The sequence below is a fragment of the Lactuca serriola genome, chromosome 4 (assembly GCF_051521515.1).
Source record: "Lactuca serriola cultivar US96UC23 chromosome 4, Lser_US96UC23_V15, whole genome shotgun sequence".
Taxonomy (NCBI): domain Eukaryota; kingdom Viridiplantae; phylum Streptophyta; class Magnoliopsida; order Asterales; family Asteraceae; genus Lactuca; species Lactuca serriola.
Genome location: NC_136411.1, coordinates 161487683 through 161559771, shown reverse-complemented (window position 1 = coordinate 161559771; position 72089 = coordinate 161487683). Strand labels below are relative to the sequence as shown.

The window sequence follows — 72089 nt, the reverse complement described above, 5'->3', positions numbered from 1 at the left end:
TGTTAAAAAGAAAATTGGAACGTGTCCTTTATAATGTATAAATAGAAAAACTACAATTATAGACATCTTTGAAGAGTAATAGCAATCTATTAAATTATCCTAACTACTTAGTAGTAGCTCCAAACTATAACCATTGAACCATGCGACAAAAGTCCATATCTCACAATCTGATTTAGCTCACTTTATCCAAGCTTCTTTCTTTCTTTTAGATCATGCAATACAATCAAAATGTGATAATCACATTATGTATTAAGATTCTAAGAATAGGAACTTATGAAGTTAGATAATTGATGTACATGAAGTAGAGTGCATGAATCAACTTTACCATCTACAAGAACCTTCAGGTAGTTTAGGCAGTTTTGCTTCCAATGTTCCTTCAATTGGCAGTAGAAACAAATGGGCTCATTGGGGTCAACATTTAAAATGATCTCAGAATGAGCCTTTCTCTTTACCATACACTTAAATGGTTTAACCTTAGTTGATCCCTTTTGATTGGGAAGAGAAAACTTTTCTAGATCATTAACATTTTCTCCATCAATATACATGGAATTCTTAGGATTAGACCCTATAAGCATTTCTGCTTCAATTGTGTTCTTAAGCATTTCTGCTTCAATTGTGTTCTTAAGCATTTCAGCTTCAGCAACCACCAACATTTGGGTGACATCATGTAACGTCCTGATGATAAGGTACTTATAATTTTAACCCTATGATTTAAATATGTTGCATTTTGGTCCCTAAGTTCAAGAAAGTGTGCAAAAAGGGCCCTAGTGGCATTTTCATAAATTAGCCTTGGGGGAGTATGACATGCATACGCGTGTAAGCTAAGCATACTAGGGCGCACCCTAGTGCGTTGCGCATACATCTTATACACGGGGCGTACTTGCCAGATATGGGAAGAACTAACTTTTAGGGTTTAGCTTGTAGTTAAACCCCATTGTAGTCTCATTTCCCCTCACCTCATTAGCCACCATTCTCTTAGAATGTTCTTGCAAGCCTAATTTGCCTTGTGAAGCCATTCCAAGCTTAAGAGTGTGTGTTTTTGTGCCTTGAAGAAAATGGAAGGGAGTAAAGCTCACCTTGGAAGAGTGAAGCACTTTGGATCTGGGATTTATACCTCACTGGCAACCTTTTGAAGGTATAAATCTTGCAACTTTATTCCTCCATCATATAGATCTAGAAATGGGTGTTTAAATGATGCTTTATGGTCCCAAAATGTTAGATCTTGAGCATGGCATGTTCTTGAATCATTAAGTGTATTTTCAGACGTAAGTAGTGGATTTAAGTCATAAAGATGGAGTCCCAATGGTTGAATTTGGTCCCATGCATGTCATTGAGAGTTGTAAGGCATTAAGATGTTGGGTTTTCATGGATTAAGCACTTATTGAGCATGTAAGGTTATAAAGTTGGAAACTTTATGACTACTAATGACATGTTGACCTTGGATCTGCATTTAGACATGTTCAGTCGTTATATTAAGCACATAATGGAAAAAAGAAGAAGACTGGGGTTACCCCAAGCGTACATAGGAGTACGCCCAACGTACGCTATCAACGGCTCCGATACGGTCAATGGAGGAGTACGCCCAACATACCTTCAGAGTACGCCCCGCATGCTCACTATGAGTTGACTTGACTAAGTTGATTCAGTTGATTTGACCAGTTTGAATTTGACCTTGACCAAGTTTAATATTAAGGGTATTTTGGTAATTTTGGGATTTTGATTAAGATTGTTCATTTAGTTGGAATAGGTGTCGGTTAGAGCTAAGATTCGGAGTCGAGACCTCATCAGGTTTTGTCCAGTCTGTGAGGTGAGTTTTCCTCACTATACTTTTGGGTTGAAGGCACCAAGGTCGACCCATTGGTTTTATATCTAGCTATTCACTAATATGTTGAGTATGGAATAGATATGCATGATTATGCTAGTTGTTGATATGCTTGTCTGGTAGATCTGTAGGACTACCTGTGATGGGTTGATGTTGTACTACTTCGTACGGTAGCCAACAAACCCTAGGGCATTCCATATATGAGTTGAGGGCCAGTTAGGGCATGCCATACCCATACTGAGGGCTCAGGAGCATTTCAGATACGAGTTGAGGACCAGGTGGTATGCCAGACTCATACTAAGGGCTTGATGGTACTTCAGTCCGATTATAGATTTGGTCAGGGAGCAAGCCAGACATAAGTTGTGGGCCTGAGGACAAGCTAGACTTATGTTGTGGGTTCAGGGGTAATTCAATCTTTTAGTTGTGGACCCAGCACGTGTTGTTGTTGTATATGTTATTTGTTTATGTTTTGGTACTTTGGGGGGAACTCACTAACCGTTGGCTTACATTTTTGGGTTATGTTTCAGGTACTTCGGATGACCATAGGAAGGCGAAGGCATGACCGTACACATCCTCTTCTTATGACTTATGATTTTGGGAGACTAATGTTTGGGAAAATGTATTGAAAACTATGATTTGTAAACAATTTATGAATTGGGTTGATTTTAAAAGTTTAAATTTCTGGTGATTTTTATGGGTGTTACACATCAATTAGGGTCACATCGAGATTCCTCATATGAAAGTTCTCAATGAACTGACCATATGACTTATGAAGCGAAAGAAAAATCAAATCAATGGCTAGCTCCCTTGGGAATGCAACACCCATCCTTTCCAATTTGTCAATGTACAACTTCACTTTCAAAACGTACACATACATAAATTTTCATCTTCATGTTTAAATTCCAATAAGGATTGAGTAGGTTAATATCGTTCAACTTGACGAAAATGCGACATTAGGAGAGTCACAGGAGGAGGAGGTGGAAGAGTTGAAGAGAGACGATGTCCAGTTCCACCATTTCCTAAGAAAGGGAAGACAGTTTCACCTTTACTTGAATATGGAAGAGCATCTCCAGAAGATTGAGGAAAACCATTTCCATAAGAACGAGGAAGACCGTCATTGTGATGATTTAACATATAATATTGGGAGAAGAGAGAATTCAATTTAGTTGATTTTAATCCTTAATTATTAACCCAAAATATAAATTAAGGCTAGGATTCATATTTTCGATTCAAACTTTGAAAAAGGATATCGTAATCAAATTGTGAATCTATTTTAGGTAGGTAAGGCTTTTACCAATTCTAATCTTATGGAACTCCTAGATCTTTAAAGATTCATTGAATCTTATTAATGTCATGTTTAATCTCAGATTATGCTCTCACTTTTGTGACTGGGATGTCGATGATCACAAACGTGATGTGGATAACCATGCAAACCCACTTGACAACCTCGAGGTCATTTATCATCTCACGTTGATGTGCCGATTAACCACACATGCTCAATAAACAACAATAACTTTCGAGTTGTGTGATGATTTCAACTTTATAGTCTCACATTAGTATGACGGTTAACCACGCACACTCCACTAACGACTCATAAAGAAACGATGTGTGTTTTCATGTATTAGCATACAACTTCACATTTTTTCTTAAAGTAACTAGAGTGAGATTTTAAGAGAAGGTTCTAGTACTTTATAGACTATACTTTAAATATGATTATGTCATATCGATGTCGTTCAGCTAAAGAACCCCCACCACACAGGAGAGCAGTGGGTGAAAAGGACATTCATTCAACGGTCATTTTATAGGTAGTTTATTTATACTCCATTTATAGCATGGCTTCGTGAATGTGGCTTACTAGCGATTCAACTAACTTTATCTTATACATATAGTAATTAATCTTTATATATATATATATATATATATATATATATATATATATATATATATATATATATATATATATGTATATAAGGGTGTAATTTAAATCATTTAAATATTAATTATCTGAATTAAACCTTTAGTTCATTAATGTTACACCGATTATGATTTATCTTTATCCTTTAGTTAAACAATTAATTAAATTAATTAAATCATTTATGACTTAAATAATTATCTTTTAATTAGTCTTATAATTTAATTAATCATTTAGATCCATTAGGATAATATTAATTAATCTTATAATTAATCATTATCTTATCTAAGATTATCTCCTAATATTTAGAGTTTACATTTAATCATCTAAGATAAGGAAAAATCAGATTTTAGCAGATATCAAAACCGTTAATTACCAAATAACAACCACATAAATCACATTAGGTAGAAAATCCCAAAATTTTGGATATGTACTGAGTTCACATCGTGGCATAGCCTATTTCATGGCGTGATCACAATTTAACAGAAAAAAAATTGTTCGATTCAACAAATATGTTTTCAATGTTAGACACACCAAGTAGCTTTGATACCACTGATGAGTTTATTAGGTTACAACAATATACACAATGCGGAAAAACAATTAATAATTAAGGACACATGCAACCTAAAAGGATCTACGTCTTTCACATTAAGGCAACATACTTCGAATAACAAAACTATGATGCACCTTAACAATTTTGAAAATCAAAAACTAGAGATACATACCTTTAGCTTGTTATAGGAAACATGTTACTTCAATCCTTCCTTTGAAGATCTTGGAAAGCTAGCACCAAAAGGATGATTCCTTTAATAGCTCACGTCTAAACCCTAGAACTAGAAGACAAGTGAGGAGAGAGGAAAGAGGTATAAATTTTATTCACCACCTTTAAGGGATGTGTATGCACAAAACGATACCTAATTAGGCTTATTTATAGTTTACATAACTTGCAGGAAAATCCATATTTGAATTAATTAAATAATGGATTTTAATCCTAAAAGGTCTCCCAAAAACGCCCACTCTTGGATGATTCTAGAATTGCTCTTTTGTTCAACTGTTAAACAATTACAATTCACCATTGCATCTTCAATTAGTTCCAATTAATCCAAAGTAATTCTAGATTAATTCTGATTATTAATTAATCAATTCTAGTTAATATCATATTAATTTATTAATCATATAAATTACCAAATCAATTATTTTAACAATTGATCTCATATTAATTTATTAATCACATAATAAATTAACCAATCAGCTATCTGTTAGGGCATGATTTATGGTATATACTTTGCTTTTGATGACTTTTAGTGTTCTTGGTCTAGGACCAAAAACACCATGTTTTTGGTGGTGTTTGGACCGAAATCACCATGTGATTTCGGTGGGCTTCATGAGGGTTTCGATTGGGTTTTGGGTTGGGCCTTTGTAATTAGGTCTTAGTATAAATAGTATTGTTTTAGTTGTGAAAAGGGTTGGTCATTCTAAGGAGCTGAGATCGTGTTTTAGAGAAAAAGAGAGAACCAAGAGCTATTAAGAATCTTATGTACTAGACTATTTTGGAATATAGTGTGCATTGAAGATCTGATAATTGTGTTCTTAATTCATAATATTTGTTTTGCATTAATCACTTGATTAGGATTCCACAGCAATTATTGTGATTTTGATTGATACTCAAGATCGGGTTTTACAATTGGTATCAGAGCAAGGTCTACTATCAATTGATTTGGCCTAAAAGATTAAACATTTCTTGAAATTGTCTTAGTTCTTAGTAATTTTGGTGTTTTTAAGTCCTTTTGATGAATTTTTTGCCGTTTTTCTTTGTGTTCTTCACTACATTAGAGTTTTTGATCAAGATTGGTTTTGATAGATTGCAAATTTTGTGTTTTTGGGCGATTTCGATTAGGGTTTTGTAGGCCGGCTCCTCGGACACATCTTCAATCTCGGTCTCAGCTTCAGAGTTCTCGGTCCCAGCCTCGAAGTTCTCGGCAGCGCCCCCTCGTTCTTGGTTAGATCAACTTCGCTTCTCGGTACGCCTTTAGTCTTCGGTCTATATACTAGGCTTCGCATTCTCTATTAGCTTCTCGGTTATAGAGGTTTTGGCTAAGGTTCTCGGTCAAGAATCTAAGTTCTCAGTCAAGTTTTTCTTTTGGACAAAAAGGTTGACCTTCAAGGTTCTCGGTCAACAAGGTGTTGAATATTAGTGTTTTCGTTCAAAGGGCATTTATTTTCTTCATTTTCGGTCAAAATCCATTTACATAATCAGATTTCTTATGTTGGTAAATAATGAGTTCCTATAAAAATACCAAGAAGGTAAGTGAAACCCCATGCTCTCAGTCTTGTGAAGATAAAATTAATAAATATCGTGAGCAACATGAGTTATTAGTTAGAGAGGTTTTTGACCTTAAAAATGAAATTTATGAAATTAAGAAAGTCAACAAGCCTCTTAAAGAAAAACTAGATGCTCAAAATAAAGATTTAATTAGTATTAGGGAGGAATATAGCACCAAATGTGTTCATCATCATTATGCCAAAGAGGAAATTCCCAAATTAACTTCTGAACTTGATGCACTAAAGGCTAAATTTAAGGATGCTAACTTTACTTTTAAGAAATTTGATGTGTCAAGTGAGAAAGTTGAGTCTATGTTTGAAAAACAATTAAAATGGAAAGAAAAACAGGGTACGGGTATAGGGTATCATAATGTTCCACCTCATTTCAATGATAACTATACTCCTCCCTTTGAATCCAAAGAGATAGAGACATCTGCACAGTATGATCAGCCTCCTGTAACTGCCCCAATCAAGACTGAACAATCCGGCCCAACTTAGAGTATTGATGTGAATAATTCTAATGTTTCTACTTCATGTGTAGATAAAGTAACTGTTCAAGATGGGTTCGAGCGGAACAAAAATAATTCTAGTTCTGTTGAATCTGCTTCAAAAACTTGTGATAATAATAATCCCACTATTGAAAAGTTTAAGCCACAAAATTTTGTTAAACAATCTAATAAATGTGCTTGTGCTTGTGGAAGGTCTTTGAAACAAACTTCATTTGGACAAAGACCAAGTCACAACCTTATTTATTTGAAAAGACAAACTTGTTTTAACTGTGGGACTCCTGGTCACATTGCTAGAAATTGCCCACATCATTCATATGTTCCCTACTATAAACAAGGTTGGCAGAACGTGCCAAGGGGGAGATCTTCCAAAAGAAATCCTTCAAGGTCATGTTTAAGCAGTGATGATTGGAATGCTAAAAAGGCCAAGAATCAAACTCCCAATGCCAAAAAGGGTAAGTTGGACAAGAAGCCCAATTTGAGAAATAGTTTAGTTAGACCAAGATCAGTAAGTTCGAAGTCATCTCAGCAATCGGTCTCAAGATCCAAAGCGAGTGTTGAAACATCCATCCGATTAAATAGGAAAATGGTTAAACCCGACTACATATTGGTACCAAAGGTTTCAATTCCCAAATCACCTAAAAATATAACGTGTCTTCATTTTCTATGTATGATAAACAGGATATGACTTGGGAAAGAGTATCATGTGTTGATGGTAAAGGTCAACCTAGTTTCAAAATGGACTGGGTTCCCAAGACCAATTGATTCCACACTTTATGCTGGAGCAGCTATGGAGGAATATCATCAGACTTCAGCATGTTGATAGTGGTTGTTTTAGGCACATGATAAGGGACATCTCTCTTATGCTTGACATTCAGAATTTTCTTGGAGAGCATGTGTCCTTTGCGGGAAAGGAAAAGAAAAGATCACACAAATGAGGACCATATTAAACGGCGTGATGAATTTTGAATATGTTAACTTCGTTCCGAAATTGAAACACAGCTAAGGCTAAATACGTTGCTGCTTCTATTTGTTGTTCACATGTCATCTAGATGCATCTTCAATTGTTAAATTACGGTTTGAATTTTCTCGATACTCCTAAATTTTCTGAAAATGATTCATTTTGAATACTAAAGTATTTTTGTTTTGTATATTTTTGTGTTTTATTTTTGTTTTTGTTAAATTTGTTCATATTTCTCCTCTATGCACAAATTTAGGGGGAGAATTAAAACCAATCAAAAATCATAAAAATCATAAAATTCAAAAATCCAAAAATAGGTTAATTATATTTCTGTGCAAAAAGAGATCCTGAAAGGAATAGACGAAATAATACTTCACACTACTTTCACAAGGAATTGAAGGAATGAAACCGTAAAAATTGTCAGTTAGGCAATCTCTTTCTAAAGAAGTGTCGTATTCATGTAATTGAAGGCATGAAACTATACAAACTGTCAGTTAGGTAGTTTCTTTCTAAGAACTGTCATATTTAAGGAGTTGAAAGCTTGAAACTGTACAAATTGTCAAAATTGGTCTTGTCAGTTATCTTTACCTAAGAACTCTCATGGCACCAGGGCGATTCACCTAACCGGGAAATAGATATCGCTAAACATCCCGCCCAGGGTCTTGACATTCTCTTTGTCATGCAAAACTGTGGAGACTCAAATGTATTCTCGGATAAATTCTTTGCAGGTAAGGAATTAACGGTTACTGGCATTAAGGAGATGCACCTCACAAGGCACGATTATCGTTGAATGTCCCGACAAAGGGCCTTGACCTCGTGTCATGCTAAACTATGGAAATATGTCCTCGTATATTGTGTCACAGGATGGTTTGTCAGCTATTCCTAATTAACTCTCACTGGCACTAGAATGGTACACTTAGTTGAGATTCAGAAACCATTGAACGTCTCGCCAAGGGCCAAGTTAACTTGTTAACTTGAAAAACTGTATTGAGATCTTTGATCAAGGATATGCAGGGGCTAACATCAAAAATAGATACAAGTAAATCTCTGATACTCAACAAATTGCAGTACGTTCCTCCGTGTTCACACAGATACTGTGAGTAGTCTCAATCTGAGCCAAGGCTGTGTCCTTGAACAACTGTGGTGAGAAGGGTCTTTATAACTATGTGATCCAAAAGAACTTTTTAGTCATGGTTACTTTTAAGACGCATCTACGATTGATGAAGAATATTCATTCGAAGGAACAAGAAGTGAAGATTATTTTTCAACACACAATAAAATCCCCAGAAGCAAGGGGAAGCTCTTTTTGAAGTTATGCGTCGAATTGCATTGAATCCTCCTCAATCAATTTGCTGCTATCTATGAACTTGTTGAAGTGATCCAGAAGAATCGGTTTCTCTATTGTTATCAAACTTTCTCAAAGCTGAAAGTGTTGATTTACAAGAACCTATACAAGAAGCATCTATTCTCAATGTGCGTTCAAAGTCAACTTTTAAAGGAAGTCCAAATATTCAAGATGAAGTCATTCATGCAGAAATTCATATGTTCATCTTGATTTGTGAAGAAATCAAACATAAAAGCTGAAGGTCAAGAACAAAGAGAAGATTGATAAGAAAAGAAAGCTATAAACCAAGGGGGAGATTGTTAGAACATGATTTATGGTTTATAATTTGCGTTTGATGACTTTTAGTGTTCTCGGTCTAGGACCGAAAACACCATGTTTTCAGTGGTGTTTGGACCGAAATCACCATGTGATTTTGGTGGACTTCATGAGGGTTTCGATTGGGTTTTGGGTTGGTCCTTTGTAATTAGGTCTTAGTATAAATAGTATTGTTTTAGTCATGAAAAGGGTTGGTCATTCTAAGGAGCTAAGATCATGTTTTAGATAAAAAGAGAGAACCAATAGCTATTAAGAATCTTATGTACTAAACTATTCTTGAATATAGTGTGCATTGAAGATCTGATAACTGTGTTCTTAATTCATAATAAATGTTTTGCATTAATCACTTGATTGAGATTCCACACCAATTATTGTGATTTCAGTTGATACTCAAGATCTGGTTTTACACTATCTATTTTCAATTAATATATTAATCATATAATATACTAGCAAATCATTTCCTCATAATTTCCAATTAGTTTATTAATCAAATAATAATCTAATAAATCATCCTCTCTCTAAAAATTCCATTCAAGTTCTAGTTATGAGGGAAACCCAAAAAGGACTTTGCTTCTAATTACAAGAATATACCAATTTAGTTATGACCTTAGACACCTTAATCTAATTGTCATCACTAATCAGGAAATCGAGAAACAGAATCTTACACCATGAGATTAATTTTAATCCATGTCTCATATAATTATGATATCAGGAAGAATGGAGGATTAGTTTATCACTTATCTTAAGGCTAACATCTATTTTACTAGAGTTTGGCAGTGGCTTGAAATGCATGCTTTACTAGTTATTCAGAGAGCTATATTTGCAATTGTAGTTGACGACTTATCCAAGTTGGATAATGTTGGATTAGGGTGTCTAAGGTCTTAACTAAATTGGTATATTGAGTAAATAATAGTAAAGTTCTTTTTGGGTTACCTTCATAACCAGGAAATGGCTTGGATTGATATTAAGAGAGAGATAATTAATTTTTTAATATATTATTGGATTTATATATTAATTAGAAATAGAAGTAATTAATTATGAATTAATCAGAGTTAATTTATTAAATATTCTGGATTAATTAGAATTAGTTAATGAGTCTAAGGGTTAGAATGAAAAAGTTCAAAAGTTGAACAAGGAAGCATTCTAGAACCTCCCTATGAGGGGACGATTTTGAGGTGCCAATCTAGGGCTTCTGGAAGCCTCCTTGGTTGAAAAAATAAAGTGAATTTAAATTGCGATATAATAATATTATTTTGAATTCAAATTAGGGTTTCCTACAACTATAAATAAAGAGGTCTGTAAGACTCACAAACCTACACAATTATATGGAATTTTGAAATTCTCCTCTACTCTCTCTCTTATTTCGATCTCAGGGTTTTCCAAGGTTTTGGTTGTGATTCATTAGAGGCTTCCAGACTATTAGGACTAGCATTTAAAGAAGGCTTCTTCAAGTACATTGCTATTTTCGAGAATAACAATAAGGTATGTGGTTTAAACCTTTATGATTTTCAATTTTAGCTAGGGTTATTTTGAAGTTTCAAAGTATGTTGCTATTATGAGAAAAGTTATAGAATTCTCTAGGTTTTATGTGCCTATAAGTTAGTTATGTGAAATTCCACAAGTACATTGAAGTAATCTAGAAAACCCATCATTATATTCACTCTTATTTTCTCATGTCTCCTCTATGTTTAAACAACTCATATGTTTCTCTTATGTTTAGGCACTTGTGTCTTAATTTACTATTCCTCTCATTTAACTCCTTAGTAGTGATCGACTTAAATTGTTAGTGTTAACGGTCCCAAAAATAATAAATCATTACGTCTCTTAACCATTAACATTCTTCTTGAATGTCAAAATCAATCAATATTCCTACTAATATTCGGAATTTTTATTATCATCCTCATCACAATTGGTAGTAATTCACATATCATTACTCAAAGATGGCTATTTCTCTTAGCTTTTTCTTAACTATCATTTGGTACTCGACTTATGGCTCATCTCCAAGGACACAAGTATATCACTAATATCAAATATATGAAGTAAAAACTCATCAAGTCCCTCACATAATAAATATTGACTACGCACTAAGCAAGTCGATCCATAGTAAATAATATTTCAATATTGTCACTCGTTTCTTAATAACACAACCTTTATACAATACTCAAATTAATAATCAATCATTCTATTTGGTCATTCTATAGACCTTTTTCCCACACTTAATTAAAGAAATTAGCTCTCTTGTGGGTTCACAATTCACTCAGGATTATCTCAATCGTATCAGTCTATTTAATATTCATAGTATGGTTAATTTACTCAAATTCATTAATTACTCAGATCAATTACTGAGATTAATCACTCAGATTCATATCAATCACTTATATCAATTACTTTGATCAATATCAATCATTCAAATCAATAGCTTGAATCGCTTAGATCAATTACTCAAATCCATGATCAATTGCTTAATTCAATCACTCATATTAATTACTCTAAACAATCATTATAGATCTCACATAAGGATTGGGCCTCGTCACCTCTCGGAGACCTATCCGCATATCTTGTAATAATCAATGATTAAGTGTCGTCGCCTTTCCACGGCCTAGTCACAAATCTCAAAAAATATCATGTAAGGCTTGCACGCATCTTCTACATGTAATTATCTACTCACTTCTCATGGATCAACATGTAAGGATCGTATACATCTTCTACATGAAAGTCTCATGATCTCAATCAAAATCTCATTTATACTGATCTTTTACACAATGAGATCCAATCACCTCTCATGGATCCATAATGTAAATCTCATGATATCAAACAAAAGTTTTTATTACTCAGTCTCATTATATTTACATCCTTCTCTCTCTCTCATTCTCTTTCTCTCTCATTCTCTCTCTTTCTCTCTCTCTCTCTCTTATTTAATCATTTCTCATCTTAATCAAAATTTCTTGTTATAGATTCTCATATCTTCTCAACTTAGGCGTTATATCATTATTCCAACTCATACTCTCGTACTCTTGGCATTTATTCTCTTAATATTTCTCTATTTACATTTATATGTACTATAACTCATTTTCGAATAAGCACCGCACTGTGATAAAGTTTTCGCGTCGCGGTCTATCGTTATAAATCATATAATAATCTACTTCCAATCCATGTTTGAGAAAACTCCATCGCGCTGTAGTACTCCAAGTATATTACTTTATTTACTCACTCTTCATAACCACGTCGTGGTCTTTTTTTCACCACGCTATGGTCCAACCACTTCGTTGTCTCATACTTACCACATTATATCCTCTACTTATTCAACTATAGCACTCTACTTTATGAGCGTGTCGTCGTCACTCTCCGTCTGCGTCGTGGTTATCAAAGTACATTATTACTTATCGATTTTACTGCATCACATATCTCAAATCACCGCACCTCATATTTCACTATGGATCTCGCAATCCTTCTCCACAATGCTCCAAGACATCATTTATAGGGAAATTATATATATATATATATATATATATATATATATATATATATATATATATATATATAAATTCCCTAAATGTCAAATAGTGGACAAACTCACAGTCATCCGATCCAATCAATTATCATCTCTACTTTATGGTCTAAGTTTAGGAGAGCAACTTGTAATGCCCATATTTTTATACCAAGTACACCCCAAAATTTTCATTTCTACTTTAAAATTTTAAAATTTTTCTTGGTGCATTGGTACTCTAGAATACAATAAGTTATCACAAGGATCGTACTGACCTCAAGTACAAGATCGAGTTGGGCGTCACAATAATCTACATACAAAATAATCATCATGGAAACGTAATTAGTGTCACGACTTAATGAATAGCAGCTACAAAAACATAATCACATAAAATCACACATATCGTAATTAAGTAATCATCACTAACATGTAACAATTAAATTACAACCATTAGTGGTATTCTTATATCCTCTAGTCAACTCTAATAATAATCAGTTTCTCAATAATGATGTATTACACATAAATAAGCACTCACACACACATACACACTCTTTTTTCTCTCTCTATCTCTATCAGTATGATCTATCTCTCATTGATGAACTCTCTATCTCCCCCTCTCTTTCTCTTTCTCTTTCTATCTTTCAATCATAATCTATCTCTCACTCATGATCAATCTCTCAATCATAATTTGTATTAATCATGACCATTCTCTTATTTAAGATCTATATCTCTCTCTATCATGATCTATCCCACTCACTGTTAATAAGTTTCTCTATCAAAATCTATGTCTCTAAGTTATACTCAATATCTCGGTAATGATTTATCTCTCTCTTAATCATAATCGATCTCTTAATCATGATCTATCTTCCTATCATAATCAACCTATCAGTTATAACCTATCTATCAATATGATCAATTCCTCACACATGATCTCGATAAAATTAATCTCTCAACACATAACAATAAATGTCTCAATAGTAATCAAATATTTGGATCTATATATAATTTTCATATCACATATCGTAGATATCATAGATATCACATATATCACAAATCTAATGCAAACAATTACTTATAAATGATATCATTAATTGTGATCTACCTCTTTGTTATAATATACAGTCTCGGTTTCAATGCTTTGTTTCCTATCAGCTTGTCACATGGTAACACCTATTTATGAAATAACAAGTTCCTCAGAACCTGTCACGACTCATTACTAGTTATACCCTATTGCCTCTTATTACAATAATAATCATACCTTATAATATAATCACAGTAGAATTAACTCATAAGCCATTAGCTAATTCTCTTTTAACGAGTATCTCTCAAATATTATGGTTTATAACCCTCATAGTTTTGACTAAATCTTTAATCATAAGATTTACTCATAATCTCACATATGGGTACGTAATAACACTATATCACGAACATCTGTAACATATATTCGGGTCTCTAAAGTCTCCTTATATATCATATATATCAAAATTACAAAGTAACAGGGTAGAGTATACCTCAACGAATCTTGTACGTGACCTCGTATCTTCCGTATAACGGTATATCTCCTTTGTTTAAATGACACGAAGTGTTCATATTTATAATCTAAGCATGCCACGTTGTGGGATATATGTGTTAGGTCGTGGTGGTCAAGTAAACCCCAATTTCTCCATGTGTCACACTCTCCCGCCAAGTGTCCCGATAACTTGCCTTATACCATGTCATGGTGAATCTTCTACCATATCCTGGTGATCATATTGCCATGTGTCGCTCTTTGGTTTACATGTGTCTCGGTGAGTCATTTATTTTCACGTCGTGGTAAACACACCACCATGTTATGGAAATCATAAAGTTGATAATTGACTTTGACTTCCGTTGACTTTCTCAAAATAGAAACATACTTTCATCTCAACATCAAACGGACATAACTTTCTCACATGAACTCCATTTTTGACGATCTTTATATCCATGCATTCATCTTTAAAAGATATATCACTTTCTCAACTCCATTTTGCTAAAAAGCAATACCTTGTTTAAAGCAAATCTATGCTTTATTTTACTTACTAGTCTCACATCAATTTACCTCTTTCGAAATAATACGTGTTACGAAAAATAGGTGTTACATCATCAAAACCGAAATCTCATAACTACGAATGAAGTTGTTGCTTGAGGATTGATCTAGAAATGAGAAATGGTGTAATAATCTCAAAAAAGACATTAGATTTGATATATTGATTTCATATTAGAAGGATTTCACAAACCATAGACCATGTAATGAATAGATAAGAGAAAAATTATACCTTATGAAGCTAGGAGATTGTGATAATATGACTAGATTTTCACTAACTAAACTTGGAGACTCAAACAACAAGGAGGATGAGAAATCACCATCATCTAAGCTCTCCATAACTAAACAAAGACAAAATTGCAAAAATGGTCCCTGTGGTATGCAAATTTTTGGGGTTTTGGTCCAAACAGTGACTTTTTTGGATTCGTGGTCCTTTTGGGCTAGTTTCATTGTAAAACTGGTCCCCGATAAACTTGAAAAGACGACTTTGCCCTTTTAATTTGTTTTTTCCATTTACTTAATTATTTTTTTCTTTTATTTAAATATAAATGTTAAATTAAATCAAATGGGACCCACCTGTCTTCTTTCTCTCTCTCTCTCTCTCTCTCTCTCTCTCTCTCTCTCTCTCTCTCTTCCTTCGTTCCTTCCTTCAGTCATGGCTTCTCGTTTTTCTTCACCACCAGGGAAGAGGTTGTCGGCCACCGGAGCTTCCTTCTCCTTCCTCCTCCGGCCGATCAACACCACCCAAACACCCCTAAAGATCGTCTCCTCCCCCTTCGTGTGTTGCTACTAGCGCCAAAGCAAAAGAACCAAGGAGGGCTCGCCAGAGATCGGCTGCCCCTCCCTTCCTCGAGATTTCTCAGCCACCATTAGAGCAAGCTTTGTTCCTTTATTTCTCCGGTGTTTGCTTCTTATTTTTCAAAATCGAATACACACATCATGTATTTGTATTTGGTTAACAGAATTTCTAGGGTTTTGAAAGGATTTATGGGTTTCTGATCCTTGTTCAAGAAACAAGATGGACTTGGCTATAGATTCAAACTTATCCCCGACTTCTCCTCTGTTGGTATTGTATTGGCTGAATCAACATTGAGGTTGAACAAATGATGAAAGTTTAAGATTGATTTAAGGTCAATTAATTGTTGTAGTGGTAAGAAATCAAATACGCCGTCTCCGATTCAAGGGCCTTCATTTTTTTTCGAGAGCCCTACACCACCTCCTTATCGTTGAAATCAAAATTAAAATTCGACTGGCTCTCATATGGGAATGCTGAAATAGGAACTGAAATCTCGAGATGGGGAAGATGAAAAATTGAAACATTGCAAGTCACCACCATCACCATCGATCTGGGTTCCATTTTTATAGGTGTATGCATGTGTGTGTTGAATTTGAACATGAAGTTAGTTTCTAGGTTTTGTTAGAGGTGGAAAATCTTTTTATGGGTTATGATAAGGAAGTAATTAGGTATTATTCATAACTCAGATCTTGTTCAGGTAGAAGAACTTGGAGCTTGGGAGTAGTCTCGGTGGAGAGAGAGAGAGAGAGAGAGAGAGAGAGAGGTGGGCCCTTTTTATTTTTTTAATTGCTAAAATAAATAAATAAATATTAAATTTTAAGAATAATGAAAGAAAAATGAAAAATAAATACCCCAAGGGTATTATAGTCATTTCAATTTTCGGAGGGACCATTTTCACATACAAACCACTCCAAAAGGACCACGAATCCAAAAAAGTCACTGTTTGGACTAAAACCCCAAAAAAATGCATACCACAGGGACTATTTTTGCAGTTTTGTCCTAAACAAAATAAATTGTTTAATTAATCAGGGGAGAAGAGTTTCTCATCTTAAGCAATTTTTTTTGAAAATGGCAAGAATGGTCCCTCTAGACTTTGCTTTTACCACGATTTGGCATGGAATACTAACTACTCCTTAAAAAATTATTTAAATATCATTTGACCAAATTTTATGACTTTCAAGTTCTATTTGGTCAATAAGAATAAAATCTTAACTTTTCTAAATTGACAACTTTAGTTCGTATAGCATAACTTTGTCAATTTGACTATCAAACTTATAAATAGAGTTATCAATATTTTTTACTATTGTTGAATTAAGTTATATCTAAATTTTTTTAATTAATTTTATTTTTTATTCATTTCTAATTTTTTTTCTAAAAAGGACAAAAACTTATATGTCAATTTGACGATGTTACATTCAACACTGACAAAAGAGCAAAGGTTAAACTGCTCAGTTATCTCCAAAACATTCGATGACCAAAGAAGAAAACAATTTTCCTAAGAATTCATTTTTTGTATAGAAAATTGAAGCAATAAAGAAGATGATGAAAAAGGAGATATAAAACCCTAATAATCGAAGGCTTTTTAAGAACACCAAAAGTTAGGATAATCATATTATTGTTAAATCAAATTAATGTGGTGAGATGGTTTGAATGCGGATAACAATTATGTGTCAAATATAGGCACGTATACCAACATAGAATAGATGCACCCATACAATTTACGTATGGTAATGTCATCTTTTGCACACTACCACAATTCAGATTAAGGATCAAGTGTAGACCCATATCAAAACAAACAAAAAGCGATACCCAAAAGTATAGGCATAACCTACGAACATAGAGTTCCACTTCTTGCAAAATTTGGGAGACATGCGACCCATACATGTTCAAAATATATATTAACTATATAAAGACAAACCTATACTATCCAAATATACACAAACAACCAACTCATCACATACAAGTATATCGTATGTAAGATACTTACTCTCTATAATCTAAGTATTTCGTATTCATAAATACCTTTGTATGCAATATCATAACACATGATCATTTACCTTTGTACGCTGCACTTCACTCAAAATAATAACTTAGAGCATCTACACCGGTGCAAGTTTAACATCTTGCAAAAAAGCAACATGTGATTTGATAGATTAAAATAATATTATAAACCTACTTGCAACTTGCAAGTCTTTTAAATATTGAAAGATGAAGTCCTAAGTGGCAATCTATATATGCTTAGTGGCATTGCAAATTTTTTTTGAAAGGCCCGATGTGGATACTCTTAACTTTCACATAGTATTTTTAGGATAATTATAACCCTTTCTTTCGGGTTCACTTCACAAGTGATAGTGACAATGCTATTTACCCCAAGCCCAACTAACCTTGCCATGGAGATATAGGGTGATGTTTTGTCAACATCACTTGTGTTTAAAACCGTATTATTTTACTTTTCCTATAAGGTAAGGACTCACATGCATCTTTTAGCGGAATAGGGTTATAATTAGCATTTTTGTGAAACACAAGGACAAAAATGGGTCCTTTCAAATTCTTCCCCACTCTCCACGCACCTTCATCGGCCGCGTTTTGACTCGCAAAACCAGAAACTCGGTTTGACAAGAAATGTTTTTACTCCCCAAATCAGACCACCGATCTTCCAGTCTTCCTCACATATATATGAATGAAGACGAGAAAACGATGGAACGGAATAACTACGAGAAAGCGATCATAAATTCAAAAGTGTTAAACGTGGAGTGTGTGCGCAGTAGACTGATATGACTGGCCGGTGATTTCGTCATCTTCTCCACTTTTCTCATTCTTGTGTGTGTATATATATGTTGGACCCCCAAAGCATATTCTTTCATATCCACCAAACTCTGTTTTTCCCAATTTGTCTCCGTTGATTAAGAAAACCCACTTCAGTTTCATCCGGAATAAACTGGAATTAAGATGGCACTTGTAAAAGAAATCACGGGGTGTTCTATAGTGGAGAAGTCATCATTTCTTGGTCACCAAAATCGGGTTCAATTTTCTGTAAACCCTGTTAGGTTTCCGCTTGATAAAACGAGGTCGAGGTCAAGTAGGTTGAAGAAAGGTGTTAGAACAACGAGTCCGGCGGTGGTGGCAGCAATCAGTGAAGATTTGGTCAAAATTGTGAGAATTGAAAAACCGGTCACGTTTAAGGTGAGAGCTGTGTTGACTGTTAGGAACAAGAACAAGGAGGATTTTAACGAGACAGTTTTGAGGAAAATAGATGCTTTTACCGATCAGATCGGGAGAAACGTTGTTTTGGAGCTTTACAGCAACGATATTGATCCAAGTAAGCCAACTGTTCGATGATATGCCTCTGTGAATCTTATCATTTTAATTCAAAGCCAAAACGATTAACAAAGAATGTTCTCGAATTGGGTTTTTCATTCTCTCTTACTAGATTACGTTATTAACTTTCTAATCAATTTCTATTTTTTGATCTTGAAGAAACAAGAGCTCCAAAGAAAAGCAAAGAAGCTGCGATTAAAGATTGGTCAAAGAAATCGAATCTAAAAACTGAAAGAGTTAATTACACCGCTGATATCTCGGTGGATTCAGAATTCGGAATCCCTGGAGCAATCACCATTACCAATAAGCATCAAAGCGAGTTCTTCTTAGAGACGATCACCATTGAAGGATTTGCATGTGGTCCTGTTCATTTCCCCTGTAATTCATGGGTTCAATCCACCAAAGATCATCCAAAACCCAGAATTTTCTTCTCTAATCAGGTAAATTCAAGACTTTTCCCACATACATACATTCCTAGTCAAATCTTGATTATTTTTAAGTCGTTATTATTCAACTAGTAAAAACCAGCAGCCAAAGAATCCTAAAATAAATCAAGAAAGTCAAGATTCAAACTTTCAAAGTCAAACCTTAAATTTCCATCAGATAACTTATCACAAGTTGAATATTCCCTGGTCTTTAAAAAATACCCAATTTGGATTCAAAGTCTTTCGCTTTCATTAATCAAATTATAACTTTCTTTTTTCCTATTTGCAGCCATATCTGCCTAATGAAACTCCATTAGGATTAAAGTCTTTAAGAGACAAAGAGCTTAAAGATTTACGAGGTGATGGAGATGGAATCAGAAAGTTGTCAGATCGAATCTATGATTACGATGTTTATAATGATTTGGGAAATCCCGATAGAGGAAATGACTATATTAGGCCTTCACTTGGAGGTGATAAAATCCCTTATCCAAGAAGATGCCGAACTGGACGTGTACCTAGTGATACTGGTATATTTATTTATATAAATATAAATATAAATTTTATGGTTATATTCATTTGATATTTAATATATATTTTATTATTTATAGATATTAAAGCTGAAAGTCGTGTGGAGAAGCCATTACCGATGTATGTTCCAAGAGATGAACAATTTGAGGAGTCAAAAGCAAATGCATTTTCAACAGGGAGATTAAAAGCTGTGTTACATAATTTATTGCCATCAATAGTGGCAAGTATTTCTAAAAAACACGACTTTAAAGGGTTTTCACAGATCGATAGTCTTTATAGTGAAGGAGTTCTTTTAAAATTAGGGCTTCAAGATGATCTCTTGAAGAAGCTTCCATTGCCTAATTTGGTCACTAGGTTACAAGAATCTAGCCAAGGTGGTGGCCTTTTAAAATATGATACCCCAAAAATTCTTTCAAGTAAGTTTTTTAAATTACGGATTTATGATTATATTTTTAAAAAAAATTGGAAATTTACGAATGATTATGATTTTCAGAGGATAGATTTGCTTGGTTGCGTGACGATGAATTCGCCAGACAAACACTTGCGGGGGTGAACCCGGTCAGTATAGAAAAGCTCCAGACTTTTCCGCCTGTCAGCAGGCTTGACCCTGATAAATATGGCCCGCAACAGTCTGTTCTTCAGGAAGAACATATTGCGGGCCATCTTGATGGAATGACAGTACAACAGGTAACATTTTTTATATTATTTACAAATAATAAAAAAAAAAAAAAAAAAAAAAAAAAAAAAAAAAAAAAAAAAAAAAAAAAAAACTAACCTCTTTCATACTATTAACTTACAATTATTTTGAATGATTTTATAACAGGCAATTGAAGAAAATAAGCTCTTCATAATCGATTACCATGACATATACCTACCATTTCTCGATCGAATAAATGCACTCGATGGACGTAAAGCATATGCAACACGAACAATCTTCTACCTAAATCCATCAGGCACACTCATGCCAATTGCAATCGAGCTCAGCCTTCCACAAGCATTACCTGGTTCAGAGTCAAAGCAAGTAGTTACTCCGCCGGTTGACGCCACCGGAAACTGGATGTGGCAGCTAGCCAAAGCTCATGTATGCTCAAATGACGCTGGCGTCCACCAACTCGTGCACCACTGGTTACGAACACATGCTGCTATGGAACCTTTCATATTAGCTGCACACAGACAACTGAGCGCCATGCATCCTGTCTACAAGCTTCTAGATCCTCACATGAGATACACGCTTGAAATCAATGCTTTAGCTCGCCAAAATTTGATCAACGCTGATGGCGTCATTGAATCCTGCTTCACTCCCGGACGTTATTGTATGGAGATCAGTGCCGCTGCTTATAAGAATTGGCGTTTCGATTTAGAAGGTCTCCCGGAAGATCTCATTAGAAGGTAAACAATCGGTTTATCTTATCCCCTTTTCGATTCCAATTTTTTTTTGGTTCAATTTCTGTTCGTCTGACCTAAATCGGTGATGAATTTTCTGTTCAATTTCTGTTCATCTGACCTAAATTGGTGATTTCTACAGAGGTATGGCTGTTCGTGATCCAAGTAAGCCACATGGGTTGAAGCTTTTGATCGAGGATTATCCATATGCTTCCGATGGGCTTCTGATTTGGGAAGCGATTGAAAACTGGGTTAGAACTTACGTTAACAGATATTACCCGGATTCCGCTCAGATCTGCAACGACAGGGAGCTACAAGCGTGGTACGCAGAGTCAATCAACGTAGGTCACGCCGATCTCCGCCACGAGAACTGGTGGCCGACGTTAGCCACAACAGACGACCTTACATCCATTCTGACAACCATCATCTGGCTCGCGTCGGCACAACACGCGGCTCTCAACTTCGGTCAATACCCATACGGTGGCTACGTTCCAAACCGGCCGCCGCTAATGCGGCGGTTGATTCCCGATGAAAACGACCCGGAATACAAAAGCTTCCTTGACGACCCACAGAGGTACTTCCTATCGGCGTTACCGAGTTTGCTACAGTCGACGAAGTACATGGCGGTGGTGGACACGCTATCTACTCACTCGCCGGATGAGGAGTACATCGGAGAAAGACAACAGAGGTCGACGTGGTCCGGCGACGCCGAGATCGTGGAAGCGTTTTATGGGTTTACGGCAGAGATTCAGCGGATTGAAAAGGAGATTGAGAGAAGGAACAATGACACGTGTCTAAAGAATAGATGTGGTGCTGGGGTTTTGCCATATGAACTGCTTGTACCCAGTTCAGAGCCTGGGGTAACATGCAGAGGTGTTCCAAATAGTGTGTCGATATAAATTTTTAATTTTTAGGCTCGTATTTTTTGAAAGTAGTATAGTAAGTATTATTATTTTTGTTTATTAAAAATGTAATATTGTAATGTATATCAATGTTCTTAGATGCACGTTCTAGGTGTGCATGTAACATGTAAAATTGTGGTTAAATTCTTAAATAAATGGTCAATGGTTTAATTAAATTATACAAAGCCAAGAGTGAATGGGTTGAAGGTATCTTTGGAAAAGCCAGCCGTAACATAGAAATTAGTAGGTGGAAAATAAAAACAAATTAGTAGCAGTTGAAAAGTAGAGATTTTAAACTTTTATTTGTATAAAATTGTGCCATAAAAATGATTATGATAACTTTCAAAAAATAAAAAATGACATAAAGTATAAAATCTGATATTGTCGAACATATTAGTAGAGGTTCGCATCAGGTCGAAAAAGAATCATTCTAAACTGGTTGAATATCGATTTGTTATGAACTCATGAACTAAACTTAGACTGAATATAAAATAACTTTTCAGAAAAAAGTGAAAGATATTGATTTTGGTTTTATTGTCGGAGAATAATCGATTATTGAAGAAGATTAAAATTGAGGATCGAAGTCCTATTACTTATATTATGATATAGTTTTATATTTTTAATCGATAGTAAAACAGAAAGAGTCTCTCGATAGTAAAACAGAAAGAGTGTCTTGTATATGCATATTTAACCAGAGTTCCTAATTAAACGACAATGTAAAACGATATGATTATAAAATGTTAATCATCTAGGAGTAGTCTTTGGGATTTGTCTGAATAAGTTAATTATTAATTTATTGTTTTTGGTATCATATTATCGTTAATAAACAAATCTGAATGTTTTCATTGCACAAAATAACTTTGCTTAACACTTTTGGATAGATTTACTTGTTTGTTATATTTTGGTATCTCGTAAACTGTAATATTCTAACACTAAAAAGTAATTTACATATTAATAGCAGATACAAGTTATTCCATGAACCTTTTTTTAAAAGAAAATGTAAGTTGACTTAAATAAGTAATCTCAAACAATCCCTCAAATATTATTGATGATTTACATTAAGTAATATAATTAAACTTTAATAAAAGTAATAAAATGGATATACTTGTGAAAATGAAATAATATCGGTATAATTGTATAAATATTTATTCTTCATAGTAAAAAGTAAATGCGAATATATTTAATAATAACAGCGTTCAATGGTATGGGCGCTGATTTTGCCACATTCAGTTTTTATTCATCCACTGAAAAGAACTATGTATTAACATTTATACCCTTCTATTTAATTAATAAATATTGACACATTCAGTTTTTATTTATCCACTGAAAATAACTATGTATTGACATTTATACCCTTCTATTTAATTAATAAATATTGAAGGGATAGATCCCAGGTTTATCTTGAAGCTTGTCTTTCATCTTCAAAATTGTTTCTGATATTAATTTCACATTTTCTAAGTATACGATACATTCTCATCAAAGTGTTCCAGAAAACTTGCCCAATTTCATTTTCATAAGCTAAATGTTAATTATTAGAATTGTGATTTTTGAAGATTTTTGTTTTATTCACTGGATAAACACTTTCTGAACAATTAGATGAATTACTTAACAAAAGATGATCCGAAAATTGATGAACAAGTGTGGAATCAACGTTTTTCGTTGGTTCAGATAAACCCAAATCGTTGTGACGGGGAAGATGTAGACTCAGTCGAACTCGACTAAGAATCTAGGCTAATGGTGTTTTTCGGCGAATTCCTTCACCGGTGGAGGAGAAGAAACCCACCACCACAGATGAAACTAAGTCACGGTGGCTCCACTTACCAACGATGTTTTCCAGTGCATTCCTTCACCAGTGGAGGAGAATAAAGCTATCGTCGCTGTTGAAACTAAGCCCACTGTGGTATTTTACGATGAATTCCTTCACCTTGCTGCCCTTTCCGGCGCCACCAAAGCAATAACTCATATTTTGTGTATTTTGTTTAGACGAGATCCTCGTTGATGGTGCTCATGGGGATGTCAACTAAATTGGGGCTAATTTGACAACTGTAATCTTCTGAATTTAATATTACTTATTTGTAATTAGGGGCATAAGTGTCTTTATAATTTATTTTAAGTGGTTGTATAAAAGTACTCCGTGGAAGATTCAGACCCCAATGGTATACATTCCGGCCAACAGATAAGACATACACTCGCCGCTATTATCATTACCTATCAAAAATCAATAATGTAGGAGAATAAGTCATGTAATATTAATACGTCATATATATATATATATATATATATATATATATATATATATATATATATATATATATATATATATATATATATATATATATATATATATATATATATATATATATATATATATATATATATATATATATATATATATATATATATAGAGGTATGCCATATATTTGTCTAATGCATGTATTGTTTCCTAAGTCTATTAAAGTGTTTGATATGTAATAATGACACTAGCGTTAGTAATAGTATGTAACTATATGTAATTGACTTAGTCATATGTTTTTATAAAATAATGTCTATATAGGTTCTTTGAAGTTTATTGTTATTTGACATTTTATATTATGATAAATTCTAAAATTAATAACTATATATATATATATATATATATATATATATATATATATATATATATATATATATATATATATATATATATATATATATATATATATATATATATATATATATATAATTTTGTTCAAATGTTAATCATTTAATTGTCTGAAATATTTGAACCTCATAGACTAAGATACGAGTTTATTCCCTACATTATGCATGTTTACAAAAACTCGTTTTTGTTACAAACGAGAATACTAACATTATTTAGAAAATTATGTAAAGTCCCAATTAAATTATTATTTTGGCCTCATCTCCATCTCCTTCGTAATAGAACCTATACTCAAGCAAAATTCAACTGATAATTAAACTATAACTAAAACAAAATCATGATCTATAATGAAAACCCCACAAAATCAAAATCCTTTATATATACTGTACACATATGTTTAAAGGAAATAAGAAACTAGGATCAATGCAATTGATGTGCATTTCAATGAAAATGTAATTTAATGTAAAATCAGTAGAAACCAACCATTCCCATTGGAGCTGCAACTTAAAGTGGCAGCAGAAACTTGCAATTGCTTGTCGTTGAACTTCATGGGACCTATGTTGGAACAGAGTTCAGGAGCAAATAGATTCAAGAAAGAATTGTTGATAAACTTGAGATATATCAAAATAAGCAATTTCATTTCAGCATCATAAAAATGTTTCCAGTTTGATTGATGATCAATAAAGAGAATTTACAGAAATTTAACCAACCCATAAAACATGAAAGATTCTGGATAAATTTCCACTAAGTCTACTGTGAATAACAAGAAAACATCAACCTGATTTGTATAGAGATAAATACAAGACAAATAACAGAAAAGAGCAGCTTCCTAAATCTCTGAAAGATCGTTGTATCTAACTGCAAAGACAAAAAATCAACACCTGTAATAACAATGGAAGATGAATAATCGGTTTCTCCAAAAAGTTTGATTTGTTTTGGGTTCTAAGCGAAAAGGATGAAAAATAACTTTTGACATGCAGGAAGGAAACTCGTAATTATTAATGGTAACCAAAATGATCGACGCCTGAGAGATTCGAACTCTCGCGGGGAAACCCCATGTACTTAGCAGGCACACGCCTTAACCACTCGGCCAAAGCGTCGAGATGTTGATAAGCGCATATTCTTTATATATGAATACTAAATATTGTTTTTGAATATATAGTAACTAGTAAAGTGTTAAATTATAAAAAGACGGTTTGATATAACATTTGTTTCTTCCTATTATATCATTATAATTTATATTGTAAAATTTTAGTAAATTGACTAAATTCTAATAATATTACTCAAACTAGGATATAACTTATGTACAATACGGTTAACAAAGTAAAATAATATAAAGACTATAATTATAAAAAATTTAATAAGTTTAAGGCAGAATTTCATATATACCCTTCTTAAACATCAAAATATTATATTTACCCAACTTAATTTCTAAATATCATAGTTACCCTTCATAAAATTTCTAAATATTATATTTACCCTTCATAAAATTTCTAAATATCATATATGTCCTTTTTAAACATCAAAATATCATATATGTCCTTCTTAAATATCAAAATATCATATATGCACTTTTTAAACATCAAAATATCAATGGTAATATTTAAAATATCCTCCATCTACAACATAATAATAATCAACAACAACAAAACTAAACAATCAAAATATACATTCCATACAAAGGGTTAAAGATGAATCTTTTTGTCTGTCAAGAGACCGACATTCCAACAATTTAAAAGTTCACATTCCATTATCATAAACGTGGTTAAATTTCTTAATTATTATAATAATTCTAAGATATAAAAAATGATTATAAAATATTAAAAACATTAAAAAAAAAAAAAAAAGGATTTTGGCAAATATGATATTTTGAAGATTTATGAAGGGTAAATATGATATTGAGAAATTAAGTTTGGCATATATGATATTTTGAAGTTTAAGAGGGGCATATATGAAATTCTCCCGCTAAATTTAAAAACATTGTTTTTATACAACATTGGATGTATAAAAATAAAACTCATAATAATTAAATTTGGTTGCATTACTATAATTGTAAAAAATTGATCCGCAACTTCAAATAAAAAGTTGATTACAATTTAAGACAAATTGAAATCACTAATTTAGTTAGTTTCACATCTTTAGCTTTGAGCTTCTTATTTGATCCTCAACATATAACCAAAACAATGGGATATATGAGCATGCTAGTAAAAACCAACATTGTCTTTTATTAGAAATTCTTAAGACACTTGATTTTTCTTAAAGTACAACATGAATTCTTCATTACTCAGTTTAAAAATGTTGACATAATGTTTTTGGTGACACTATTGGATAGAATTTAATAATAAAACAATTTAACTCAAAATTTCCATAAAAGTACAATGTATAATGATTGATTGTGTATTATGGTTCGTGGGGTGGAAAGGAGGGGGGAGGGGCAGGAGGAGGAGGAGACGGCTTGATTTTCATGGTGTTAGAGTTTTGAAAATGTAAATAAGTTTGAGAAAAACATTTGTGTAATCTCGGGAAAATTTAAGAGTAGTAAAAACCTCCAAAAAAAACAATGTCAATGAGGAATGTGTTTTAAAGAGCTAAAAAGGAAATAAATCATGGGAAAAAACTGTGTGAGGGATTATGCTTCTCAAATGATAGGTAAACAATTGTATCTGTAATCAGAATATTATAGTGTCCCATTGGATGTTTATTTTTCGACTAGCTCCATCTATAGTTTTATTTTTTCAAAATAGAAAACCAGAATGAAAAGAGTACAAATGTACAATTAAAAGAAACCCATCATAACCTAACACCATTACAACCCTAAATATGGAAATGAGCATAGTAAATTGCTATTTATAGTACAGTAATGACAACTTCAACAACACCCGCAAACCACAAAACCGACACCATGAGAAAAATATCACATGTATGTTTTTAACTTTTTTTCCAAACCATTTGTAAATATCTCAAGAGCCCTTCCTGTAAAAATGAGTGACAAAGAAATTAAACTACTATATGCATTAGTCAGACATGATACATTTAACAGAAAAAATATGATTTAGAGTAAATTACACGAATGGTCCCTATGGTTTAGGGTAATTTGCACGTTTGGTCATTAACTTATTTTTTTAACTCGGAAGGTCCCTACGGTTTGTTTTTGTTACGCGTTTGGTCCCTATCTTGCCTAAAAATATTATTTTGCCCTTGATTTTTTAATTTATTTAAATAAACACACCCCAACCCCACCCCCTCACCTTACCTTACCTACGACACCATTTTTTTCTCTATTTAAATAATATTTTTTTTAGGTAAGATAGGGACCATGCGCGTAACAAAAACAAATAGTAAGGACCAAGCGTGTAACAAAACAAACATTAAAGACTTTCCGAGTTAAAAAAATAAGATAGGGACCAAACTTGCAAATTACCCTAAACCATAGGGACCATTCGTGTAATTTACTCTATGATTTTTATAGAACATGATTACAATACGACTTCAAAAAACTAAAGACTTGTGAAAAAACAAAATTGGGCACTATTTTTTTTTAAATCAGTAAGAAAAGTGAGTCAAACATCTAAGTGCCCCATTCACTGCATTTGTATTAATTTGATCATTAACTAACTTTATTAAGAATGACAGTAATCTGGCCAATCATAGGACGAGGGTGATGCTACTGATGGGTTTTAGGTAAAACAAATAAACTAGAAAAACAATTCCTAAGTTCACATGCAACCTACTTTGGATCTATGTTTTAGCTATTGAACATACAACTTTGAATTGCAAAACAAGAACCCTAGATGAGAGAGGCTATTTTCGAAATTCACAAACTAGGGTTTAGAAATTACATACCTTTCAATTGTTATAGTAAACAATTGATAATTCCCTTGATCTTGATCTTGATCTTCTTGGAAGCTTAGCACCACAAGTGTAATGCCTCTAATGGAATCACACCCAAACTAGCAAGAAGGAAAGTAGAAGGAGAGAGAGGGAGTATGCAATTTTCGGCCCTAAGGGTTTCTTCCAAAGAAAGAGTCACCAAAATGTGAACCAGGAGGCTCCTTATATAGTTGAGGGATCTAGGGTTTAGGAAAAACCCTAATGCTCCTTGCTTAGGGCCTAAGCAAAGCCAAAGGCCTTATCCAAGCCCCCTTGGACGAAATCCTTAGGGTTTCCCCTATAGATTTCGTCCACCTCCTTCCAAGGAGGTTCTGGAGCCTTCCACTCAACTATTAGATAATTGCAAACTAGTCCCTGCACTTTATAATTAATTCTTTTAACCCCAAAATTAATTCTAATTAATTTCTGGCTAACAATTAATTAAAAAAAATGATTTCTTATTAATATATTAATCTTTTAACATATTAATAAATTCATTTATATTAATTTATTAATCTTATAATAAATTAATATCTCTCCTTTCATAATTTCCTTGTCCGGTTGCTAAGTTTGAGGGCAACCCAAAAGGACTGTGCTGCTATCAATTCAAGTACATACCAATTATAGTTATGGGCTTAGACACCTAATCCAACAGTCTCCCACTTGGATAAGTCTGTAACTATAATTGCTAGTATGCCTTCTAAATTTGACCAGCAAATTGTAGCTTCCAAAAAGCTGCTTCCGAACTCTGACCCAGTCAGTTACGAGTCCTAAGATAAGTGATCATATAATCCTTCATTCTGCAAGATATCCCCAGACATAAGACATGGAATACAATCAATCTCTTAGTCCAGAATCTATGTTTCTCGATTCCTGATTTGTGATGATGTAGGACTTCTAATTGAACACATCAATTTAGTCCTGGCTGGGCCCAGCACATAAGTCAACACCAAATCATCGAGGGGCCCACAGATATCGCTTTTCCGGTTAGGGCAAAAGGAACGAATAAACATTGACTCATATGCTTGTATCTTTTACTCATCAAACCATACATGACAATACGTTTTATAACACCAAGTTACTGATGCGTTTTCGTATCACCAATGTATAGCTGACTTGCAAATTACAACTCATATATCTCTGTTTCAAGATCATAGATATTATCGTCTCAGTATTACTCGTGATGAATTCCATGAAGTAATACTCTGAGCGTGGGTTTATCCAATACTCAAATCTCAATTTCTGAGTACTCATGAACGTTGCAGCAAATCTATTGCCATGTCTATCCTTAGACAATTCTACAATCCAGTTCATGACAGTCTTGATTCACTACTTACTTCCAAAAGTACGAGCGACTGTGGAGTTTGAATAATCTTATTATTCGGGAAGTCAAAACATGCTAATTGAAACGCAATAATAATATTAATCCTATATGGCCCCAAAGCTTTTGAGCGTAAATAAAAACACTTTTATTTAAACACCATATTGATTACTCATTATTCATTGCTTACAGTTTCAGAAAATCAACTTATTACTTGAATTATAACCACAATTGTCCCATGCTCCAAGCATGCACACTTTGGTTTCCTATGGTCCATACTTTGTGAAATAAATCAATTGAAAAACCTTTCCAATGATGCTCATTTCACAATTCCTAATCCCTATTATTAGTGTTAGAACACAAGGTTCTTGCAACTACTAGAATATGCTAGATTCTAACATTTTATGCAACGATCCTTTCGCAAAGTCATAGCACAAAAGTCACCAAGACTTTGACCAATGAAATTACAAAGTACTCTATCGGAAATTGTTACAAGATAATTCCATAGACGTGAAGTCTCACATTCAAAGTACATTCCTTTGAACATCCTTCTTGCATAAAAGTTTCTAATCTAGACACAGACTCTCAACATCCAACTCCCTATATGGAGACATTTCCATATTTGCCATATGACGACTTATTCTTAATAGAATCTTATCTATTCATAATAATGTCGACATGGCCCATTCATTACTATACTTCCAACTACTCACAGGCGACAAATCCTGAGTGAACCTCTGATTTTTCCTTTGATAGTTGTTTAATTATTTTAGTCAGAACCGATTCTAGATCCTTTTTCCCTCTTAATACCCTAGGCATTTGGAAAATTTTAGAATGGTCAAATATTACAGCATATGCAATCAATCCTATACCCGAAGCGTATTGGACACAATGCATAATGTCTCACATAAAGACGTGATACTTTATCATCCTTCTGCCATAATATTTTATGTGTCCTGTTCCCACAATTCGATCTATGAAGAGGGATGTCGTGATCATAATCGAATTTGAGAATGCACTATATATCCTTGACTAAATTTATTAATGTTTCTCGATCTAAGCTTTAGAATTTTGAAACGAAGTATAATATTCTCTCCCTTAATTATAGCAAAACAACTTTTCAAACATTACAACTTTGCAAAGTGAATCTTTGTTTTCTATAATTAATATTGCTAACTCGCAATACTTTACCATAATAATCATGCTCCCACTAACATGATGATTATTTTCTTACCAGCATAACACTTATGCTCCCACTAGCTTTGACATGTATTCAGAAAACAATTAAACTTCCAGAGAACAATGCTTATTGAATTCCTTAAGTTCATATTTCTAATACCTAATGCTTTGATAAGCCTTTATCAAAGCTTCTTAAAATCATACACCTTTGCCTTAGAAAGCTCATATGTGTGTCTAGACAAATTCAGAACTTATGTCACTAAGTCCCAAATGTTCAGACTAATTGTCAAATCTCATAATTCGAACTATGGAAAGGGATGTCGTAACCATAATCGAATTTGAGAATACAATTTCCACAATTGCTATCTTCTTAAAATCTCTCTTAGTGAAAGCATTTCCTCACAGTCATTTTCATGAAGGAGGTAATCTTATGACACTTAGATTTTGTGGTGTATAAGTTCCTATCCATGTGAATTTGTCAAAACCAAAGTTTGTGACAAATCCAAACTCATATGGACTGAACTTTCTCAATCTCGATTTCTTGCCTCATGGTAACACGAGTGCCCACCATGTCTTCCAAGTGGTTTATCAACTCATCCTTACTTATCAATGTACTTTCCATTGATCAAGGTGCTATGTCTTTATGCATTCACATGAGAACTCATAGAACTCACTTGCATAATTAATTCAATTGGCATGGCATAGAAAAGGAGTATGTCATCCACGATAGGCTATAAACCTCAAGTCGTGTGCTAGTGATGATCGATAAGGTTTATTCTTGATTAGTTCTTGAAACTTTTTTCAAGATCATTAAAACTCCCACTGACCTCTTGACATATACGATTCTCTTGTCAGGAAACTTTCCTCGACAAAACAAATATTCAAGAGTTAGTGTGGTTCTTATCAAGACAAAACACTTCACAAAATTTGTCCTAGTTGGTCTTTGTCTTATCCAAGACATCACAACTTACAAATTTTAAATGTGCAAGAATAAGAAAACTTTTCCAAATTCCACATTTGATGAGTGTTATAAACCTTCTTGAGACTTGTCACTCAATTCACAATCTTGGAGTACAACTCTAAGACTTGATGTTGGAACGAAGTATGATTGACTTCTTGATTTTAACCATTTCCACAATTCTCGATTCCTCTTCTTAGACATGCAAATGTACTAAGACTTACTTAGAGGATCAATTGAGATATGGTTCCTAATCATTAAGACTTATCATAAAACACAATAAAAGTTACTCTCCCTTCTTCTTAGAATAGAGATACTTTTATCTTTCTGCCTACTTGATTCTTCTTATTCGTTCTGCCATTGATTGAAATTCTTTCAATCAACTCAGAATTATATTTAATCTTATAAGCATAACCATATTCACTAAACTTTAGTAAATCATGATGAATATCTTTATCACTCTCATGGTGAGCTTGATCAATGTACAACCTAGTGTACTTGATCTCCTAGTCCTTCTCTTGACACTTTGTCAAAGAATTAGTCTAATTTCCAAATATGAAGTTTCTCATTCATCACGCAATCAAGTTGCATGACTCCAAGTTTCTGTCCAATTGAAGCTTGGGCGATGAGAATCTTTCCTCATTTGGCAAATTCTCGACATTTCCACAAATGACATAATTAAGAATCAAATCCATTATTGATAATAATACATCAATTTTTCATAACGACTTCATTGCAAGGATATATAAAATTATTCAAACCAAAAAAATTTATTTTATTCATAAAAGCAGCGGAAAACTTGTCCTTACAATGCAAAATTAACTGAAAAACTATGTATTTATTCCTAACAAATCTATCATAACTTTCTAAGCTCAAAATCTGATCTTCGAATCCATGCGACGGTGATCCATTTCTTCGTGATCAGACTCATCTTGCTTTTCCATCAAGCTTCCTCTCTTTTCTCTCATCCTGCAAAACATTCAAATGTAATCTTATCACATTATGTATTAAGAATCAATGAATAGGAACTTGATGGAGTTAGATAGTGGATTTTATACCCAAGGAGGAGTCATAACACTAGACTCTCCCATCTCTTAGATCTCTCAGGTAGATGGGGCAGCTTCGTCTCCAATGCCCCTTCTCTTGGCAATAAAAGCAGATGGACTCTTTTGGAATGACACAAGGAACAATCTCAGAGTTTACCTTTTTTGGATCTCCAATGTCATCATTTTCAATGTCCCTTGAAGTTTGGGAGTTTGATTCACCAGACAAATTTGCTTGATCAGCACGCCAAATCATTGCTGATTCAACAGCTATAAGCAAATAGGTGAGATCAATGAGGGTTACGTCATGATCCATCATATAGTACTCTCTAACGAACTCACTATATGATTCAGGAAGTGACTGAAGAACCCAGTCAACAGCCAACTCACTTGAAATCTCGACACCAAACATGCTTAACCTATCAATGTGTGACTTCATCTCTAAGACGTGTGCACACACAGGTTTCCCATCTTCGTGTTTACTTGCCAAAAGGGCTTGAGTGAGCTTGAACTTTTCAAGCCTTCGAACTTGTAGGTTTGGGAGAACAACGGGAGGAGGAAGTGGAATCAAGTTAGTCCACATGGTAGGGATTGATCTTTCACCTTCATAGTGGAACAAACCTCGAGCAGGAATACTTTTTCCTTTAGATTCGGGAAGACCATGGTTAGATTCAGACATCTACAAAATTGGGAGAAAATTCAAGTTAGTTGATAAGAATCCTTGATGTAACACCCAAAAGAAACATCGAGGCTAGGATCCAACACAACATTCCACAAATTGGAAGAGGGATGCCGTAATCCAATTTGCAGAATATTTGAAGGTAGGTAAATGACGATTTACCAATTTCCACCATGAAAAGCGAAAAAGAAGGTTAAGTTTTAAATGTATTGGAAACTCCTAGATTCTTTGAGATACATTGAAACTATTCAATGGCATGTTTTAATCTCGGATTATGATCTTCTATTTGTGACTGGGATGCCGAGGATCACAAACAAGATGTGAATAACCATGCAAATGTGCTCGGTAACCTCATTGTCTTTATCATTAACCATTGATGTGCCGGTAAACCACACACGCTCCATCAAAATGACAATTATAAGATACCCATTACTACTCTTTATTAGTGCCTTTTAGTGTGCCGGTTAACCACACACGCTCCACTAACGACCAATAAAGCATAATGTGCAATTTCATGGATTAGCATACTTTTCACATTTTTCCTAAAGTAACTAGAGTTGGGATTTTGTAAAATAATGTTCTAGTACTTTCTTTAATAACATTATACTTTTAATGAGATGTAGTTGTCCTATCAAATCCGTTCTGCTAACGACCCTCCACTAATCAAGGAAGCGGTGGGTGAGAGTGGACACCCATTCAACTACCATTTTATAGGCAGTTTCCTTATACCCCCCTTATAGATTAGCTTCGTGAATGAGGCATACTAGCGATTTGACTGACCATATTCTTATACATATATAATATTTAACTTTTAATTATAATATACATATAAGGTGTGTTTTAAAACATTTTAAAACTCCAAGGGTTTATATAAATTTTTCGAAATTTAAACTATTAAATTTTAAATTTAAGTAAACCAATTAATTAGATTTAATATTTATCTATTAATTAACTTTTAATTAATTTATTAAATCTTTTAAGGATTATCTAATTAAATTAAACAATTAACTTAATCCTAATCCATATCCCTTCTAGATTTCAAAAAATATGGGGATAGGATAATTTCCTTATTTATCTCAATTATCCAATAAGGCAACTATTATCCAAAACAAAGAAACCTTAAAAGGGGGAGCATATTTCGAAATTACAAGGGGAGGAGGCTAGGGTTTTGGAAACCCTAACCCGAATTTCGACTAGGGCTCATGGAGGCTAGGGTTTTCGAAAACCCTTTGCACCAAAACCCTAAAATCGAAAATTTTGGCCTTTAGGGTTTAATGGCTATAAACCCTAATTTGCAATTCAACTATTATAGCAATTCAATTTAAAACAAACAATGGCTCTGATACCACTGATGGGTTTTAGGTAAAACAAATAAACTAGAAAAACAATTCCTAAGTTCACATGCAACCTACTTTGGATCTATGTTTTAGCTATTGAACATACAACTTTGAATTGCAAAACAAGAACCCTAGATGAGAGAGGCTATTTTCGAAATTCACAAACTAGGGTTTAGAAATTACATACCTTTCAATTGTTATAGTAAACAATTGATAATTCCCTTGATCTTGATCTTGATCTTCTTGGAAGCTTAGCACCACAAGTGTAATGCCTCTAATGGAATCACACCCAAACTAGCAAGAAGGAAAGTAGAAGGAGAGAGAGGGAGTATGCAATTTTCGGCCCTAAGGGTTTCTTCCAAAGAAAGAGTCACCAAAATGTGAACCAGGAGGCTCCTTATATAGTTGAGGGATCTAGGGTTTAGGAAAAACCCTAATGCTCCTTGCTTAGGGCCTAAGCAAAGCCAAAGGCCTTATCCAAGCCCCCTTGGACGAAATCCTTAGGGTTTCCCCTATAGATTTCGTCCACCTCCTTCCAAGGAGGTTCTGGAGCCTTCCACTCAACTATTAGATAATTGCAAACTAGTCCCTGCACTTTATAATTAATTCTTTTAACCCCAAAATTAATTCTAATTAATTTCTGGCTAACAATTAATTAAACAAAATGATTTCTTATTAATATATTAATCTTTTAACATATTAATAAATTCATTTATATTAATTTATTAATCTTATAATAAATTAATATCTCTCCTTTCATAATTTCCTTGTCCGGTTGCTAGGTTTGAGGGCAACCCAAAAGGACTGTGCTGCTATGAATTCAAGTACATACCAATTATAGTTATGGGCTTAGACACCTAATCCAACAGCTACTGCCATACTAAATAGCTGTGCAGATTTTTCTATGAGGGTTGTCAAGTGAATGACCAACAGAACCCGAAAGAAACAAAGGGTATAGATCCATGTCTCTGTAAAACAATGTTCACCAAATGTCGATTCTCAGTTGCAAGAGTCTATGGACTTAATAGAGATATGAATTTATTTGGACATATATACATGACTAATTCTAATTCTTTTTTATGAACTTATCCTGAAAAGTGACTTGGTTTACATGCGACTTTTGCTCTAAAGTCTTAAATCAAGCAAACCACTGTCAATTTCACCCTACTACATTTAAAGATTGATACAAATTGATTTTAATTCTAAAAATCTTCTAAGAAACTAATAATTATCTTTAGGGAGTGTTTAGATGTAGGACAAAATATAAATTACCTAATTAGTGCTTGCCTTGCTAAAGGTTCCAACATTGTCCCGACAAGTTCTTTATTTTTAATTTTACAATTAAACTAGAGGTGGCAATCGTGTCGTGTCGTGTCGGGTTCGTGTCGTGTCGAAATACTAAACGGGTTGAAAGTGCTTGACCCTAACCCGACCCATTTAATTAACGTGTCGTGTCGTGTCAACCCGTTTATTTTCGTTTCGAGTTCGTGTCGGGTTTCGGGTTAGAGCTATATCTTGAAATATGTCGTGTCATGTGAGGTTAAAAGATTGAGTATGTTGAAAGAGTAGGAATTCGGTAGGTGGAGAGGAAAAACTAATAGTTTGGAGGCAGAATATATGAAGTCATAGCAGTTCAGATGACAAAATTAAAAGAGTGAGAGTTGGGGAGGCGGATGAAAAGGTCGCGAGGATGTGAGAGTGGTGAAAGAGACTGGATAGTTTGGGAGAGAATGGAAAAACTGAAATTAATTCTTGATCTAGATGGCTAAGTCATTTCAACATTACAAAACGACTCAATTCGAAAGTTTTCTTTTACTTATGGTTTTGGTTTTGTATCTTTCTAGTTTTGTTAAATAATTCAAAAAATTTGCATATAAATAAACGGTTCATTTTCGAGTCATATTCGAGTTGAAATTCTCAACCCTAACCTTACCCGTTTAATTTTCGTGTCGTGTCGTGTCAACCCGTTTATTTAAACAGGTTGAAATATCTTACCCAAACCCGTTTATTTCATGTCGAGTTCGTGTCGGGTCAATTTTTGCCACATCTAAATTAAACGGCAAACTGAATCATGTTGCCACAACATGGATCTGAGTGTTCTTTTGAACTCGATGTTTTTCCCATTCTCATTTGCTTTTACTTGTGGGCTCGATGTTCTCCAACAATCTGAGACAAAAAAAAAATTATAGAAAAAAAGCTCCATAATAGAGGTTATGGGCATGATTCATTGTGAGAGAATATGTCAAACCTAAAAAAAATGTAATACATTTTTCCAAAAAAAAAAGCTACAAAAATACCTTCAAACAAATACCATGAAACCAACCATTAATCAAACTCAAAATAGAGATCAGACAGTAAATGAACATTGAACTGTCGATTCTTTAAGCTACACAACAAACACACATGTTATAATTAAAAAAAATAATAATAAATAAATCATGGTGAAAAGAAAGAGACATGGAAGACATTGGTGTCTCTACAAATCTTTGCATTTGAGAGTGAGAGGTAGGGATATGGCTAGGAGACGAAGGCAAATGAATCCATTATTGTTTATGCAAGACTCTTCCAAATGAAAATTAAGACTTTTAGAAATGGATACGGCTGAAAGAGGGAAGACGGCAACCATGGGACTTCATCACTTAAATTTCAACACCTTTTGGGATAATAAAAACCCTAGATGTATTGAGATACATAGGAAATACTGGTGATTGATGCGATGACGGAGGAGAGTCAAGAGACGATAAGATTTGAAGACGAATGTGCCGAGATTTAAGGGATTTTGGTTAAAATGTTGATTTTCATTCAGGTCGATAATTTCTCAGTTTATTTAGGTATAAATGATCGATGGAAATTGGAATATTTTGACTGATTTTTTGAGATAGAAATATAGAGGAATGTTTGTTGATTTCTAGGGATACCATTTATAAAACGGATATTCAGAATGAGCGGGAAAGCAAATCAAGAATGAACTACAACATGCCACGTGGCAAAGATGTGGTGTGAAAAATTGAAATGTGTCATGTTAAAGACTCTTTTATTAGAAGAGAAGTTTAAATAATTTTTTTTTTGATTTTGTAGTATAACATGTTACTTTTATTTCTTTTATTATGTGAATTTATTTTGTCAAATACAATTTTGATTTCACTATATTAATAATTTTATAAAAAAAAAATCTATAAAGGGTTGTTTAATAGTTGCTGACAGATTAACTGAGTCTGAAGCTCTGACTACATCTGTTTCTGATTGAAACAATGCTATTTGATTATGTATCTGACTGACTGTGTTGACTACTAACCATTTTATCCTTCTAGTTTTACTTTGTGTGGAATAAAATATATATGGGGGTTATTTTACTATTATTTAAAAGTTAAGCCACAAGAAAAACTATTATTCATCCATCACACCATACATTAAAACTTCATCAAACATATAAATATTTATTCAAGAAAAATTATATTAAAACATTTTATCAAACACTTACCGTACATGTATAATTAAGTATTTGTTCAAAGAAAGTAAGCTTTTGCAAATGACCGTAAATGTTCACTACAAAAATCAAAAAGCCAAATATTAGGATACTTGGACAAACATTAGAGCATCTGATCACGTCCCAAAGTGGCAAAACAAAATAATAATAATAATAATAATAATAATAATAATAATAATAATAATAATAACATTAAACACTAATTAAGTCCTCACTTTTATTCTCTATCAAATCCAAAGTGGTGTACAGTTTATCCCAACACCTATGATTTTTTTTTGCACTTGTTAATAACTTCAAGGCACTCTTCTTTCTGATTAAACAACTTTAGGATCTAGAATTTCATGAAGATTTTAAGAATTATTGTTAAGGAAAATGAAAAGGGTCAAGGGTGATAAATTGATTACTTGGGCTTCAAGCTTATCGGGAATGTCTCAAAAGCAAGTAGATCAGGAGAAGTTTTAACAAGAACTTGTAGAACTTGTAGTCTCTCACGGTGAAAGTATTTAAGTTTATTCAAAGAGATAATGACTTAAAAGGGTAATGTATTTTTTTATGTATACATATTTAGTCACTGACTTTTATTTTCGTCCATATTTACCCTTCAACTTGTTAAACTGTACACATTTAGTCCTTATGACCGGCTACTCCAGGGCCCAGGCTGGCCGGTAAAAATGACTTAATAGGGTAATATATTTATCACTTTGTACACATTTAGTTCTTAATATTTTTGTACACATTTAGTCTTTAATATTTTTTTGTTGCAAAATAAGTCATTCTTGTTTTTGTACTCATGTAGTACTTATGAATGATTTCTTTAGATTTTTCTTACAACATCTTATGTGGGATAGGTTGAGGTGGTCCTGTTATATGTTGTAGGCCAAGATACCTGGTGCGGGCCAACTGTAAGGTGTAGGCACGGAAGCTCGAGAAAAGCGGTTGGGTTAAGACGGCATGCCGACAAACCCTAGGTATTCCTGATGACTGATTGGACCTGTTGCATGTCGGCATTCCAGTCCGATAACTGATTGGGCCAAGATATTCCATTATGATGAGTGTGGGTTCGTTATGCATGATAATATGTTTGTTGTATCGAATATTTTGGAGAAAATTCACTAAACTTTATGCTTACCCAGTTGTTTATCCCAACACCTATGATTTTTTTTGCACTTGTTAATAACTTTAAGGCACTCTTCTTCGAGTAATTATATCACCACTTCGATAATGCTCATCAACACTTTTAGGATCTAAAGTTGTTGAAAGTCGAAGCAACTCCGTTGAGCTAACGCTAAATCGACGATTTAGTTCCATTATTTGACAATTAATTGCTTCGTAAAATATATCCACTCGGTAATGATGTTCAAGTGTATGATCACTACGCTCGTTACGAGCTCGAGCCCCTCTACTAAAGTATGGAGAAGACATATCAAGGATATCAATGTTGCGTTCCTGAAAAAATGACATAACAAGATAGAGCAACCCATCCTATCTTTCATCTTTCATTTTTTGTAATAACAATTTGCTAGATGCAACTAGCCTCAATGCGTTACAAATATCTTAAGATTGTCTTTGTAAATGTAACAACGTAAATTTCAAAACAAAATTTTCATTTTTCATCAACCAAGTTCATATAAAAACATTCTCAAATATTTCCAACAGTAGTTTTGAAACATAACATATCCCAAGATCATAAAAATCAAACTCTCTCTCTAGTGTGTACGAGTCACGCCGGCGCCTTCCCACGGTCCTCGCTAGTACCTGAAACACATAACACAACAACTGTAAGCATAAATGCTTAGTGAGTTCCCCAAAATACCGCATACAACACATACGCCACTCGAGGCTATAATACGACCCTCCGGTCGACATGTCTCAGCAGGACCCTCCAGTCCCGTAGCTCGTTGGACCCTCTGGTCCGGTCTATAACATCATACAACATACATATATCACATAGCACATAATCTCATACGTAACACATAAGACCCTCTGGTCAACACATAATACCACTCTAGGTAACATATAGTGAAAAGACTCACCTCAGGTGTCCTGGTAAGTCTCTGACTCGCTAGAAATGTGATCTAGCCTCCGCCTAATCACATAAAGTAAATACTCTCATAAATATAACTATACTCAAACCTTTCTTAACACCCTTAGAAGGGTAAAAGACCATTTTACCCCTCTCTTGGCTTAAAGGCCTCACTATTGACCAAACCCTAAAAGTCAACCATAAGTCAACAGTCAAACCTTGACCCGACTCGTCGAGTGCACTTGGGCGACACGGCGAGTCTACACGTGTCTACAAACTCTCTTAGTCCCTTTTGGCACGTCGAGTCCTTCCCCTTACTCGACGAGTCACACCTGGCATGAATCGTGGGGCCACCCCGACTCAACTCGCCGAGTCTCAAGAACAACTCGACGAGTTCCATTTTGAACTCCAGTCCCCCAGCTCTCCCTGACTCACCGAGTTATTTCCCCAACTCGGCAAGTCTACTCACTGAGTGATTTATGGGAAACCCTCATCCTACTCGTCGAGTCTGATCTTTGGACTCGGCGAGTTCATGCCATGCACAAACTCCATAGACCTCCTGAGGTCAGATCTGTTCCTTTTATCCATAGATCTGACCTTCCCAAGCATGATAATCATGTAAAGTTCAGACCTTGGCACTCAAATAGCATCTAGATGGTCTTACTTGGTCATTTAGTCCCAAAATAACATCCTAAGTTCATGACTCCCAAAATAACTCCAAAAAGCCCCAAGGGTTAAGGTCTCTGGACTCCTTTGAGTCCAGATCCAAAGCATGAACTCGAGAAGGGACCAATTGCTCCACAATCTATCCTATAAAGGGGTTAGAAAACCCTAACTCTAGGAATTCAACACCACGACTGAAGAAGGTCCGAAAAATACCTCAAGATGAAGTCTATGAGCTCTGAAATCACCAGAATCACACCTCCTTCAGTCTCCTCTTGGCTTGGTTTCCTCCTTCTTGCAATTTCACCAACAAAATGATCACAAATGGCCTCTCCTTCCTCACAAACGCTCTAGATCTCTTAGGGTTTCTCTCTGGGGTTTGGTTGCCGCAAATGACGGCCCTAAGGGACTTTAAATAGATCCCAAACCCAGGAAATTAGGGTTTCATTAAACAGCGTGGACTCGCCGAGTCCGGCTGTAAACCTGGATACGAATCTGCGACCATACTCGGCAAGTTTAAACACCAACTCGCCGAGTCCTCTCACAACTTCCAAAAATAATGAATAAAATATTATACCTGGGAATCCGGATGTTACAATTCTCCCCCACTAGAATTAGACTTCGCCCTCAAAGTCTCACTCTGTAAAAAACTCTGGATGCTACACCCGCATCTCACGCTCCGGCTCCCAAGTCAACTCTGACCCCTTCCGATGTTGCCACTAGACCTGCACCAGAGGCACCTCCTTGTTCCTCAAAACCTTGATCTTCCGATCCTTAATCGCCACCGTTCTCTCAACATAATTCAGGCTCACATCCACCTGAATATCTTCTAATGGCACCACTGCCGACTCGTCGGCTATACACTTTCGCAGCTGCGACACGTGGAAAGTGTCATGAATCTGACCCAACTCTGTTGGTAACTCCAAACAGTAGGCTACCCTTCCTACCCTTGTGATCACCCTAAAAGGACCAATATATCGGGGCCCCAACTTGCCCCTCTTCCTGAATCGAATCACTCCTTTCCAAGGAGAGACCTTCAGGAGCACGAAGTCGCCGACTTGAAACTCGAGCTCGGACCGGCGTCTGTCCGCATAACTCTTCTGACGACTCTGAGTGGTCAACAACCTCTGTATGACCTGTTGAATCTGCTTTGTCGTCTGAAGCACGATCTCGGTACTACCCATCACACGCTGCCCTACTTCTCCCCAGCAAATGGGGGTCCGACACATCCTCCCATACAACAGCTCAAAGGGCGGCATACATGCTCGAATGATGGCTGTTGTTGTAGGAAAACTCTGCCAAGGGAAAATACGTGTCCCAACTCCCGCCGAAATCCAACACACATGCTCGGAGCATGTCCTCGAGCGTCTGAATCGTCCGCTCACTCTGGCTGTCAGTCTGTGGGTGGTATGCGGTACTAAATGCAGTTTCGTACCCAAATCCTCATGAAATTTCTTCCAGAATCTGGAAGTGAAACGTACATCTGGATCTGAGACAATCGAGATCGGTACTCCATGCCCCGATACCACCTCTCTCACGTACATCTCTACCAACCTCTCCGCGGAAGAGCTCTCACTGATAGCCAGGAAGTGAGCGCTCTTCGTCAACCTGTCCACAATCACCCAAATTGCATCGACACCTCTCGTAGTCCTTCGCAATTTGGTGATGAAATCCATGGTAATCTATTCCCATTTCCACTCGGGAATCTCTAACGGCTGCAGCTTACCATGTGGACGCTGGTGCTCGGCCTTAACCCTGCGACAGGTCAAGCATCTCTCTACAAACCATGCGACATCCCTCTTCATACAGGGCCACCAATACTCCCTTTTTATGTCCAAATATATCTTAGTGGCCCCGAGATGGATCGAGAACTTCGATCGATGAGCCTCTTCCATCAAAATGGTATGCGTTCCGCCCACCAACGGTACCCATATCCGACCCTGAAATGTCATAAGCCCCCGGCTATCGGTAACGAATTCCGATACCAGCCCGACAACTCGCTCTCTCTTCTGGCTTTCTGGCCTCACGACCTCAGCCTGGGCCCCACGAATAGCGTCCAACACCGGGGTCATCACTGTCAATCTCAAACAAACATCTCGCATCGGGACGCCCTCCGCCCTACGACTCAGTGCATCGGCTACAACATTAGCTTTGCCCGGGTGGTACAGGATCTCACAATCATAATCCTTGACCACATCCAACCACCTCCTCTGGCGCATATTCAGGTTGGGCTGATCCATCAAATACTTCAAACTCTTGTGGTCCGTGTATATCGTACACCAAACCCCATACAGATAATGTTGCCAAATCTTGAGGGCGAACACTACTGCTCCCAATTCCAGATCATGAGTGGGATACCTCGACTCATGAGGCTTAAGCTGCCTCGATGCATATGCTATCACATGCCCCCTCTGCATAAGCACTGCTCCTAATCCGGATATCGATGCATCACAATATACCACAAAATCCTCCATCCCTTCCGGGAGGGCTAACACTGGGGCTTCGCATAATTTCCAACGAAGTGTCTCGAACGAGGTCTGCTGATCCGGACCCCAAGAAAATGCAGCACCCTTCTGGGTCAACCTGGTGAGTGGCACGGCGATCTTGGAGAAATCCTTAATAAATCTCCGATAATAGCCGGCCAAACCCAGAAAGCTCCTGATCTCGGTGGGTGATCTCGGCACCTCCCATCTCATGACCGCTTCAATCTTGGCCGGATCGACCAATATCCCATTCTGGTTAACGAGATGCCCCAAAAATTGAACCTCTCGTAAGCAGAACCCACATTTGGAGAACTTCGCATAAAGCCTCTCCGATCTCAGAACTCAAAGGATCTCCCTCAAATGCTCCTCGTGTTGTTCTCTAGACCTCGAATACACCAAAATATCATCAATGAATACGATCACCAACCGATCCAACATCGGCTTGCACACCCTATTCATGAGATCCATGAATGCAGCTGGTGCATTGATGAGCCCAAAAGGCATCACCACGAACTCGTAATGCCCATAACGAGTTCTGAACACTGTCTTCTAGATATCTTCATCCCGAACCCTCATCTAATGATAACCCGACCTCAAGTCTATCTTGGAAAACCAAGATGCTCCCTGCAACTGATCGAACAAATCATCAATCCTCGGCAACGGATAACGGTTCTTGACCGTTAGCTTGTTCAACTCCCGATAGTCAATGCACATTCGATGTGAACCATCCTTCTTTTAAAAGGATTGGCGCTCCCCAAGGTGAGCTACTCGGCCGAATAAACCCCTTCCCTAACAACCCCTGAAGCTGCAAGGATAACTCTTGCATCTCTGGAGGCGCGAGGCGATAAGGTGCCTTGGCGATAGGAGCTGCTCCCGGAACCAAATCGATACGGAACTCCACTTGCCTCTCGGGAGGCACACCCGGTAGTTCCTCGGGAAAAACATCCAGAAAATCGCACACTATCGGAACCTCATCAATCGAACTTGGCCTCCCAACGGCCACTCGTGTGTCTGTCACATAGGCTACGAATCCACTGCAACCTTGCTGCAAACTCTGCCTCGCCCTGGCGGCTGAACAAAACGCCGACCCACATCGGGTTCCCTCACCGAACACTGTAAGTACTCCCCCACTAGGGTCTCGAATCGTCACCAACTGACGCTCGCAGTCTATCACAGCTCCATATCGGCTCAACCAATCCATTCCCACTATAACACACACATCCCCCATCACAATCGGAACCAGATCTATCGGAAAATGCACACTGAAGATCTCAATGACACATCCTCGAATCACATCAGAAGCGTACATTGCTCGCTCATCCGCTATGGAAACTCGTAGAGGTCGATCCAACGCCTCTCGACGGATACTAATGTGCTGACTAAATGCTACGGAAACAAACGACCGACTCGCATCCGAGTCAAATAATACCAAAGAAGGCACAGAACTCACAAGAAAAGTACCTACGCACATCATCATATAAGCATAATAACTCAACTCAAATAAAAGATGAATATAGGATACATACCAGCCACAACATCGGGCGCCGCACGGACCTCCTCCGCAGTCAACTAGAAAGCCCTCCCACGAGCCTTCGGTGCCTCGGCCTTCACTGGCCGAACCTCGATAGCCGTAGCAGTAGGCGCCGATCCCTGCACCGATCCCTGAAGTAGCTGAGGGCACTCGGCCTTCTGATGGCCGGTCTGGTTGCAATGAAAGCAAACCGAAAATCCCTTGGGGCAATCCCTCACGATATGCCCCTCCTTCCCGCACTTGTAGCATACTCCAGCCCTACACGCCCCCTCGTGACTCTTGCCGCACTTCCCACAAGTGCAGCCCTTCACGCCTCCAGATCTCGAATCAGCGGGTTTGGCCCGCTTGGCTGCCGGCTGAGACTGAGTCGGCCGCCGATCCACCCTCTGTGACTCGGCCTCCTCCCTGGCCTGAGTCAAGAAATCCTAAATCAACCGTTCCCTCTCCACCGGGGGAACATACTCGTCTCTAAACATAGCGGTGAACCTCTCCCAGGTCACCTCAGAAATCTCTGTCAAAGTGAAGTTCGCCGTCACGAACTTCCACCAATCCTTCTCTCCCAAGCAGAGCTGGTTCAGAGTGAACCGTACCCTCAAGTGCTCTGGACAAGAACACTTATAGAAACATCCCTCGATGTCAGAGATCCATCTCATCGCAGCAATCGGGTCCTGCGTCCCATCGAACTCTGGTGGCTTCGTGTTGCTGAACTCCCGAAACAACAACGAGTCACCTCCCTGAGGTCTGGCAGCAGCAACAATAGCCGTAGCTGCAGCTGCCGCAGCCTCAGTCAATGTTGCATACTGCTCATCAAAGGTCTCAATCAATGTGGTCTTGATGTCCCCAAACATCTCAGGAATCTCAGCCGGATGGAAGCATCCACCTCCTCATGAATCAATCGACGGATCTCCTCGTCCCTGACACCACTGCTCTCTGGTGTGTGTCGAGTCCCAACTATGATGCTTCTGAAATACAACAATAAATATCAGAGACTCGATCGAGCATACTCATGCTCGATGACGTAACCCTACTCGTCCTCCGTTGTCTAAAGGATTCTTACTTGGAATGCCCACTGATTCGGTGTCTTCAGTAGTACGGGCCCTATACTACTGACCACACCGCATCAGCATTCACCCCAAGTCCTCCTCCTTGGATCCTGGATCACAAGTACTCTACTCTCATCATGCATTGGCTACCCTCCGATAGACCTCTCATGAGCCCCTAACTGCTATCTACTCGCTCTCAAAGCAACTTAGCAGCAGAAATCACCTAGGCTAAGGCATCACAAATTAGGTCACTTTAGTCCTAATATGAATAGCTAGCCTACTCTAGCATGCACAATGTAACATAGCATATCTCATATCTCAGGCGCTGGCTGATCGTACACACGGCTCCGCTCTGTTTGTCTCAAAACTCTTTTTACTCTTTTCAAAAAAAATTACTTCATTATCAAAAAATTTCCTCAAATCCTCAGTTTGAGTTCAGATACGCCCGAAGATGCATCTGAATCCCTCAAACCAAGGCTCAGATACCAACTTGTAACAACGTAAATTTCAAAACAAAATTTTCAGTTTTCATCAACCAAGTTCATATAAAAACATTCTGAAATATTTCCAACAATAGTTTTTGAAACATAACATATCCCAAGATCATAAAAATCAAACTCTCTCTCTAGTGTGTACGAGTCACGCCGGCGCCTTCCAACGGTCCTCGCTAGTACCTGAAACACATAACACAATAACTGTAAGCATAAATGCTTAGTGAGTTCCCCAAAATACCGCATACAACACATACGCCACTCGAGGCTATAATACGACCCTCCGGTCGACGTGTCTCAGCGGGACCCTCCAGTCCCGTAGCTTGTTGGACCCTCTGGTCTGGTCATAGCTCGTTGGACCCTTCGGTCCGGTCGATAACATCATACAACATACATATATCACATAGCACATAATCTCATACGTAACACATAAGACCCTCTGGTCAACACATAATACCACTCTAGGTAACGTATAGTGAAAAGACTCACCTCAGGTGTCCTGGTAAGTCTCTGACTCGCTAGAAATGTGATCTAGCCTCCGCCTAATCACATAAAGTAAATACTCTCATAAATATAACTATACTCAAACCTTTCTTAACACCCTCAGAACGGTAAAAGACCATTTTACCCCTCTCTTGGCTTAAAGGCCTCACTGTTGACCAAACCCTAAAAGCCAACCATAAGTCAACGGTCAAACCTTGACCCGACTCGTCAAGTGCACTTGGGCGAATCGGCGAGTCTACACGTGTCTACAAACTCTCTTAGTCCCTCTTGGCACGTCGAGTCCTTCCCCTTACTCGACGAGTCACACTTGGCATAAATCGCGGGGCCACCCTGACTCAACTCGCCGAGTCTCAAGAACAACTCAGCGAGTTCCACTGTGAACTCCAGTCCCCCAGCTCTCCCTGACTCACTGAGTTATTTCCCCAACTCGGCAAGTCTACTCACTGAGTGATTTATGGGAAACCCTCATCCTACTCGGCGAGTTCATGCCATGCACAAACTCCATAGACCTCCTGAGGTCAGATCTGTTCCTTTAATCCATAGATCTGACCTTCCCAAGCATGATAATCACGTAAAGTTCAGACCTTGACACTCAAATAGCATCTAGATGGTCTTACTTGGTCATTTAGTCCCAAAATAACATCCTAAGTTCATGAATCCCAAAATAACTCCAAAAATCCCCAAGGGTTAAGGTCTCTGGACTCCTTTGAGTCCAGATCCAAAGCATGAACTCGAGAAGGGACCAATTGCTCCACAATCTATCCTCTAAAGGGGTTAGAAAACCCTAACTCTAGGAATTCAACACCACAACTGAATAAGGTCCAAAAAATACCTCAAGATGAAGTCTATGAGCTCTAAAATCACCAGAATCACACCTCCTTCAGCCTCCTCTTGGCTTGGTTTCCTCCTTCTTGCAATTTCACCAACAAAATGATCACAAATGGCATCTCCTTCCTCACAAACGCTCTAGATCTCTTAGGGTTTCTCTATGGGGTTTGGTAGCCGCAAATGACGGCCCTAAGGGCCTTTAAATAGGTCCTAAACCCAGGAAATTAGGGTTTCATTAAACAACATGGACTCGCCGAGTCCGGCTGTGAACCCGGACACGAATTTGCGACCATACTCGACGAGTTTAAACACCAACTCATCGAGTCCTCTCACAACTTCCAAAAATAATGAATAAAATATTATACCTGGGAATCCGGATGTTACAGTAAAGCTTGGCAAAGTAAATCAGTGATATCCATTATTTCTTTCTCAAGATGAAGAGCAAAAATGAACTCGATGTAGTAATAGCCTCATATGCTGAATCTGCGTCGCCTTTGATTGAACTGGTGCTATCTTTAATAATTTTAAGTAAACCCTCACAAGTTGGACTAAACATTTTGATTAAGCTCGAAACGGATTTAAGGTAACAACTCCATCTAGTATCACCAGCTTGTTGTAATGTACCAATTTGATTAAGACCTCTACCTGTCTCTAACTCATCAACATAAATCTTATATGCAATTTCCTCGGCTTGTGCAACTCTAAGTTGGTCGGCATGCTTGGAGGAAACACCAACAACATTGATAACTAAAGATAACCGAGTAAAAAACTTTTTTAATGCAACAACTCCTTGTGATGTAGCCATTAATGCTAATTGCAATCGATGAGCAAAACAATGAACATAATACGCATATGGAAATCATTTGAAATCAATGCTTGCAAACCCTTGAAATGACCTCGCATGTTGCTTGCACCATCGTACCCTTGGCCACGAATTGACTTAAGATCAAGATTGTTATGTGACAATATAGAATAAATTGCATTTTTAAGCGTTTGTGCTGTAGTGTCAGGTACATAAACAAGCCCAAAGAAACGCTCCATAACAAATCCATCTTTATTTACAAATCTCAAAACAATTGACATTTGCTCTTTATTAGACTAATCACGTGCTTCGTCAACAACTAAACAAAATTTTCCACTGTTAATCTCTGCACAAATCATCCTCCTCACCCTAATTGATATAAGGTTTAGAACCTCTTTTTGAATTGACGGTGATATATACGATGCATGTTTAGGAGCGGTACGAAACAACTCTTCCATCTCCATGTTATAATCACTAATTTCCTTTACCATTTAACGACAATTTCCTTTGTTTATGGAATCTGATCCTTCATCGTGGCCTCTATATGCAACTCCTTGAAAGGCACACCAACGTACTGCATAAATAGTGGCTTTTAGTCTCAATCTATTATTTTTACACTCTTCTTCTGTAAATATCTCAAACACATTTCGTATATCTTGCGCATCGTTTAACAAATCATCACATGATTTTTGTGCAATGTTGTGAAAAGATGTACACTCCGTCCCTATATGATGCAAAAAAGCACAACTTTTTCCACCGACTTTCTTCCAATTTTGAAATCCCTCTATAGTAAATGTTTGTTGGCCGTAATGTCCCATTCCAGAAGGCTTGTTGAAAAGAAAACATGGAAAACAAAACGCATCATCTAAGCTCTCTGAATATTCAAGTGAGTGATATAACTTAAACCAAGAAGCTTGAAAACTATTTTTATGGGTTTCTTGCCCCGATATTGGATATACAGAAAGTGTATGTTGAAAGGGACCAAGATTAATATACGCTCGCCTAATAGTATCTCGTTCATTAACCAGATAATCATAAATTTGCGTACGCAAACCAGGATCTCGTTCTAGTTTATTAAGATCAATTTCATTAATTTCAAGATGAAGTTTTTTGAAACGGTTATCAGTATTAGGAACATTCGGCGTAGGGCTATCTTCATCTAAAACAATCTCCGGTGGCTTTTCGGAATCTTGAGTAGAAATTGTGTGTTTTCTTTTAAAAAACTCATCAATAGTTGATTGTTTTTTCATATTGATATCTACGACACAACCGACATTACTAACAATCAACAAATAGCAATATAAAATAGCAATAAAAAATTGAAGTTTTTCACTCTAAAAAGATAATATAAACATTCAAATAAATCAAATAATTCCATTTAGAATGAATAATAAATTAATAAATATATAAGTCATTTACTTTTTACATCCTTTAATTCAACGTATGCTATCCTAATATGTGACTTTATGTATGACTTTATATGCAAAATAAATCAATAATTCTATTGATAATAAACTAATAAAGGTAAAGTAAAATGTATATGTATATTTACCATCTGTCTTCACAGATGTGTATAGTGTGTAGTCATAATCATATATCACAAATTCTACTTTATTGACTATTGCTAGTAGCTAGGGGACAAGCATTAAAAGCAACCAATATAAATATAAAGAAAAAATAAAGTATCAGATATATAAAGAAAAAGAGAGAGAAACAATACTACTTACCTGAGAGAAATGGAGACCAAATCAGTGGATCACTAAATCACACGAGCGGAGGTCACGTCTTAACGGTCCAGGCTCCGACGACCGGCAAAGAGGAGAGAGATCGTACAGTACGAATGCGGGGAACAATCCGACGACCAGAAAAGGGCGCACCACAGCAACGATCTTAATGGGTGTCGTTATTCCGGTGAGTTTCAAGAAATAGTTTTTCGGCGGCTGAGATAAACCTGAGATTTTAGGTTTACACTTTTCGGTTTCTTAAACTCAAACTTGGGTTAAATTGTTGTAATGTTTGATTAGATTGTGGGTTTTTATAAATTTTAATAGATATTAAGTTTCCTTATTTCAAAGAATCGTAAAGAAGCAAGGTTCAATGCTTGTTTTGATTTTGTTAAAGATATTCCGAAAATTTTGTAACCAGTTTATGTTCACATGATATGGAAATCGGGGGGGGGGGGGGGGGGGGGGGGGGGTGCTTGAGCAATCTAGTGTTGTGTAACATCCTGATTTTCAACCCAAAATTTTTCATTTTTATTTATTCAATTATATCAGAGTGTGATTACATTATGCATAAACATGTAGTGAATACATGTGTGTACAGTTGAACCTTGCTCTTCACATGAGTACCTGAAAAACATTTATATTCAAATAGGTAATCACGAGGCTTCGTGAGTTCCTCAAAATACCACATACCACAATACATATACATGCATACATATAATGGCTCATGATCTGCCAATAAAGTGTGTATCTTGGATTAGGTTCCCGACCACTTTCACCATTCCACCGCCATCCCCTAAATAATCTACATGGGTTCATAGGCTCCCGACTCGCTTAACCATTCCACAGTCAACCGCTAACTAAACCTATACGGACTTATAGGCTCATGTACTTTGGTTGTTCCGCCATCTACCCGAACTAAATCTATGCGGGTCTATAATCTCCCCTACTTTGTTTGTTCCGCCATCAACCCTCTAAATAACTTTAATATCACAATTATTATGCACATAGAGACTGCACTTTAGATTCTACAGTCACATAAATACTATCTACTCTACTAGTTTACACTTAAAGCACATAGAGACTATTCTATCAGCTATACTATACTAGTTCTCTATCCTAACATACATTGATATATATATATATATATATATATATATATATATATATATATATATATATATATATATATATATATATATATATTGTATTACACAATTTAGTGAGATAACTCACCTTAACAATGACTCGGAAGATTGACAGCTATCTGGACAACTCTACTTATGATCTAACTAGCGTATAGCACACCGAACAAGTATTAACCTATAATACTTTAATCTATTAATCTGTATGATGATCTGGTAATGAAACTAGATCCTTTACTAATCCTGATGAAAACCAAGAGTTCTATTAAATAAGGATCATCCAGGTCGGATAGTTAGGAGCCATGACCATTTCGGCATATAGCCTTTCTGAAATCCAACAACCAAGCCAACATGACCATTCTAGACACTTTTTCGGTAAGTAGATTAACCAACCTTATAATTGAAATTAGTGATAGATCTGATTTATATATCCATAACAACGACTATGAACACAAATATAAGTTACATTAGAAGCGTAGCTTAACCTATAGGGATCTTAGCGAAAAATCGAGAATTATGCGGACAAAACTCTGATCCGAAAGCTCTACACCTCAGACGCTTGAGGGCCTTGCTAAGGTATCCAGAAACTAGAAATTAAAGGTACAAAGAGTACGAGAGAGTGTAAGAGAGGTTTTGGAGGAAAAGAGATGTGAGAAGTTAATAAAAATCGTCGCCTATTTATAGTTGATATTGGGGTGTATGTCGCACATGTACTCAAGTGCGTGTTGCACACTTGGTCAGGGGTGCTGACATGGCTCCATGTAGAAAGTGACATGTGGAGAAATTTGGGTGGTGTATTGGCGCACGCTGCACATGTTGTTCGTGCGCGTGGCGTGCGAGAATTTCTATTTTCTTCAAAAATTCATAACCTCTCCACATGAGCTCCATTTTCGATGGGTTTTATATATATATACACATAGCTATCAATGAGATCTACAACTTTTATTTTGACTCCACTGGCTAATTTTAAATTTATTTTTAAAGCTATATTTTTAACAGGCTTAGACTGTTAAAGCCCATATAAAAATCATAATTTTCTCATATGAATTTCGTTCTTGACTCTCTCTATATCGACTGAATCATATAGACGAGATCTTCAACTCTCATTTAGATTGTTTTTCCTAACAATCATTCAATTCCTATTTCGGTTTCTGAGTCGTACACTGCGGCACTGAAACTTCAAAATATCACAACTTCCTCTTATGAAGTTAGGTTAGGACATTCTTTATACTATGCTTTATGCATAACTTATATTTATATTTATAGTCATTTTTATGAATTTATAAATAAGATTTGTCGGTGATTCCGAGTCATATTACTAATTGATCTATTTATGGGGATGATGTCTAGGCTGGATTTAGTGAGGTGTTTAAAGTGAGATTTCCAAACAGTATACTCTGTATACCAAATGGACCCTAACTCCGGTATGATCCTACCTGGTCATTCCTTACTTGATAGATCTTGATGTAGACAGTGGGATTATTGACGAATCTAGACCATATACATAGTCGCCAGAATTATGAAACTAGGCTTAGACTTAGTATTATGCATTTAGGTCTTGGTAAAGTGCGAAGGTGAAGGGATGCCTGAACTTCGAGTCACCTACTTTTTCAAGGCAAGTTATCCTACTATATTATGTATTCGGATATATATATATATATATATATATATATATATATATACACACACACACACACACACGTCTATGTTAGGTTATAAGAGCTAGTAAAGTAGAGCCAATACTATATTATGCGTGAGCCTAATGTGTAGTATCCATGTGTATAAATGTTGAGGTATTCAGTACGGTTAAGTAGGGGTTACCGGCGTAACGACGATAGGTCAGGAGCCTATAGACCCGAGTATCAATGACAAAATGGCAAGTATGTCGTAATTCTAGATATAGTTATTATTGGTGGATCGGTGATAGGCTGTGAGCCATCTCGTGGACCGACGAAAGGTCATGAGCCATTACATGTATGCATATATATATATATATATATATATATATATATATATATATATATATATATATATATATATATATATGTATTGTGATATATGGTATCTTTGGGAACTCACTAAGCCTAGTGCTTACCTAGTTGTATATAAATGTTTTCCAGACAATTTATTGATGCGTGAGAAGGGCAAGGCTCGATTGTACACAGTTGCATTCGCTTCATGTTTCCACATATTGTAATTATACTCTGATATCTTGGATAAATAAAAATAAAAATTTTGGGTTAAAAACTGGGACGTTATAGAGTGTAATCAGATTTAGATGTTTTTGACAGTTTGGAATTACCACAGCGTTGTTCAGATATTTTTACTCCTTCCATTAGTCTTTATTTTTCACAAAATTCCAAAACTTAGTAAATGTGAAAGGCTTCTTGTTTTCTTATTTGGTACACTTTTAGCACTTTCTTGAAAATCACGTCATCATTTTCTCCACTCAACCATTGATGTTTCATGTTGTTATACAAATCATTAAACAACATGAAGTTCTTGTATGTTTTCCCCCATTTAAAGTTTACTTGGTGTTTCATATGATATCCTATTTGCTTGATTTCTTTAGGGAAACGTTTAAGAAGTCGTCTCAAAAAATGATCATGTTTTTAGCCATTGCCCACTTTCGCATCCTAAGATATATCGACCCATGCATGTACAAATGTCATCAGTGCTACTTGTTCCCAAGGTTTATTCAAGGTCTTCCTCATTGGGTTGATTTTCCTAAAATAATTTGTTTGACTTGAGTTTCGTGAACAAACTCAAGGTTAGATTTTAGACACAAAATTAGAGGGAGTAAATTAAGTTTTGAATTGAAATTATGGTTGTGGTTGTGGATGTTATTGTGGATATGGTTGTGGATAATAAGGTAGCATACTACCATAATGGTAGACGGGTGACGAGTAGATTGGTGGATAAAATGAAGGGGTTGGGGTGTTTCTTATGAGTGGTTTTTGGTTGTTTCATGTGTCTGAAGACATGGTTTTGAATTCTATAGAAATGGAATTAGTATTGTAGGTGTGATAAAATTGGATGGTTGAAGATATTATTTATAGTGCAAAAAAATATAAAAAAAACAGTCACAAAAGGGTTAAAAAGGATAGAGAGTAAAATAAAAAGAGAGAAGATGAGGCATGGGAAACTGAGCTCGACCTTGGATGCACACTAGGGGGTTTGTTTGGAATGGTATGAATTTTTAAAAGATTTGAATTTATAAGAGGGTGTGAACTTTTAAGATCAGAATCTTTAACATAGTGTTTGATTAGAACCTATGAATTTATATATATATATATATATATATATATATATATATATATATATATATATATATATATATATATATATATATATATATATATATATAAACATCATGTAAAATTTAAACTTAATATAAATCAAAAGTAAACAAAAAAACAAATCAAACGTAAATATTTGACAAATCTATCCAATTATAGCAACCAAAATTGTTTTGTTTTGGATGATATTGCTATAACTAAATAAAAATTTCAAAATACAATGATCTAATTGGAAAAAGGTGAAAGTATGATGCTATAATAATGATATTAATAAAATATGTTGCTATTTTTTGTATTTAAGCATGAATTGTATGCTTATATGGATCACATTACATGTATTCAACTGATTCATTTGCACATCATGACAAGTAAAATACCCTTATCTAACAAAACACACAAAAGACTTTAAATAATCAGAATTTAAAACCTTTCCAAGAAATGTCTTGAGCTTCCATTTCATCCAACAATCCCTACACATCTTCAGAAAAATAAATGCAGATTTTCAGCAATAAGTTCAGATTTCAAGCATCTAATTTCGGCATCATATTTTCAAGCATATGATTTCAACATCAGAATTCAAGAATATGATTTCAACATGAGATTATAGGCAAAGAAACTGAAATTAATGTTATCACCCATAGTGAACATTTTAAAAGAGGATGTTAATAGATGTGTACATATTGATTGCTTATTCTTGTTTCAAGATTTCAGTCAAACATTTTATTAAAATATAAGGTGCATATGAGACTATAAATAACAAGTTTGTTCACCTCAGATTATAGTCAAAGAAACTAAATTGATGTTCATAATAACATTTTTTTTTATCAAAATTTATATACATCAACACTTAAAACCCAATCCAACTCTATTAAGGTTTGAAAAATTACATTTATAATGATCAATCACATACAAGAACTTGATTTAGACCATCTCCAACCCACCACCATTTCCCCCAAAAATTGAGTAAACAATGGGGTAAATAGTATTTCATCTCCAACCACCTCCATTTCTTACCCTATTTTTTACTCCAAAAAGTATATTCTTAGTATATTCCATTCTTCAAACTTACATAGATTATGAAACATTCCTCTTATACTAATTTGGTTTTAACAAATATATAATCTATATTTTTTTCATTACGATAATATATATATATATATATATATATATATATATATATATATATATATATATATATATAATATAAGGTTAACTACATGTTTATTAGCATATGATATCATGTTTGTAAAATATATTTTAATTATAAGATTTTGTAAATACGTTATTGAGTTCCATGATTTTAATATGTATTTCAATTTTTATATGAATTCGATAAATAAAAAAAAATATATTTATGATTAATTAATATAATTTATTATATAACAAAATATTATAAGTATTAAATATTATATTTAAATTAAAATTGATAGATAAAATAAACTAGAAATGTATAAATATATAAAACGAGGGACTAAAACCGAGAACTGAAACTTCATCCCCATATTTAGATAAATGAATAGTATTACTCCATATATGGGGTAATACTATTCATATCTCCAAATATGGGGGAAAAATGAGGTAGGGTTGGAGAAGAATATAGGGGAAATGGAGATAAAAATTGCATTTAGGGTGGGTTGGAAATGCCCTTAGGAGTTGTTCTTGGTCAATTCTAGCGAGCCCAACAATCCTCAGCACCACACACCGCCTATTACCATCGGAATACCATTATATCCCTTACGTCTTCGGTCACACCTGTATAACCCTCCCCATTTTCGATATTCCTCTATATCGTACTGTCTTTCTTGCTCTTCTCATTGTCTATCTAATCTCCCGTCCTCTGACTGAAATCGACGAAAACAAACGAAGGTTGCAGATTGGAGAAGGGGGCAGGTGGAGGCTGCAAATCTGAGAGGGAATGGAAGGTATAAGGGGTGTGTGACAGTCGCATTATGCGAAGAGGGTAGTCTGATGAGGTGTAGGGGAGAGGATGGGTGTTATTTGATGGCTGAAGAAAAGCGAGAAAATGTTGTACAAGAAAAAAGAGATAGGAGAAGAGAGTAACGATTATAGAGGGTGAATGCGTTTTTTTTGTTTGGGAAAATATGAAAAATGACCAAAAAAATGAAATGGGTTTGAAAATAATAACCTAGAAAAATTGGTTTTCAAAAAATGACCAAGGTTACCATAAAGCTCGTCTCTATGGAATGAGTTTATGTTCTGTGGAAGCCAAATTGCTCAGAGGAAGTGACTTTTTAGGGTCACAATAGTAAAACTACGTAGGTAAACTAGAAAAGGGGAAGTGTTTTTGGGAAGTCGATCGGAAATACGGACTCCAAATTGATCAGAAATGATGAGGAGATCTTGAAACCCTAGCTTTTAAAGTCTTATAAACGTAGGTTTTTAGTTAAATTTGTATATTGAATCAATGATATGCGTTTAATAGGTGAAACCTCCCTAAATTAACAAAATTGTAGGAATCTTTGTTTCTGTGACGATCAGTTCCTCAGAGGCTTGCTGCCTAAAGAACAGATCTGCAAATGGTTGCTTAAAGGATCCACATGACCTTTGTGGAAATGTGTTGTCTTCTAATCCCAAAAATGTTTTTTTTGCACATGTGTTTAGTTCCAAGGAGTGAAAGACGCTTCTGCAGAGGCCATACACATTTCGCAGAGACCTGCTCTAAGGATTTATACCGTCAAACGTCAAAATTTTGTCTTTTTTGCATACGTATTCATTTCCTCAAAGCAATCTGGCTTCCACAGGGCATAAACTCGTTCCATAGAGACGGATTTGTGAGAACCTTCGTCATTTTTTGATAACCAAAATTTCTTGGTCATTATTTTCAAACTCATTTCATATTTTGGTCATTTAACAAATTTCCCCTTTTTGTTTTTAGATATAGTATGAAGTTTGAAAAAATATGTGGGTATTTTTTTATCAAGAGGCAAAAACATAAGATTCTACCAAATGGGTGAATCTGAAACTTTTTAGAGCATGTATTTTAATTTGCTAACTAAGGACGTGTTTCTCAAACTATTTATTGTTTTTTTTTTTGGAAAAGTCATGAATTTCATACTTTTGGAAAAACTATTTTTTAACTAAAAAGTTAGTTTTTGTCTAATACATTTTTAACATATTAGTTTTTTGAAAAAACAACAAGTTGACAAGGCTTGAAGAAGTGAAGGTCGTCAAGGCCCTCACTAGGAGATGCTACACACCGCACCTGGCTTGCGCTAAGGGGGGCTCGTTACGGAGAGTCACTATGGGTGTAAAGAGAAGAGAAAGAAGAGATATTGTTGGATGGTGGGTTTTGATCGGTTGATTCTTTTTATTTTTTTAATTTTTCTTGGGAAATCTTCATAAAAGTCCCAATATTTACGGAAAAGTTATATTTTAGTCCCATGATTATTTTTTTGAACAAAAAAGTCCTGAAAACCGGCAAAAATTTATAGTTTGACAATTTTTGACCGGTTGAAACCAGTACCAAATTAATTTGGGACTATTTTATAAATTAACCCAAAATATTGAGACTTTTTTTGTAAACAAAAAATATTATGATTTTTCTGTAAACAAAAATATTAAGACTATTCTACAAAGAAAACCCTTATTGTTGTTGTTGTTGTTATTATTATTATTATTATTATTATTATTATTATCATTAAAAATATAAATTAGAATACTTTTTTTTGAACTTGTTATTATTAATATTGTTACTAATACATATAAATGTATTTAAATGAAAAAAAATAATATTAATGTCATTGTTTAAGGGTGGAGGTGGAGGAGATGTTGATGCTTTTAGCAATGAAATTCTTCTACCTTCAACTATTTATAAACAATTTTACAAATATGATGCTTCTTTTAAATTGTTAAATATTATTATTCTGAATTCAAAAAACAATAATAACAAATGTGAAATGATATACAAAGTAAAAATATACAAGCAAAAATTTATGATTTCAATGCTAAAAACATCACCATCTCCTCCACCTCCGCTCTTAAACAATATCATTAATATTATTTTTTTCAGTTAAATGCATTTATATGTATTAGTAACAATATTAATAATAACAAGTTCAAAAAATAGTATTCTTATTTATATTTTTAATAATAATAATAATAATAATAATAATAATAATAATAATAATAATTGATAAGTCATAATATTTTTGTCTACAGAAAACTCATAATATTTTTTGTTTACAAAAAAGTCTTAATATTTTGGGTTAATTTACGAAATAGTCCCAAAATAATTTGGTACCGGTTTCAACCGGTCAAAAATGGTCAAACTGCAATTTTTTTTCCGTTCTCAGGACTTTTTCGTTCAAAAAACTAATCTTGAGACTAAAGTGTAACTTTTTCGTAAATACTGAGACTTTTTTTAAGATTTTCCAATTTTTTTTTCTAAAATAAAAATATATTAAAATAACATACTATAACTCACTATATTTTCACAATATGGATGCTATCATTTCTTCAGTCATATGTGGCTTCAAAAAATGAGATGGAGCGAAAAAAAATCTTATATGATAACATGTTAAATATGCTACCATTTCCTGCGATTTAAGACATTTTAAAAAATATACTCCAAACACTTGTTAGACAGCTACCGAAGAGCTTATAAAAATATTGTATGTCGAAGAATACATGTTAAATATGCTACCATTTCAAACGGCCTAAGACATTTTAAAAAATATACTCCAAACACTTGTTAAATAGCTACCAAAGAGCTTTAAAAATATTGTGCGTCGAAGAATATATGGTATACAAAGGTAATGGTTATCCCAACAAATAAGGAGTTTGATAACTTGTCCTGGAGTGCCTTATTCTAATAAATCTATGGGTCGCAACAAGGTCCAAAAATTAAGGAAAAAGCCCATATTTTAATTATTCATGTGCCCACATCAATAGCCGAGAAGGGTCAAACCCAAAATTCGAGTTTTTTTTTTTTTTTTTTTTTTTTTTTTCTAAACAATTGAGACATTAACTTCATTTACATGTGAAGAGTGGTGAACGCATTTTCACATTTACAATTGATCTTTTTTTTTTTTTTTTTTTTTTTTTTTTTTTTTTTTTTTTTTTAAATCCCGTCCATTCACAAAAGAATATTATTAAACTTTCTTATGTAAATAATATCACATTTATAGGATTTAAGAGCCCCACTGGCCACCACCACAGAAAAAAGTTTCATTTGAAATTTGTTCGATTGTTTTTACTTTTTTTTTTTAAACGGCATATCTACTTTATTTCTAGTTCCATTTATGTTTCCAATTAAACTTGAACCCTCACCCTTTAGAAAGGAGGGCAACACCCGGTACCACTGGACTAAAAGCTATTTGTTAATTGTTTTTATTTGATATTTACTTAATCTGTGAACTACTAAATATAATTTAATTATTATATAAATATTTTATATAACTATATATAATATATTATGTGTCTAGTGAAACTTTTAGTTTTCAATCTGCCAACCACTACGGATAGGAGTTTAGAAATGATTTTCGGGCTCTCGAGTCTCGACACCTAAACAGGCACACTTATCAATCACCATCGGTCATCAAGATTCAAGGCTTGCACATAAAACGTAAACGTTTGTCTTTAGCTTTAACGTGTCTTATTAATGTTAAGGCAAGCTTACACAAAACAAGGAAATTTTCTATACTCTCGGAATTTTTCTAGACATGCACTTAAGTTTCCCAATATTCTATAATTCGTCCCTTCGCTTCATATTAAGCTCATCTATACAAAGGCAGTGTACACACTTCATTTTTGAGAGATAATAAGAGTATTCCGCATTCTTTAAGTGTTAGAAGTCCTTACTGGGTGAGCATGAGATGGTTTTTGTAATTGGGTTAATTCTCATACATATTATCATTAACACACAAAGGTATAACTACAGGGAAATACAAATGAGGCATTGGGCCTATACACAATACGTCTATACCATTGGGCTACCAATACCATACAATATACATAATACATAAACATGTAACGAGAGGAGATGAAACATTTAGGGTAGATTGAAAATCGAGAAATAATGAGGACAGAAGTCCCTTGGTGAATATGTCACCATACTGAGACGTGGTAAGAACATGAAGAACACGAATATCACCAATAGACACTTTGTCGCGAACAAAATGTATGTCAATCTCGATATGTTTAGTGCGTTGATGTTGGACCGGATTTGTAGAGAGATAAGCGGCGCTAACATTGTCACAATACACTATTATTGCCTTGATGAGTGTAAAATGATGCTCCCTTAACAGATTGCGCAACCAAAACGTCTCGGCAACGACGTTAGCGACCCCTCTATATTCCACTTCTGTACTAGAGCGGGAAATAGTAGCTTGTCATTTGGACAACCATAAGATAATATAATAATGTTGCCAAGGAAGACGTGATACCCAAACGTGGACTGCCGAGTGACTGGGCATCCCCCCCCCCCCCCCCCCCCAATCAGAGGAAGCGATGAGATCCTATGAATATGAAGCATGAAATTGGATGCCATGATCCAAAGTGCCACGAAGATACCATAATATATGCTTCAAATCACGAAGGTGAGGGACGCGAGGATCTTGTATGTAGAGGCATATCTGTTGGACAAAAAAAGAGATATTGGGGCATGTGAAGGTAAGGTACTGGAGGGCACCAACTAAGCTCCTGTAGAGAGTGTAATCATCAACCGGATCTCGAGATAAGTCCAGCTTAGACTGAGTATCGGCAGGGGTGCGACATGGGTTGCATGTCATCATGTGAGCTTGAGTGAAAACGTCACCTTTGTATTTTTATTTTTTTGATTAAGGAATATGCCAGTAGGGGATCATTGAACCGTGATACCCAAGAAGTAATTAAGGCCACCGAGGTAAGTCATAGCAAACTACTTATTGAGAGAGGATATAAGATGTTGCAGAAGAAACTGCAAGGAGGTAGTGAGCACAATGTCATCAACATATAGGAGAAGGTATGCCATAGAATGCCCTTCACGAAGAACAAATAATGAGGAGTCATAACGACTCTGAGGGAATCCGATATGAGTGGCACGATGAGCAAATCGGTGATACCAGGCACGATGTACCTATTTAATTTTTATATTTAGAATTCTGAAGAAGAGACGCATGATCAGAGCGTTTTGGGTCACGCAAGTGAGGGGGATGGTGCATATAAACTGTCTCCTAAAGGTCACCGTGAAGAAAATCATTCTTCACATCAAGTTGATGAACTGGAAAGTGATGAGTGACATCAATACTCATAACTGTTCGGATGGTAGCCGGTTTGACAATTATACTAAAAGTCTCATCACAATCAATACTTGGGTGCTGACTCTTGTTATTTGCAACTAACCAGCCTTGTACCTATTTAAAGAACCATCTGCATTTTGTTTCTTTTTAAACAATCATATAGATCTCATAATATTTACCCCTTGCGGACGTAGAACTAGAATCCATGTTTTCTTATTAACCAAAGCATTATACTCTTCTTGCAAGGCTTTTAACAAGTTTGGATCATTTAAAGCATGTAAGTAACATCCATGAGTAGATGATTCAGTGTGAGTGAGAAGATTTAGACGAGTGACCAGTTTTCTAATACCATGTTTGTATGAGGTGAGGAGTATAAGGGACCATGTATTAGTTAAAGAAGATGAGATAGGATATACGACGACCGAAGGGGTTGCCGGCCGATCGAATACACCAACAGAATTGGACAGCAGATGTGTAGGACTGGTAGACATTGAGAGTGAGGAATACGGGGGCTAATCAAATATGCCAGCCGACACGTTTGGTGTTGTTGAGGAGGTGACAGCAGTGGGAGTAGAGTTGGCGGGGCAGGGGTGCGGAAGGAGTAATCTACAAGAGAAGATGGAGATATGTCATCAAGGAATTCATAGGGAGGTGCTTCATCGGGAGTAAAACAACCAAAGGAAATATTGTTTCATCACAGACAACATGGCGGGAGATATTGATTTTCTTTGAAGAGACGTTATAACAACAGTATCCGCAATGATTGGTGGGGTAAATAAGAAATACACATGGGGTAGTACGGGGTTGATGTTTATTTTTAAGATTAACATGAGGAAAATAGAGGCAACCAAAATCTTTTAGGTGGGAGTATATATGGGTGGACATTGAATAGTTTATGGTGAGGAGTGTCGCTGTTTATAGCGGAAGACGAGAGAATACTAAGGAGGTGGCATGCCATATGTAACTTCCAAAAAAACATGGTATTTTTTTTAATAAGGATTAAAATTCATTTTCATGAAATCAAACATCATTAAAATATCTATTTTCCAAGTACATAACCAAAATCAGAGTATCAAAATGTAACATCTCCCAAAATCATGAAATCTACAGGATAATGTGTACAGTCTCACCTTTGCTTTATTCTGATTTTCTGAAGCACCTAAAACATTTAAATCCAAAATTGTAAGCCAAATGTGAGTGAGTTTCCTAAAGTATCACATACAACACAACATATCAAAACATATTAAACAACTATAGGTTATTAGCAATCCTATGGCCTATCAGCAACATGAGTTATCAGCACCTCAAAGACAACAAATTAGGTTATCATTAACCCCGAGCTATCAACAGCTCACATGCATCCATTTGGTTATCAACAACCCTCATCTATCAACAGTTCACGTACAACATATAACATAAGTAACATAGTGAGAAAATTCACCTCACAGACAAAGAAGAAACCTCTACAGCTCACAACACAGAAAGGTAGACACAACGCTCACTTAAATACATATTCCAAGGTCAATTCTTAGCCTATGACCTAAAAACCCTAATATTTGACCCAAAGTCAAACCTAGTCAAAAGTCAATGATCAGTAGTCAACTCAACATACCACCACGCTATGGCAAGACCCTTGCCACATCACGATCTAAAATATTCATTTGCAATCCTCGAGCCCGCCACACCGTGGACAACACATTGCCATGTCATGGTAAAGATAGTCCAATCGTGTAACAATGGGTCACCATGGCATGGCCAACTCCTGTTCATGACACCATTCACCTGGTAGATTCAATTTCTTGTTAAATCCTTAATCCTTTAAGACCAATGCTTAAACTTTACAAAAGGTTTAATCATAGCAAGATGAGCCATAAAAATCCTAACTTTATGAACTTAAACACTTCACGCAAGCCCTAATCCACCTTAGGTCAAAGAGGGAAAAACAAGACTTTATTTCATTGTGTGGCTCCAAAACACTCTTTGGCTTTAGATCGAAAGGATAAAACACTCATGGGAAACATAAGATTGATAAAGTTGCAAGCTTTATCGGAAATCCTTCTCTCTACTTCCACCAAAACTATAATAAGGGACCAAATTGCCTAAAATATGATAGATCTAAGAAGTTAAACCATCAATGTAAAAATTTAAACACTTATAAAGGTCCAGAAGATGCACAATATATTAGACCTCTCCAATAATCACTTCACAAGCTCCAAGGGTTGATGTTCTTTTTCGAAGAATGCTACCAATCACACCAAAAAAGCTAGGAGAAGAGAAATAAGGCTTTAGTTTTGGAAGAACACTTATGGAGGAATGAAGGCTGGGGTTGAAGGAAACCTTAGCCCGAACATTCCTTAAATAGGGCTAAAAAACCAAGCCCTGGGGTTTTGGACTCATGACGGTGCCACGTCATGGCACAAAACAAAACCACGCTGTGGTGAGAAGGCAATCACTACATCATGGTTGGGGCTAAAGGACCAACTCCAAATCTTTGACTTAATACTCAAGATATAAGTTCATACTAGGATTCAGGTGTTACAATATATGGAGAGTTTCAACCCAAAATTTAGGTGGAAGATCAAATTGAAAAAGTAGAGTTCGGATGACAATATTAATTGTGTAGAGCATTCGTTCAGATTTACTATTTTGTAGAGAGGTGTAAGGACAACATAAACGAATAGAGATAGTGTTGGTGTCACAAATATTGTAAAATTCTTTATTGTTATATCCCCCCAGGTATCACATTGAAAAGATTTGATTTCACATCGGAATTGGGTTTTGAGTTATATACGAAAATGAACAAATTTAGCAAATACATCTAATTTTCGTTTTAGAAGATATACCTAAACATGATGAGAAAAACGATCTAAGAAAATAACATAAAATTTTAAACATCTAAGACTAGATAATGAAAACGTCCAAAATCAGAATGAATAATTTCAAGAGGAAATAAAACACTAGAATTATATGTACTAAACGAAAGTCGCACATGTTTTCCATATTGAAATGCATGGAAAATAGAGGTAGACTTACTTTTATTACATTTGACAACACTACTAGTAATTAAACGTTGAAACACATGGTCACTGATATGACCAAGTCGTTGATGACAAAGAGAAGAAGCGAGGACAACAAGCACTTGAGGAGTGGGTGTAATAACCCAAAAATCGAAGGTAAAAATTTCATTTTTATTATAGTCAAAACATAGATATATTTAAATCCAAGTATTCCAAAACATTGCTAATTAAAAACATTTATTAGAGTTCATCCCAAAATCACATAATGCGGAAAACACGGGTGTGTGCGCTACGATCAAGCTGAGCCCTTCCTTTCCAAAACAATGATACCTGAAACCACAAACAAAACTGTAAGCACGAAGCTTAGTGAGTTCCCCAGAGCTTAGTGAGTTCCCAACTTCATTGAATCGCCCCACTAAATAACTGGAGCATATCCTAGGCTCTCCTAGGTTCCCAACTCACACATTCCTCAGCTGCTAAAAGATTCCCACTAATGTTAACTAGCTACCTTATGAATATAGCCACATGCAACAGAGATCAGATAATCCTTCAAGTAACAGACTCAATCCTAGAACGGTTAGACTCAAACAAGAGTTGCGTAATAGGGCCAAATCCATCACTCTGAGATTATCCAGCCTGCGCCACATGTGACCTAGCATATTCACTTAGTAGCTAGCTCACATTGCTAGAAGTCCCACAAAGCACAAAGCAAGCAGAATTCGGACAACGGAAAACTAACCAACGTATTCTAATCAAACCATTCTATCTATACATACAATTTACAACTAGATGACTCCTGTTACTACTCTCATCCTAGGCTCACCCTAGAAAAATCTCCGACCCACAAACTATCATATAACATTCGGCCCACTTACCACAACCTATGTTGTCCACATCCACCCTCGCTCTCGGCTGCCTTATGCATGCAAATTATACACAGAACATGATCTAATAGATTATCGAATAATAGACCCTACCCTAGGACCACAACCAGACAAGGAACAGGAAATAAGGCCAAGTCAATCATTCTAAGGCTATAAGATCCTAACCGTATATAATTTTAAAAGCATACACGTAGCAATTACTAGTACCAATAATAATTCTCATTCTAGCATGGCATTCAATATCTCTAAGGCTACAAGCATCACATATCAAGTCAATCTTTTGCTGACTACACAACACTAGCATGGAAGTCTACCAGCTCATACAACATATAAAGGAATCTCTCCTAGCCATAACTAGCATGCGATTCATATATCCATACATCATGTCATAACAGATAACATATATGGGTATTCTGGGAAATACTTGAGCTTGGCTGATTGCATGCACCACACCCTTTCTTTTCTTAGAAAATTTTTCCTTGAAAACTTTTTTCCTTTAAAAACTTTACAGATCCTCAGTTTGAGTTCAGACACACCCGAAAATATGTCCGAATCCCTCAAACCAAAGCTCTGATACCAACTTGTAACGACCCAAAAATCGAGGATAAAAATTTCATTTTTATTATAGTCAAAACACAAATATCTTTAAATCCAAGTACTCCAAAACATTGCTAATTAAAAACATTTATTAGAGTTCATCCCAAAATCACATAATGCGGAAAACACGAGTGTGTGCGCTACGATCAAGCTTAGCCCTTCCTTTCCAAAACAATGATACCTAAAACCACAAACAAAACTGTAAGCACGAAGCTTAGTGAGTTCCCCAGAGCATACCCCACATAGTCCACATAATCACATAATCCATATTAGCTATAAAAGCTACGTAAACCATATAAGCCATGCATACAACATATAGGGATGTCATGGAAGCTCTCCAAGGTCTTACTCCGGGAGCCATGGGAACCCCCACAAATGCCATGGGAACCCCCACATGGTCTTAACTAAGGATGCCATGGAAACCCTCCATGGTCTTAAACCCTAGTGCCTCGGGAGCCCCCCGAGGTCTTTACCTAGGATGCCGTGGAAACCCTCCAAGGTCTTATACCTAGGTGCCCCGGGAATCCCTCGAGGTCTTCCATGCAAGAATCAAAAAGACAATTAGGATACCAAATATCACATAATCAACTAGCATACAACATATAACTAATTCTCATCGGAACCCCCGCATCGTCTTCACATAAATACATAATGTATCGATAGCACATTCCCAGTAATCATCACAACTAAATAAATGGGTCGGCCTTGGTGCCTTAGACCTATTTGTATGGTGATGAGACTCACCTCGAATGTAGAGGCTTCCTGAAAGAAATCCTTAGCTGCTGCCCTGTCCACCTCCTAAGCTATCAATACCGATCAATACACCCAATTAGCAATTGGGTCCCATACTATAATCCTTAATCCATACATGGGGTAAAATGATCATTCTACCCCTAGCCCAGTATGATCCAAAACTAAGGCCCAAGCCCAAATCAAAAGCCGAACACTTTAATGTCCATAAATCTATCAATGGCCCTATTTTCCAAATGGGGCCCAAACCTCTACATGGGTCTTGCCATGAGGCGCAAATCCTTCTTTCCCGTCCAACACACTCTATATTCTGATGGCCCAATAATAATCCAAACACTTAAGCCCAAAATGCTAAAAACACTCGTGACCCAAACCATGGCCCAAGTTTCCAAATTGGGCCCAAATCCTTCCAGGGCCTTTTCAAACATCACTAACAACCCACAACCTGATGGCCCAATTGGCCCAAGATAAACAATCCCAACAGCTGGCCCATACCAAAGCCCAATAAGCAAAACCCATTCTAAATGAGTACGTAGGGCGTACTCAGCTGTACTAGGTTCGTGACTTGTACGTTGCGCGTAGCATCTTGTACGCCCATCCTACTCCTCTATTAAGTCCTTTTTGCTATTAAGCACTTAATGCTTCAAACCAAGGGACCAAATTATAGATATGAGCTCTACTTAACGTCTTAATGCATAAAGTCATTGACTTGGTGACTTTATATGACCCACATGAACCCAAACTCAAAGTATAGCAATCTACTTCCATGAAAATGACCATAACTCTTGCATGAACCCATTTAGACTTCCAAGATGGCAATTTTCTGCCTCAGGGACTCACCTAGCACCAAGGGTGGCAACCCTAAACCTAAAAACGCATTTGGAACCATAGAGCTTCATCCATGGGACCAAAATGAACTAAAACTCACAAATGAGAGTTCTAAGATATCAATGGTCAAGTTCAGAGCTTTATACCTTCATCAAGCTGACAATGAGTCACAAAAGCCAGATCCATAAGCTTATTCTTGATCCCCATCTTTGCATCAAACTCCACCTTCTTGGAAATGGACCAAAAACTCCAAAAATGGACTCCATAAGCTCAAAATGCCACCATGAATGATTAGAGACGAGTTCTAGGGTTCTAGAGGGTGGAGGCTGAAGATATTAGGGTTAGGTTATGATATAACGAGTTTAAGTAGGGTCCAAGACCCTAAATATAGGGTTCTGATCTGACTGGTGTACGCCCAACGTACTCCGAGGAACATTCGCGACCATCCTGGTCAATACGCCCAGCGTACTCCAAGGTACGCCCCGTGTACTACCTTATTCCCAGTACGCCCCACGTACACTTTAATATGCCCCGTGTACTCGGCTAAGCCTGAAAACCACGCAACTTTCGAAGGTCATAATTTCTTCGTTATAAGCCTGATTCCAACGATCCTTATATCAACGGAAAGGTAACGAGAAGCCCTATGCTCTATCAGCTCTTACATTTCTTAAGACCTTCCAAACAAAAATCCATTTTCAATAAAAGCCCAAGTGACACTTTACCGAAATTTCCCTAGTCTCCAAAACACTAACCGAACACCCGGATCACTTCTAATACAGCACCCGCACCCAAATGGGCTTAGATATTACCTTTTAAAAAGCCCTAATCCTTATGATGACCTATCTTCAGGCCACAACCTCTGACTAGGAATCGATTCGGAACAAGATGTTACAATGGGAGTTGTGATTGGGTAAAGGTTACCCATGCTATCACAGTGGTATCAGAGCGTTAGGTTTGTTTTCTATTGAATAACTATAATAAATGGATTGATCAAATTATGGTTTATGGAAATTAAACCCTCTTGAACAAGGGTTTCGAAATTAGGGTTCCGTAGGCTCTAAGTTACGAAATTTTGTTAAGGGATGAAACCCTTACCTTGCCTCCCAAGTTTTCGATTTTGGAGAGGGGTTTATTGCCCCTCAAGATTTCGAAAATAAGGTAAGGATTGAAATCCTTACCTTCCTCCCCAAGCCACTATTTTCGAAAATGGTATCCCATGGATAGGTTTTTTTTATTTTTGGTAATTGTTGGTTTATCTGATTAAATAGGATAATTATAAAAACTGGATAATCCTTACCCATTTTTTTCGAAAATTAGGGGGAAGGATTATGATTAAATTATTTTGATTAATTTAATTGGATAATCCTTAATTGATTTAATAGAAATAATTAAATTTTTAATTAATAGAAAATTATTAAATCATTTAGTTTAATTTTAAATTTAAATTAAATTTTTACATAATTTTTGAAATTTAATTTTAAACTTAGTATTTTGAAAAGTTTTTAAAATACACCTTATACTATATGTAAAATTAAAAGTTTAATTATTACTATATGTATAAGATAAGTCAGTTAAATCAATAGTTAACCATATTCACAAAACCATGCTATAAAGAGGGTATAAGGAAGCGTCATATAAAATGGCCGTTAAATGGGTGTCCACTCTCACCCACCGCTCTCCTATGTGGTGGAAGGTTGTTAGCCGAACGAGTTTTATAGAACAAAAAATCCTCATTAAAAGTATAATGCTATTAAAATTAACTAAACATTTTTATGAAAATTCTCAATCTTAGTTACTTTAGAAAAAAATATGAATTTGTATGCTATGAAATTACACATTACACTTTATAATTCGTTAGTGGAGGGTGTGTGGTTAACCGGAACACTAATGTGGGACTAATAAAGAGTGGTAATGGGTTTCCTTAAAATTATCATTGATTAATGGAGCACGTGTGGCTAACTGGCACATTAAAATGAGATGAGAAATGACATCGAGAGTACCAAGCTAATTTGCATGGTTATTCACATCTTGTTTGTGATCATCAGTATCCCAGTCACCAATAGAAGAGCATAATCGATATTAAACATGCCGTTTAATAGTTTCAATGAATCTCAAAAGATCTAGGAATTTCATTAAAACTTAACTCGTTTAAAACTGCGTTTTTGTGGTGAAATTGGTAAATCGTCATTTACCTACCTTTTCATAATTTAAAATTAAATTACGACATCCCTTTTCTAAATTGTGAATTATTTAGTTGGATCCTAGCCTTGATATTTCATTTTGGGTGTTATATTGAGCATCATTCTTATCTAACTAAAACTATCTTTATTTTATAGATGTCTACTCCAACTGATGCTTCTGGTTCCTCATCCTCCTCCTCCAACAACAACTTCTCGTTGTTGAACATCTACTCTATGGTGACATTGGATGACACCAAATACAATGATTGGATGCGCAACATAAAAATGGCACTTTGTTTAGAGTACAAGGAATATGTACTTGAAAAGGAACTAATTGAGATTGACGAAGAACACTCCATTCCTGAAGAGCTAGCTGAGCACAAGAGGCATTATAATGATGCCATAAAAGTTGCATGCATCATGGTGGCCACTATAACTCCAGAATTGTAGAGATTATACGAGGATTACTAGCCATACGAGATGAACAAGGACTTGATGGAAAAGTACCATCAACAAGCTTTTCAAGAGAAGTACGAGGTGGTAAAGTCCCTCATTACTAGCAAGATGAAAGATGGAGAATCTGTGAGTAGTCACTTGCAGAGGATGCAGCGATACGCGAATCGTTTGGTTAAGCTGAATGTGAACTTCGATGAGGAATTGGCTATTGATATAGTCTTGCACTCATTTCCTAGTTGTTACGACCAATTCATTCTGACTTATCATTTGAACAAATAGGAAACTACTTTGGCTCAACTTCAGAACCTCCCATGAAAAACTGAAGTAGGAATGAAGGGAAAGAGTATTGCCTCCACTCTTGCTACTACTCCAGTTCTGGCCATTAGGCAAGGGAAAGGGAAAAATAAGAAAGGTCCTCCTAAGTAAAACTGGAAGGGAAAGTCTCAAGTTGGGTCATCAAGCAGCGGACCCAAAAGAAAGTCCAGTTCTGATGCTCCCCCTGTCTCTGATCCTAAAGAGGCCACTTGCTTTTAGTGCAATGACAAATGGAACTAGAAATGAAGCTGCCCAAAATACTTGCAAGATGTCAAAGATGGCAAGGTGAAGCCAACTTTGGTAGGTATATACACTATCTTATCTAATAACTCATCATGTTCTTGTTCTTGGGTCCTTGAAACGGGGTGTGGATTTCACATTTGTTCTGATTTGCATGGACTAAAAAAAGTGAGGATATGGAGCGTGGAAGGATGAACTTAATCATGGGGAATAGGCAATCTTCACCTGTCACCAAGATTGGAGCTTATGGCTTAGTGCTTAGTAATGGGTTAGGAATAGATTTAATAAATTGTTTCTACTTGTCATAAATGACACACAACATTATTTATTTTCATGCATTGTTTAAAAAAAGGTTTTAGATATTGTTTTAATGATGAGAATGGTTCTATTTCTGTTTATAAAACTGGTGTTTTTTCATTTTGAAGCTTTACCTTGTGATGGTGTGTATGAAA

General features: G+C 35.7%; 3 protein-coding genes, 1 long non-coding RNA gene and 1 other non-coding gene across 5 annotated transcripts; 1 reads left to right on the top strand and 4 right to left on the bottom strand.

Annotated features, from left to right (window-relative positions):
• The first annotated feature begins 18167 nt into the window (after positions 1 to 18167).
• LOX4 (PLAT/LH2 domain-containing lipoxygenase family protein) lies at positions 18168 to 22260 on the top strand. The gene is made up of 7 exons (XM_079040353.1): positions 18168 to 18847; positions 19006 to 19286; positions 19561 to 19798; positions 19880 to 20215; positions 20293 to 20486; positions 20623 to 21188; positions 21325 to 22260. Exons 1-7 carry the CDS (start codon positions 18478 to 18480, stop codon positions 22079 to 22081), a joined length of 2742 nt encoding a protein of 913 aa, XP_078896479.1. The 5' UTR covers positions 18168 to 18477; the 3' UTR covers positions 22082 to 22260.
• LOC145102864 (uncharacterized) lies at positions 20511 to 21427 on the bottom strand. Its single transcript, XR_013706290.1, has 2 exons — positions 21304 to 21427; positions 20511 to 21259 (listed from the first exon to the last, which is right to left on the bottom strand). It is a non-coding gene; the product is annotated as an uncharacterized LOC145102864 (long non-coding RNA).
• A 3480-nt stretch (positions 22261 to 25740) lies between the features above and the next one.
• TRNAS-GCU (transfer RNA serine (anticodon GCU)) lies at positions 25741 to 25822 on the bottom strand. The gene has a single exon. It is a non-coding gene; the product is annotated as a tRNA-Ser (tRNA).
• Positions 25823 to 48580: 22758 nt separating this feature from the next.
• On the bottom strand, positions 48581 to 49245 carry LOC145098962 (uncharacterized). Its single transcript, XM_079036551.1, has 2 exons — positions 49059 to 49245; positions 48581 to 48972 (listed from the first exon to the last, which is right to left on the bottom strand). Exons 1-2 carry the CDS (start codon positions 49243 to 49245, stop codon positions 48581 to 48583), a joined length of 579 nt encoding a protein of 192 aa, XP_078892677.1.
• Positions 49246 to 49455: 210 nt separating this feature from the next.
• Positions 49456 to 50214, bottom strand: LOC145098961 (uncharacterized). Its single transcript, XM_079036550.1, has one exon. It carries the CDS (start codon positions 50212 to 50214, stop codon positions 49456 to 49458), a length of 759 nt encoding a protein of 252 aa, XP_078892676.1.
• Between the last annotated feature and the right edge of the window lie 21875 nt (positions 50215 to 72089).

What these genes read in the sequence shown, in the direction of transcription:
- LOX4 (XM_079040353.1), top strand. Translation starts at nt 18,478, where the DNA reads ATGGCACTTGTAAAAGAAATCACGGGGTGTTCTATAGTGGAGAAGTCA. An exon ending in GAATTTTCTTCTCTAATCAG is followed by an intron (nt 19,287 to 19,560) that starts GTAAATTCAAGA and finishes TCCTATTTGCAG; the next exon opens with CCATATCTGCCTAATGAAAC. An exon ending in CCGGAAGATCTCATTAGAAG is followed by an intron (nt 21,189 to 21,324) that starts GTAAACAATCGG and finishes TGATTTCTACAG; the next exon opens with AGGTATGGCTGTTCGTGATC.
- LOC145098961 (XM_079036550.1), bottom strand. Translation starts at nt 50,214, where the DNA reads ATGAAAAAACAATCAACTATTGATGAGTTTTTTAAAAGAAAACACACA.
- LOC145098962 (XM_079036551.1), bottom strand. Translation starts at nt 49,245, where the DNA reads ATGTCAATTGTTTTGAGATTTGTAAATAAAGATGGATTTGTTATGGAG. An exon ending in TGGTGCAAGCAACATGCGAG is followed by an intron (nt 48,973 to 49,058) that starts GTCATTTCAAGG and finishes GATTGCAATTAG; the next exon opens with CATTAATGGCTACATCACAA.